The sequence below is a fragment of the Poromitra crassiceps genome (genome assembly GCF_964638095.1).
Source record: "Poromitra crassiceps genome assembly, chromosome: 2".
Classification (NCBI taxonomy): domain Eukaryota; kingdom Metazoa; phylum Chordata; class Actinopteri; order Beryciformes; family Melamphaidae; genus Poromitra; species Poromitra crassiceps.
The window spans coordinates 34,041,678-34,113,766 of record NC_139624.1 but is presented as its reverse complement, the minus strand read 5'-3'; the positions used below and the strand labels follow the sequence as shown (position 1 = coordinate 34,113,766).

The window sequence follows — 72,089 nt, the reverse complement described above, 5'->3', positions numbered from 1 at the left end:
GTTCATGATTAGACCAGGGGTTTCCTACAGAGCCGCCTGCTATTGGTCCATGATTAGGGCTGGGTTAATCGATTTTTATTTTAATACTTTGATATAGATTCATATGTCCAGAGATCGATTTTTTTAATAAAAAAAATAAAAATAAAAAAAACATAGGCTATAATATTATAGGCTGTGTGTGGTAGTTGAAACATAGTTTCAAGTTGACGTTTATTTATGTTTGTAGTTGAAACAAAAACAAATACTGTAGGCTACATAAATGGAAATGTTTGATAATTAATATCTACTTTTAGAAATTATATAGGCTGAAATCAAATCACTGTGCATAATTGTGAAAGTGTCTTTATTGACAGATGAAAAGGCTATTATATAGGCTGAAATAAAATCACTGTGCATAATTGTGAAAGTGTCTTTATTGACAGATGAAAAGGCTGTTATTTACCCTTTGTCACCACCTGGTGAGTAAATATATGTGTAACTAAAACCATTAAAATTGACAACCGGTCCGCGACTTTTTTCCCCCGTGTATTTTGGCGCCAAAAAAGTTGGGAACCCCTGTGTTACATAACTGGACAGTCATGTAATTCAGGTTACAACACAAAAAACATGTTTTAGTATCACTAACCAAATCGATATTGAAATTAATCGAATCGGAATCGAATCGAATCGGGATTAATCGATTCGGAACCTTGTGAATCGGAATCTAATCGATTCTTGAAATTTGAACTAATACCCAGCCCTATCCATGATGAGACCTGGGGTTTCCCACAGAGCCGCTTGCTATTGGTTCATGATTAGCGACTTGTGTGATCACTGGACAATATCCTGCCCAAAGCATAATTGTCTATTTTACTCCAAACGGGTGAGTCATATAACAATCCACCCCCATACAGTTGTCATGAAAGGTCAAATTAACTATAGAGAGCAAGACCATTTTTTTAACCAGGCTGTAAACATGTTTATTGTCACTGTAAAATCAGGCATTTTAACATGGGAGTAAATGGGGATTGACTCCCTTTTGCAGCCAGCCTCTTGTGGCCATTCGAGGAAGTGGACTTTTTTGCTACTTCCGCATGCATCATTGGCCCAAATGCGATCAAGTAAGACTGCCCCTCAACTGCCACATTCCACCTCTAGACTTCCCTCACACCAGATGCAACATCAAGACTGCAAACAAAATGGCCATTGCCCTCCCACCACACTCCGCAGCGCTCTTCCAAATTTACACATCATGTCTTGTGTTTTGAAGATATACTAATGTACGTGATTCTGTCAACTTGAATGTGCATGATACTGTGGTGTTGGACTTTGCATTGTCTGTCTGTTGTGTTCAGCTTTGTTCTGTGTATTATTTGCTGGAAATAACAAATCAGTTTTTCATCGGTACCTAAATTAATTCTACTAGACACTTGGCCGTGCGACAAATAAAATCAACTTAGACTTGACGGTGAAAAGCGCAAAACAACAACAACAACAACACATCAGCAGTGTGTGGGTAATAGCAGGCATTGCACAGTGCAGCAGTTATACTGGGAAATCAACCGTTGAATTAAGTACATGTTAATTTACACCGAATGGATTTCTCCCCCGGATGAGGATGCGAGCAGGTGTTGTCGATGCACACCTGTAAACTTCCCCCACATAGTAAATTCCCTGCGGCACGCATACAAAACAGCCTTGTTAGCTTCCTGTAGTCTGCACACTGCACAGCATCCAAACAAACTGTCACCACGGCAGCAGTTTGTTGCTGAACGGAGTGTAAACAAAGATGCAGCCGGAGATGTGTTTATTCACAGCAGATGAAACAATTAAGGGAGCCTGACAGGCAAACAGAGGCCATGCATCCGGCAGTATGGGGGAATTATTTATCACTGCCATGCCTTGTAGAGACAAGCCCTACAACCCAGGCAGTGTTTAGAAGAGGCATATCGCACCAAAGCAAGCCAGTGGATCTGACAAACAATTAATACACTCCTCGTTTATTTATTTATATGAAGACCAGCAAAAGCATCTGCTTTGACTTTGCCTGAGCAGAATACAGAGCTGTTTGTTTGATCTTGTGTTTTTGTGGATGCAGTTACCAGTGTGTTTGTGCCAGCGTGTTTGTGTGCGTGTGCCGGCCTGTGTGTGTGTGTGTGTGTAGGAGGGTTTGCCTGTCAGTCATGTTAACTCAATGTGAAGAGGCTGCTCCAAGCGGAAAGTTGAGTCCTATATATTTGCCACAATGGCTGCTGGTATTATTAAGACCTCGACCCGCCCCTGTTTTCTCTCTGCATGGAGGGAGGTACACTGCTGCTGGGTGCTCTCTCTCTCTCTCTCTCTTGGCTCCCAGTCTGGGCGGGGCAGTCTGGCTGTTTGACTCAAGAGTGGGGTTAAGGAGAGTTGCAATGCACGCACGCGTGTTTGTGCACACACACACACACACACACACACACACACACACACACACACACACACACACACACACATACGCACGCACACACACACACAATGTTGGCTCTGCAAACAACCCTTGTCAATGTCAAACCACAATGAGTAAAACTGTTTGTGTTAAAGCTCAACTTGCCTTTTTTGTTTTTGTTAGTTTTTTTGCGGTCTAGCTTTGCAAAATAAATATGTTTTGATATTCCCTGTTGATGTCAAAAGGTAATGAATAGGGTATGAACAGGCTGACAAACCTGGCAGTATTAGGGGTGTACAATAATCAATGTGTCAATCAGTGTACAATCGGGGGGGAAATGTCGCAATATATATATATATACACAGTATATATATATATATATATATATATATATATATATATATATATATATATATATTATTTTTAACCCCCCCCCATTTTCTCCCCAATTGTATTAGCTAATTCCCCCTGCTGTCCTGGTTGCTGCTCCACCCCCTCTGCTGATCTGGGGAGAGCCGTAGACAAGGCCAGCACTCAATAAAGTCCTTTAAGCGTTTAATGCAAAATAGGTATCAATGCTGATGAAGGCTACCTGCTGAAATGCGTACGTTGTTGCTGCTGTACCTATTTTGCATTAAACGCTTAAAGGACTTTATTGAGTGCTGCCCTTTTCTCCCTTTTACGTTCTACCTTGGCCCTGCACCTTGATTGACTTTATTTTTGGAGTGTGCTTGCTACTGCTGCTGAGAGCCGTAGACAGACACATGCTTCCTCCGATACATGTGCAGTTGCCAGCCGCTTCTTTTTCACCTGACAGCGGGGAGCTTCACCTGCAGGAAGTAGCAAGTGGGAGGATCACGCTATTCGCACCAGTTCCCTTCCGCCCTGAACAGGCGCCCCGACCGACGCTAGGAGGCGCTAGTGCTGCGACCAGGACACATACCCCCATTCCAGCTTCCCACCCGCAGACACAGGCAATCGTGCCTGTATGTACGCCTGACCAAGCCGGAGATAACACGACCTGCGACCCCCGTGTTGGTAGGCAGGGAATCTACCGCTACACTACCCGGACGCTCCAAAAAAATGTCGCAATGTTGATTGTTGTATTGTCCAAATCAAAAGAGGGAAATTGAGATTTTTCTCAGACGGAAAGATTCCAGTATATGTTCCAAAGCGTTGTGTGGATCCCTGGAAGACAAACCCCACTGAACTGTTTTTTTGTTTTGTCTTTTGTTTGTTTGTTTTTTTCATTCAAACTGAGCAAATCGTAAATAATAAATAATTTTGCCCACTATTTTTAGGGAATTTTTTAAGCACTGTAAGAAATTAAGAAGTTATTTGTACATGTACCGCTATTCATACCGCCGTCACAATAACAAAAACATTTCAATGTGATTTTTCATCACCGTCATGCATCCCTAGGCAGTGCTACGCGGTTGTAAATACTCAGATATACTATAATAGAACAAGCATGGCTGCCAAACAACCTGCCAATCACAGATGAGATTGAGATGACTGGAGGCCAGTGGGGCCCTCATTCATTTAAGTGATGCTAAGAACAAACAATCAAAAGCGCTGCTTGGGAGAGCGCAACACGTCCACATCAGCAAATGACATGTAACAATGGTGACATGTAATTTATAGCTCAAGGAGCGTGTACAAGCAAATAAACAGGCATCCCTGCTCCTCACGTCCCTCTCAATTTGCCTCTCGCACGCTCCATTGCCTCTCAGACGGCGGCGGGGCGCGGAGGAAAGAGAGAAAAGTTGAAAGTGTGCAACTTTCAGCTGATGTCTTATTTACAGGCCCAAGACCCCTGCCTGTGGTATCAAGCTGTAGAACAGGTGCACGCAGGCATGAACACAAGCACACAAGCACACAAACGCAACGAACCTAACCCAACCAAAAAGATGCCATACATGCACGTGTTTAAGATGCAACGCCGTCTGAACTGGGGGGAGGAGGGGATGTTTTTCTGCAAAACATCTCAATGTGTCTGTCTACTCTCCTTTCATTCCTCCTCTCAGGCAGGTGTTGTCAGCAGCACCGCCTTCTCACAACTTTGAAGCTCACCGCCCGTGCCCCGCCCCGCCCCATCCTCGGATTCGGGGGGCTCCCGTCTGGTGATCTGGCTAACCCGCCGCCGCGTGTTGTCTTTACACCGCGGCGATGCCTCCAGGTAACAAGGAGATTAGAAGCAGTCAGAGGCCCTTGCTTGTACCACAGCAAAGCCGGAGCAAAAGGGGGTCTTTAAATATTTAAGGTATGAGTACAATGAGACATTGTTACTCTAAGAAGAGAGAGGAACAAAGTGTACAAATCTTTTCACCTGGAAATCGTTTCCGCTCCACTGCCGAGGAGTCTCTGCGCTGAGATTGATGCCATTTCTGAGTGCTGCTGCGTTCAGTAGTACATGAAAATAAAAACGTATAGCAGCACAAATAACAATTACATTACACACATTTCAACAGACATCCCCAGCTTCCTCGTAGCTGGAAATAAACTAAACAACACTTGACATGTTGCTCACATCTCATGAGCATTCTGTCAACGTTGGCAGCATTTTTGCATGATTTGTTGGCAGGCTTTTTTTGAGCGAAATAATACGCAAACAAACAGGCCGCGCTGTAGCAAGGCAGGCTTCTCCAGCTGCATGTCAAAGTCAATTAGAGTCCTCAGGTAATGACCCTATTTGCATTGTAAACCAGGCTCACGTGTGAGAGGGTTAACGGGGCCACTACCTGAGCAGATTAATTGAAAGTGACATTACTTGAACTATCTTCTCTTTTTTTCCTGCGAGCACAGCGCTCTGAAAGATCTCCTCATCATATTTTAATGCCATGCCACAAGTCTAAACAGAGAGGTCAAGTCCTTTCACACTTTGACACCAGTGACGAGGAGAACATGGCGGCGCGTTGTGCTGCACACACCTCCATGTGGGCTGAGGAGAACATGGCGGCGCGTTGTGCTGCACACACCTCCATGTGGGCAGAGGAGAACATGGCGGCGCGTTGTGCACACACCTCCATGTGGGCTGAGGAGAACATGGCGGCGCGTTGTGCACACACCTCCATGTGGGCAGAGGAGAACATGGCGGCGCGTTGTGCACACACCTCCATGTGGGCAGAGGAGAACATGGCGGCGCGTTGTGCACACACCTCCATGTGGGCTGAGGAGAACATGGCGGCGCGTTGTGCACACACCTCCATGTGGGCAGAGGAGAACATGGCGGCGCGTTGTGCACACACCTCCATGTGGGCTGAGGAGAACATGGCGGCGCGTTGTGCACACACCTCCATGTGGGCAGCGCTGCTTTCTGCTGAGGAAACGGATAACACATTATTTTAACCGTTACTTGGAAGGCATCGCATTAACAGCACATTAGAGCCCGACCGATACTGGATTTCTGAGGCCGATGCCGATATTAGGGAGTAAAAAAATTCCGATATCGATATATCAGCCGATATTCTTATTATATTTACACATTATATTACACAATTGTTTTTGCAATGATCCCTCAAATATCAAACACTGGACAAAGATATGACTTGACATGACTTGAGATATGTAATGTCGGCAGGATATTTTACAGCTTATCAATAAACTTTATTGTCCAAAATGACATCAATGCAATGAAACTTCACTGGGAATTTAATAATGATAAATAACTAGAAATACAGAAACGCAAATATAATAAATATAAAATATAACTTGAGTTAAGAAAAAAGATCAAATATACACAACATGCTGTCTATAACTTAAAAAATACAAAATAAAAACATATCTGCAATATCGGCCAACATATCGGCCGATACGATATATCGGTTATCGGCCAATAATATCAGTGGACCGATATATCGGTCAGGCTCTATTCAAAAGCGTTGTGAAAAGTGTCATCAGTCGATGCTACTGTATATTGTACTATAATACTCTACAAGCAACTACACTGCAGGTTCACAGCCCATTATAAAACATGGCATAATGAACAACAAAGCATGTGATGTTCAGATGTGTTTATATTGTCAAAATAGTTGCAGACCATTTTAATATCCTTATTTATCCTTTAGCGCTCACAATGCCATAGAATCAATATATCAAAAAATCCACCTCGATGCCAATTGCCAGGTAATGACGGCCATTATGGATGCTATGAAGGCAGAGGACCGGGGGGGCGGGGGCGGGGGGGGCGCTAAGCACACGTAAACACTTTCTGTACAATATCCTGCTGCATGGTCAAAATAAGCATTGGTGTTTCTGTCTGGAACAAAACAGAATGTGCATAAAGAAAACTGTCACACATTACTGCCATGCACCCTCCTTGTCCTGTCGAATTGCTCATATTACATACAATTACAGCATTGTTATAATCTTATCAATATACAGCTCACAGGTCTACCTCCAATATGAACATGAAGCAAGCAAAACACCATTAGAGTGCAGTATGCCATCTGCTTTTCTTTTTCCCACCATATAACGCAACAGCTAAAGCAGTAATTTGTTCTCATGGCCGAGGGCAGGAGGAGACGTTCATTTTCTGAGTGAAAAAGAGTTCTATCCCATCCAATGAGCATGGTTGAGTGAGGAAGAGGGGAGGGATGGATGGATGGATGAGGTAGCCACTGCCACACTAATGACTTCTTTCATATTGTAAGAGAAATGACCTTGTGATCAGAGAAGCGCTGAATTTCTCCCCAGACGGCAAACAGAAACAATGTGTCCGTCCTAATTGTGACATTACAATCCGGCACACAGCGAGCGAACAGAGGGGGACTGATTAGAGGAGTGGAAAGGTGGACGACTTTGTGAAAAGGTCATCGCACACTTTACCTGCAACCCTCCGCCTCCTGTAGGTCATCACACACATTACCTGCAACCCTGCGCCTCCTGCAGAAAAGTTGAAAAGAAGGAAGGAAGTGCTACAGTGTGTGATTAGACTGTGTGGACGGTGATATTTTTCCAAACGCATTAGTGAAATAAGATGGTAATTTCCTGGGGGCAGGGTGTATCCAGGCAGAAAATGATAAGAGGAAATACAGATGGAGTGGGGAAGCGGGGGAGGGGGGTGGTGTCTTCTCTCCTGTGCTGCAGCAGGTGGGCTGGCGTGGAGGTTAATTGAGGGGTTAACAGGGGGTGGTGTCGGCTGAAGGTCAGGCTGCAGCTCCAGGCAGCGGGAGGTCTCTGCTCCCTGATGGCCTGGCTGAGTGTTGTTGCTCGTGTTTCCATGTCGGTGCTGCCGCGCCCTCTCTAATGCAGGGGGGGGGGGGGGGGGGGCAGAGGACGGCGACCCAACAACCACACAGAGAGGCCATCATGACAATCACACTTTTGATCAAGCCCCCCCTCCCCAAGAGGGGAACTTAGACCATGTTCTCTTTATGGCGATCAAAAGACACAAGGAATAGTCTGAGAACTCATTTGAGACACACGTTTTGCGTTATAGCCAAGTGGCAGCCACTTGGACAGATGAAGCCAATGCGGAAGTGCCACGTCAGTCCCTCGACTGGCCACTGGAGGCTGGCTCCAAAACGGAGTCAATCCATATTCACCCCCTTGTCAAAATGCCTGACTTTGCAGCATAAACATGTTTACAGCCTGGTAAAAAAAGAAAGAAAATTGTCTTAATTTCCCCTTTCACCAACTGTACAGGAGGTGATTTGTTTTATTTAACTTCCGCATTTAGAGTAAAGTAGATGATAAAATGTGTGTGTGAGGTTTTGGGCATGATTGACAGGTCACCTCTAATGCAGGATGAGTGATGTCTGCCAGACCACCACTGGGGCGCCCCCTACAGTGAAAGTAATGAAGCCACATTATTGTTTTAAAAGCTTCATAAATAAAATATGTAAAAGCCCCCCTTCCCCTCTAGTGACCAACAGTTAACAATTCAGCATTTGTTTTCCCACACAAGCCTTTCCAGCACATTAGTGGTTTACAGGGCAGAGCTGGTGTCACACTGATTCCTGTCAGTTGAAACAAACACTCAGGCAGCACAGGTGAACTGAACTTCATTCTGATTGGGAAACTGACAGGTGGCGGTCACGGTGCGTTTTGATTGGGAAACTGACAGGTGGCGGTCACTGTGCGTTTTGATTGGGAAACTGACAGGTGGCGGTCACTGTGCGTCAGTCTTTGAGCTGGAAAGTTGTCAGATAAGCTGGGGATGGGGTGTAGAGGGATTTAACCTCTTTACCTGAAGTCCTGTATTTGCTGTTAAGATTAAATCATTGTGCTGGGTAGCAAAACAGAATAAGCATAGCTTTCTTCATAATGTTTTATTTTCAAAAATGATTTTTCGGAGCTTGGAGATAATGAACTGATTAAAAAAAATGAGTTGTGGACTCATAGTAGAGAAAGGATGCATCATGACAGGAATAAGAAGATTAATGCCACGTTCCATTTGCACTGGAACTGGGAATTTCCCAGTTGAATGATGTCACACCCAAGTTCACTGCTTTCCAGTCAAGCAGTCAAAAAACCAGCCAGGGTTAGCTCTAGCCAGCCTAGGCATTGTTAGCAATAACAGTTGAGGAGAACGCATTAAGCAATATTTTGTGCATACAAACAAAACAGGGTAGCAACATGTCCACAGATAGAAATTAGACAGTCCTGTGTGCACGACGGATTTAATTAGACACAAGTAAGACAGAAGTGCTAATAAACAGTATATTAATACAGCTGTTGCTGTGGGAGCTGCCATCTTGGATTTTGAGGTCGGGGTTGGTGAGGTTCCCCCGACTTTCTAAGTAGGAAATCCCAGTTCAGGTGACGTCACAGGGGGTGTTCCCATCTTTGAACTGGGAAATTCCCAGTTCCCAGTGCCAATGGAAAGCGGAATATGATCAGGTGTAAGGCACATAATAAAAAACAACAACATAACAATATAGTATAGGAGGAGCTACATGTATACACTACTTCTTTTAGATAAATTCTTCACATTATCTATATAGTGTTTTCTTTACACTCTTTAGCCTGTAACAAACTTGTGGCTTGAACTAATCATAAAACATAGGAATGAGGTTTAATTTCTTACACGTTATCTGCTGCAGAGGTGCCTGTCCAACCTCTTTCTACACAATCACAAGCTGCCATTAAGAGGAGCTGTGGTTGACAGCAGGCGTGGGGAAGGGACTTTTTTACTTACCATGTAGCAAGCAGTGCTAATGAGGGCCAGCATGAAGTATCATCACTTAAACAACATCAAAGTGAATCTCCAAGACAAGAAAATGACTCCGCTGGTGATTCACCACAAACTCATCTCCACATACACAGAATTAAGGAATGGAAGAAAGGAGAAGGAAACTGCCTTTACCCTGCATTAGTTTACCATTTCAACCCGACAGCTCATGATTCCTTTTTGTATTGTGAGTCATTGGGCTTGATACCCGAAAGCCGCTTATATGGCAACCAGGGTCACCATATTATAATTCCTTATCACGGCCTTCTTGACAGAGTGCAGTTCAACAAGTCATACTTACACAGTATCAAAGATACATTGTATGTAAAATAGCATCAAAGAAAAGACTTGTACCATATGTCATTGACAAAGCCTAATCATTGATGGTTAACATTTGAGGACTGTCATAGAAATAAAGAAATAAGCTGTACACATTCTACTTCTAGTCAGAACCCAATGAATAAAAAAGTGAGTATTTCCACTGTACTTCCAGTAAATCCAAGGCTTCAAACACTGCCAAATCATGAAGCGCGAGATGATATTCTTTGGTAACATTTGTTCAGACATTTCCAGCACTTGGTAACAAACTTGGAAAATAATTATCAGTTCATCAGCAATGTTGTGCAGTTTTGTCAGTAATAATATGCCACTTGAATTCCCAAGAACCCTTGAAAGAGAAAACCAACTACAATGTGTCCCCAAATCAGGCACATTCTTTACCTAATCCCTGGTTTGAGATGATGTTATGTCCTCCTGATTCATCCTTCCTGTTTCACATGTTTGTTTTGTACGGTCCTACAAAGCTACAGTAGATGGTGCGATAAGTGAAAATTTGTGTTGCAGAACTACAGTATGCAACTAAGACCATATGAACTGTCACATAAACTTTTTTACAGTGTCATACAGTACTGAGCAAAATTTCAACCTCAGTTGTTTTTTTTATGAGCATCAAAGAAACAACTGCAATGTAGGACTGGGCGATATGGTTGAAAATCAATATCACAATAATCACAAAGATATTTTCAGTATCGATATACATCACGATATGGCTCACATACAGTATGTAAAATCTTGTTAAAGAGATATGCCACTTTTTCTGGAGTTTAGGTTATTTGCCATATCCCCCCCACATAACCAAGGTACACCATGCCTTTACCGTCACTGTCCGAGCAGTCTGCAGTGAGCTACAGTCGTGAAGTTAGTAAGTATTGCCTTCGAATGGAGGCCAATGTTACACCATCAAAATAACCCAAAACACAGATCTAATAGCTTCAGGGATGGGTACCGAACTCGGTACTTTTACAGGCACCGACCGAAAGGGGGCGGTAGTACCGAGTACCAGTTCACATGAAATCAAACGGTACCTCATTTCGGTACTTGAACGCATCTCAGTAATAGAAAGAGTGTGGGTAAAATAGAAATTCCGACGGAACCTTAAGGCAACACGCGAGAGCACGTTACGTCAGTACGTTTACCAAGATAGACTCAGACAACAGTGGTTGCAACATTTGTGATGTGAATTGCAAAGCTGGCCAGGGAAACACCTCAAACTTGAATAAGCATGGTCAAACACAAGATATATTTAGCTAAATGCTGAAGACTGTAACGTCTTAGATAGGCTGAGGGTGAATGAAGCAGATACCGCACCGCAGCTAACGTTAGCAGCACCTCCTCAGCTGTAACGTTAGCTGAAGTCTTGGAGGACGATGATGACGGAAGTTGAGAGAGGCATCAACTTCTACAACATCAGGTAACATGTGGTTGTTAGATAATGGGGCTTTTCACTGTCTTCACAACGACTGCAAAACAGAGATCGCTAACGTTACTCTTGCTGCAGTAATTGTCAAGGATTCAACAGAACGTATTCCCTCAGCCTCTATAGTAGCTATCAACATGAAATAAAAAGCATTTGAGAGCTTAAACCCATGGCTTTTTATTTGGAAGGGTTACATTTGCCATAATCTTTATTAACATTTCTTAAAATGCATTAGAATCTTTTTATTTTTTGGGGTTAAAGATAAAAAAACGTTTTAATGAACATTAGGGCAAATATAATACGAAAAGCCAAAGGGTTAAGCTCTCAAATGCTTTTTATTTTATGTTTCTATGTGCTACAGAGCCTGAGATATGAAGGCTTTAGTGAATACCGACCGCTCTCTCTGAGAAGTTTGGACTTTTTTTTTTTACAACTGTAATTTTTCTTTTTTTTAGAGCGTGTAAAGTACCGAAAATGGTACCGTTTTGGGTACCGTACCGAATTCCAGGTACCAGTATCGTACCGGTATCGGTTCAAATGTGAACGGTACCCATCCCTTGTGCTTCGGGTACGCACCACGAGATTAAATATTAATCCATAGTTACGTGAAACATTATTTTCGGAGTAAATCCCCACACCAAGTTACTTCCTCGTTTGCCTGTAAAGAGCGCTTCCGCTGTACAGTGTACACAGCGCATGCACTGTACAGTATGTCGCGCATGCGTGGCGGCCATGTTTAGAAAGTAATTCCGGCTATGTATTTACCTTTAAAAAATTAATTTCTCCGCATTTGGATTAATATTTCATCTCGTGGTGAGGCGATACTTACTAACTTCATGACTGTAGCTCACTGTATACTGCTCGGATAGTGACAGTAAAGGCATGGTGTACCTTGGTTATGTGGGGGGGGATATGGCAAATGAGCTAAACTCCAGAAAAAGTGGCGTATCCCTTTAAATCCGGTTAAACTGAATGGTAATATTAGGTAGGTGTGATGTCAAACAAAATAGAAATATTCAAATCATATTGCTTAAAAATGTTTCATACTTCGTTTTGTGTAAAAAAGAAAAAGAAAAGAGCTTGTTATCATCAATTTAGACAGACAGAAATATTATGATATGATATGATTCCACCGAAACAAATGATCACATTGAATTATCGCCCAGCCCTACTGCAATGACAATTAAAAACAGAATAAATGTTATCATTGTGTATGCAACAAAATGACAAAGATATGGCAAGATAAGATATCAGTTGGACAGTATTCCTGAAATGGTGACGATAAAATCATCTCTAAGGCAGTCTATCATAATACTTTTTAAGCAATGGTTAGAATACTTGTCAACATGATCAACTTAATTGACATGTTCAAATAGTTTCTTCTGGCCCCTGCTAAGCCGGTTTTGGTGGAAAAGCTGTCTGCTCTCTGTCTGCTTGCTACTGGATTAAAAACCGACCGGAGCAGTAGCAGCGTTCATTTGTCCTTCCATCCGGGGTCCAACTCCCCACCCACTCCCCCACCCCCGGCAGAGATGCCCAGTTCCACCCTAGCAGGGGCCTCCCTATGTGGGGAAGCAGATGCCGCAGCACTCCATACAGATCTCCAGGCAGTCGGAGGACTCGCAGCAGGCGTCCATGATGCCACAGTCCATGTCGTCGCAGGGGCAGTTGCAGTCGTCGCCCAGGTCGTCGCCGCCGCAGCAGCAGCAGCAGGCCTCCGAGGTGCAGGTGCCGCACGATGCCTGCGCCACCACCATGTTGCACAGAGTCAGGAACTCACAGAACAGGCAGGCCAGGATGCAGTGCACGCAGCAGTCTGGAGCCCACCAAGCAGCCAGGGGCACGAGCGGTGAGGTGAAATAAATATGATCATATGAATTTCATCAAAAGGGGTGTACATGAAAAAAATCCCCAATATACAGTGACATAATAATAGGTTCTAGAGCTAAATTGAAAAGAAATGGTAATAAAGTGATTACAAATAAAATAATTACACAAATATTTTTTTATGCAGGAGAAAGGAGCACTGACAGGTCATACATGACAAAATCTGATTGTAAAATCTAAGGCTTTGCTAATCTCTCCATGCAGTGTATACTATATACAGTAGCTCAGAAAGTGATTCAGTCTAAAATCAGACTGGAACCAATACTGTATGTTCCAGTGGTATCGTTATCTCTGAATTGACTTTGCATTTTTGCTGAATTGACTTTGTGAACCCTGTTAGAATGAGACTAGTGGAGAGGATGAGGGCATGAACACTAGTGCAGCCCTGAGTGGAGCAGGGAATTGAGCCTCACAACTCCAATCCATGTCAATTAAAGGGATAGTTCAGTTTTTTTCATGTGGGGTTGTATGAGGTACTTGCTGACAGTCAGTGTACTACATGCAGTAGAATGCAGCCAGTGCAGTCTCAGTTTGGAGAAATGGACACCGTCCAAGTCAGGCAAGTAGCGCTGTCTGCTGAGTGTGAAGGAGGCCATGAGCAAAAACACATAAAAAAAATATACAATGCTTTGTGAGTGAAAATTATTGATTGTTTATTGATGCTTCCATACTGCTCACCTGGCGTACTCCAAGTCTCCACTAGCCCTGAGATGCCAAATTGACTTGAAAATATGTCATTTACACCCTGTTTTTAGCTGAAATCTGAGCCAGGTGCTCGAACTATAAGAAGAAATAGACAAAAAAGAGTGAGCTTCCAGCTGCATATTATGGCTATATTTCAACTAAAAACAGGGTGTAAATGATGTCTTTTCATGTCAACTTCAGGGCTTGTGGAGACTTGGATTATGCAAGGTGAGCAGTATAGAAGGATTTTATGTATTTTTTCTGTTTGTTTGTTTTTAACGTTTTTGCTCATGGCCCCCTTTACACTCAGCAAACAGCTCTACTTGCCTGACATGGCCTCCATTTCTCCAAAGTGGGACCGCGCCGCCTGCATTCTACTGCATGTATGTAGTACACTGAATGTATGCAAGTACCTCATACAACCCACGTCAAAAAAACGGAACTATCCCTTTAAGGAAAAAATTTCCTGAAGACAATGTTCACCTTTGCACTATTTTCATTACAGTATTCACCTCATGTTCCGACACAGGCGTCAGTCAGTTACTTCTTATTGTGTTTACACTTCCTGTGACAGTACAGTACTAGTGACCAGGTAAAACAGATGGTGTTTTGAACAGGAAGTCATAGCACAACTGGGTCAAGTGGGCGGGGCTACATAAGGTGAATACCAGCGGAAATCTGAGAATTTGACCATGTTTGACCAATTTGACACATGTTTGTGTGTGTGTGTGTGTGTGTGTGCGTACGCGTGCATGTGTGTGTGTGTGTGTGTGTGTGTGTGTGTGTGTGTGTGCACGTGCGTGTGTGCGTGTGTGTGTGTGTGTGTGCGCGCGTGCATGTGTGTGTGTATGTGTGTGTGTTAGTGTTAGTGTTAGGAGGTGTGATTGTTGCATGCTTGGCAGGTGCAATAGACCCCTTATACAGCTTGTCAACATTGAGCTGCGCGCGCAACTTGAAGGCAGAAAGCCGTCAGCTTTGCATTGACAGACAGCGAGAACCCCGCTGTCAGGACTGCTCTGTGCCCATCTGCAACACACAGTTATATTTTAGTTTTAAAATGCAGTTCTCGGCTTACTACCACAGCTTATCGCCTAGTGATAAGCAATGTTATGCATCGAAATTAACGTTGTTTAATGGGATATGTCTTACAGACCCACCCATACGCACTGGCGCTGTCAATTGGCCAAGCCTATGGCCAGCAATACATATCGTGCATTCCTTTATAACTGGGGATAGCGTAGATAATTATTCTGTAACTTGCAAAGATATATTGTTATGTTGATAATGCACACAACTCAATAATGACATTATGTAACGTTACTTGGTCCGTTAACTAACCGAGCGATGTTGAGCAGCCTACAGTTTCAGGCAGCTTACCTGATTATGAAGAGCACTACAAAGTCGGGCATTTTTAATGATGTCCTCGTTCCAATCAGTTCAACTCAATAATGACATTATTTAACATTACTTGGTTGTTAACTAACCGAGCGATGTGGCTGCAGCCTACTACTACAGTTTACCTGATATGAAATGAGCGAGCACTGCAAAGTCGGGCATTTTTAACGATTTCCTCTTTCGGCTTGCAACCAAAGACACTTACGGTTAGCATTAAAAGCAGTATGAGTTGACGGGATTCGGTAAAACTTTAGTCCTTGCTTTGTAGATAGTGTAACAGACTGTTCAGTGTTGTGTTGTGTTCTATTGCGTGTGTGCGAGGCTGTGTATGTTCCCTCGAGTTGCGTAGAACAGGATATGTGGGGAGAATTAGGTGAATTATAACGTTACAGCCTGGCTCTATCGTTTATTATTTTATTAACTAAGTGTGAATAGGCGGACCCGAATACTCTCCTACAATAGCTTTCCGATTCTGGCATCCCACTGCACAACACGAAGACATATCTAGCTCGAATAGTTTTCAGGCGACTGGAAAACTACTTGACAGGGCTGCGCGGAGTCTGTCTTTCTGCCTCCGTCTTGCGCATCTGACGCTGTTTGTTGTCATTGTGACGTAGGCGTATAAGGGGTCTATAGACTGGGTATGTATGTAGCAGTAAAGGGCGAGGGCTAGCCAGGCAGGGGGGCTAAAGGGAATGATGGAAATTGAAAGAAATGAATTCCTCTCCTGCAGTTTGGTTAGTGGACTGTTAAGTAATTGTGTCATTACGATGCAAACTGACTGGCTTTATCACATCAAGATGATTAGCAAGGTCCAAAGATCTCTGCCGTGTTAATGTTGCCAATGCTCACATCACTCATTCACATCTAACCTTGCAGGCCCTCTTCTTTGGTGGCAAGTTTCAGTTTGTTGTTTCACAGCCATGAAGAGTTCCCCTTTAAATTACCAATGGGTTCATTAAGCATTCAAAAGTCTTTCTGAATGGCTCAATTCATAAGAATTAGTTAGCCTGCATGTTGCATTCAAAAGTCTTTCTGAATGGCTCAATTCATAAGAATTAGTTAGCCTACATGTTGCATTCAAAAGTCTTTCTGAATGGCTCAATTCATAAGAATTAGTTAGCCTGCATGTTGCATTCAAAAGTCTTTCTGAATGGCTCAATTCATAAGAATTAGTTAGCCTACATGCTGCATTCAAAAGTCTTTCTGAATGGCTCAATTCATAAGAATTACCGTAGTTAGCCTACATGTTGCATTCAAAAGTCTTTCTGAATGGCTCAATTCATAAGAATTAGTTAGCCTACATGTTGCATTCAAAAGTCTTTCTGAATGGCTCAATTCATAAGAATTAGTTAGCCTACATGTTGCATTCAAAAGTCTTTCTGAATGGCTCAATTCATAAGAATTAGTTAGCCTACATGTTGCATTCAAAAGGCTTTCTGAATGGCTCAATTCATAAGAATTAGTTAGCCTACATGTTGCATTCAAAAGTCTTTCTGAATGGCTCAATTCATAAGAATTAGTTAGCCTGCATGTTGCATTCAAAAGTCTTTCTGAATGGCTCAATTCATAAGAATTAGTTAGCCTACATGTTGCATTCAAAAGTCTTTCTGAATGGCTCAATTCATAAGAATTAGTTAGCCTACATGTTGCATTCAAAAGTCTTTCTGAATGGCTCAATTCATAAGAATTAGTTAGCCTACATGTTGCATTCAAAAGTCTTTCTGAATGGCTCAATTCATAAGAATTAGTTAGCCTACATGTTGCATTCAAAAGTCTTTCTGAATGGCTCAATTCATAAGAATTAGTTAGCCTACATGTTGCATTCAAAAGTCTTTCTGAATGGCTCAATTCATAAGAATTAGTTAGCCTGCATGTTGCATTCAAAAGTCTTTCTGAATGGCTCAATTCATAAGAATTAGTTAGCCTACATGTTGCATTCAAAAGTCTTTCTGAATGGCTCAATTCATAAGAATTAGTTAGCCTACATGTTGCATTCAAAAGTCTTTCTGAATGGCTCAATTCATAAGAATTAGTTAGCCTGCATGTTGCATTCAAAAGGCTTTCTGAATGGCTCAATTCATAAGAATTAGTTAGCCTACATGTTGCATTCAAAAGTCTTTCTGAATGGCTCAATTCATAAGAATTAGTTAGCCTACATGTTGCATTCAAAAGTCTTTCTGAATGGCTCAATTCATAAGAATTAGTTAGCCTACATGTTGCATTCAAAAGTCTTTCTGAATGGCTCAATTCATAAGAATTAGTTAGCCTACATGTTGCATTCAAAAGTCTTTCTGAATGGCTCAATTCATAAGAATTAGTTAGCCTGCATGTTGCATTCAAAAGTCTTTCTGAATGGCTCAATTCATAAGAATTAGTTAGCCTACATGTTGCATTCAAAAGTCTTTCTGAATGGCTCAATTCATAAGAATTAGTTAGCCTACATGTTGCATTCAAAAGTCTTTCTGAATGGCTCAATTCATAAGAATTAGTTAGCCTACATGTTGCATTCAAAAGTCTTTCTGAATGGCTCAATTCATAAGAATTAGTTAGCCTGCATGTTGCATTCAAAAGTCTTTCTGAATGGCTCAATTCATAAGAATTAGTTAGCCTACATGTTGCATTCAAAAGTCTTTCTGAATGGCTCAATTCATAAGAATTAGTTAGCCTACATGTTGCATTCAAAAGTATTTCTGAATGGCTCAATTTATAAGAATTAGTTAGCCTACATGTTGCATTCAAAAGTCTTTCTGAATGGCTCAATTCATAAGAATTAGTTAGCCTACATGTTGCATTCAAAAGTCTTTCTGAATGGCTCAATTCATAAGAATTAGTTAGCCTACATGTTGCATTCAAAAGGCTTTCTGAATGGCTCAATTCATAATAATTAGTTAGCCTACATGTTGCATTCAAAAGTCTTTCTGAATGGCTCAATTCATAAGAATTAGTTAGCCTGCATGTTGCATTTGCTTACTACTAGGGATGCACCGATCGATCGGCACGTGACCGGAAATGGCCGATTTTCACGTGATCGGCCTCGATCGGTGATCTGTTCCGGTCACTCTAAATAGCCGATTCTGTGAGCCGATTTTCACATGACGTGCGCGCACCCCAAAGCACCGAGACAGGCACCCAGCCACCACACCACACACGCCAGCATACCTTCCTCGTTGTGGATTTTTTTCACCGTCAGTGAAGTAGACAAAGCTCGCAGTTTGTCACACATGCAAGTCGAAAATAAGCCGTGGAGACAGAGGTGCGGCCGTGTCCCGCTCGGCTGGAGTCCAGTCAGAGCGGCTCGCTTCACCTCACTGGCCCCCCTCTCTCTGCTCTCTCTCCCCGGGAAGCGGTGCTCCAGCAACCCGCCACCGCGCACAGCCGGCTTGGCGAGTGTGTCCAGTATAACCATTCCCCGACCTGCTTTTCCATTCCACATCAGCGCTGCTGCCTCAGCCTGTCAAGTCATGTTGTAACGTGACGTGGATACAGGAGAGACTATTTGTTTCGTATTGCAAATAGAACGACATGAGAACGACGGACATAATAATAAAAATGCATCGGACTCACAAGTGTGCAACGTTTGCTGTGCGTGACGATATTTTTTCGGATGGCAGATAAAAATACGCATACCAAACTTCGGACTGTGTGTAAACTCCGCCTGATATTCAGACTGAAGATCGTTACTGTAACTCATAAACTCATTTCCTCTCTACTCAAGAGGACTGGTCTGGAGCCAGTCTATAAACTCCTTGTCCATGGATCATTTTGATGTTCTGTTGCACCTGTTTTCTTTGGGAAAAGTAAATGCATGATAGCTGTGGGATATAGGCTATTGGATTTAATTTAATTTTTGTATTCATTGTATTTGCACAAAAAAGCTCTGTCCAGTAGCCTAACCTGGAACACTTTTATTTTGAGATGTGTTTGAGTGAGAAGGTCCTACTTCATGCAAATGATAAGAATTGTTTATTTGTTTATTTGGATCCCCATTAGATGTAAGAATTGTTCTATGAATCTTAATTTTTAAACAAAGTTACAAAAACGTTTGTGTAAGCTGTCAATTGTTGTTTTTAGAAAAAAAAATCGGAATCGGCAAAAATCGGTATCGGCAAGTCAGACTATTCAAAAATCGGAAATCGGAATCGGCCAAGAAAATGGCAATCGGTGCATCCCTACTTACTACATCTATTTGGACAGATAATGAAAAGGGGAAAATTCAGCTTTTACTATGCCACTTAGAAACTTCCACAAGCAGAGTATCTTAACAATGTACATGATGTGGTGTACAAGAGTTCTATTCCCCAAACAATATACTGTAAATCCATTATGGAACGTTTACATGGGATTTATCATAATTTATGATGAATTCCATGTCAATTCCTTTATGATAAAGGAATTGTAAAGGAGTTTTATCAACCTGCACTCTATTAAAAACTATAATCACAATCAATAAGTTTGTAAGAGCAAATTTCACTTTTTCCAAATGGTGAATAGCTGAATTTGGAATAGAACTCTTTACATAGTTTGGTGCAGGCCCAGGATACAATAAAGCAGAAACAAAAACCCGATGCACAAGTGGTTAGTACAGAAGGTGAGATGGATAACTAACACAGGGCTGTGAATGCACATGCACATATACATGGTAACACCAGGGCTGGGTATCGTTTCAATGACAATACCAGTACCAATACCAGTACCCTCAAACTACCCATACCAATAGTGTACTTCATTCAATACCTTTTTTTACCGCTTTATACCACTCAACTTCACCACCACAAACTATATAGGTTGTAAGTTGCTGTAGTAGTGGGCCAAACACATCGCTTTAAATCAAAGAACACTCGCTCAGTGACTGTGAGCAAAACCATAATAGTATTTTTTTTTTCTAGATCTGTGTACAAAAGGGATTGAATGCAGTTATGCGGGTATCGTTTGACTGGAGAAGTTTTGACACTACTTGGTAATGGGTTATTTCAGTCGATACCTTAAAGGTATTGAGTCCTGACACCCAGCCTTATAGGTAACACTCAACACATTAAGAGGAGTTGGAAATCTAAAGAGATGAATTTATTGACACTATTTCTGTTGTCATTCATCAAGCCGCAGCACACAAACTCATATGCAGCTGTATCTAAATCACCAAACTGTAGAAGATCACATTGAATAAGGCCACCCGGCCCGCATACACTCCTTGCAGCTACAGTGTAGCTGCTTTTTGAAGCAAGGCCAAGCACAGTATTCTGGAGTGTTAAAAAGACATGATGTGGAGAAATGCAGGGAAAATATCATTACAAACAGGGCACATTAGCATAGCTTTCATCAGCGCATGGAGCTGCCAGGAGGGGCCGGTAGTGAGTGGGTTGGAGGGAAAGTGAAAGGAAGAGAGCGTGGAGGACGGCATGGGAAGGCAAGCTGAAGATGAGCTGGATGCTCATGTTTGATGAATCAAAGTGGAGGGATTTTTTTCCAGTGCTCAGGGCTGCAGAGCTGACCAGAAGCACTAGCTGACTGTGATACAAACAAGACAGAGAGGAGAACATGAAACCAGCAGGTGTGTGTGTGTGTGTGTGTGTGCACGCCACGCATGTCAATCTGCCTGAAGTTTGAAGGCATCTTATTATCCTCATCTGAGGCCATAATAATAATAGTGATATGGGAGATGCATGAGAGAATAAATACTTCACCTTTTAGCATCTGACTCGGATAAGATGTAGTATATCACTCATAGCGGATCATCGTGGATTGTTTTGTGCCGGTGCACAAAAACAAAATTCATGGCATGTTCTCACCAGTAGGCAAGCCCACCCCCTTTCCCAGGAAGATGTGGAAGTCTTTGTTTAAGCTGTAATTCCTCGAATGGCCACTTGGGCTCAGGGGCAGTAGGCAGATCTCCCCATGTTAAAATGCCCGACTTTGTAACAGGATTAAACATCTTTCCAGTTAGGGGTGAAACACGGTTTTGGTCTATATAGCTAATTTCACCTTTTCATAATAACTGTAGGGGGGTACATTTTTATATAACTCACCCGTTTGGAGTAAAATAGATGATAGAAAACGGGGTGATTGACAGATCGCCTGTCCAGTGATCGCGCAGCTTGCTGATCACGGACCAATAGAGCGCAACAGTCACGTGACTTTTCGTGACATCATTTGCCCTGGAAATAAGTTCCGCATTCATTTTCTCCATAGACATTTCGATAAATCCTTATGCTCGAACCAAGCCAACCCGTGACCTACTGAATTATGAGTGAGCATAAAACATTTGGTTTAAGTAAGAACAAAAAATAACAACGGGGACATAAATCGATTTTTTTCCCCTTAAAGCAGCTACGAGCAAGATTTTCGATTGTTATTCAACAGTCTAAATGTAATATTGATACATCACATCTTAGCTATAAAAGGAGCTGAGACCAAAGCCGTGTGAATAGGAGATTGCTCTCTTGATGATTATAGAGTCTGTGTCTGTCTTCCAGCGGGCCGGATAGACCAGGAAGTGAAACAAAACGGTTTACGGCAGCTGCCTGCCTTCAACCGTTTCGCTCTGCCTAGCAACAGACCATAAACAAGGAGAACGCCATGCTCGCTACATCAGGGGCTTGCTACTGTCGCGAACATCTCTCATTATATTCTAACAGTTTGTTTGGAAGTAATTTTGTTATTTTGTGGTTATGGCCGAAGTGGCTGCCGCAAACCGTTTCATTTCACTTCCTGATCTGCCCCGGCCGCAGACAGACTAATGATCAAGACAACACTGGCCGATTCACTCTGCGTGCCGTTCAAGCGAGACTACTCTGCGTTGGTCTCGTCTACTATTAGAGGTAAGATGTGAGGCATCGATATTGAATTTAGACTGTTTAACACGTTCACTGCCGTGGACGAGTTAACTCGTCAAAGAAATAATAATAATAATTTACACGGTGGGACGTGGATCCAAGCCCCCTACGTCTCCTATAAAAATATGGGAGCCACTGAACGTGTACAACCCATTCCACCGACCCACTAAGTGGCGACAGTGCTCTCCAGACGAGAGAAAGCCAAGAAAAAACAGCAGCGTGAGGAAGCCATTCTCATGAAAATGGATTGGCGAAAACGCTTTCGCTTTCGCGCTGGGAGCTGGCAGTGGGGGATTGCAAATTTGCATAATAGATTATGGGTGCAACACACTTTGAAACACCAGCAGAAAGCCCAGAATCGCACGCAGCTTCATCAAAGCTCACAACCGAAAACCCAGAAACGAACGAGCCCGATTTTACAGTCTAATCCAGACTCGCCCGACGAGCGGCCGCGCCAGCAGCAGCAGCACAGACAGACAGGCAGCAGAAACTCGCCTGTGACAAACACTGCAAAGCCACCAGAGACACACCTACGGAGGGAGGAGTTTGAAGGAGAGGGGGGTGCGGGTGCTGTTATGGAGGAAATTGTTCAGAACGATATTGTTTAGATGTCTGATGTCTCACTGATGCCAAAAATAAATGGTTAAAGTGACTGTTCTGCCTGTTCTATCGAATCACGCACGCACGCACACACACACACACACACACACACACACACACACACACACACACACGCACACACAAACACAATACAGTATACACACTTGCCCAAGGGCACCCATAATCACAGGCACGTGAGGTGGTTCTAAAAATCCATTTATCTCAAAACTCTCTGAAAATCTCTGAAACCATGCTGTATTCAACTGCTAATGCCTACATAACTACTAACTCTACAAACTAACTCTTTTAGACAGAGAAAGCACACATTCTATTAGTTCTTTTGAGATATTTTGTGTTCACAAAATCCTAGCAGAAAATAATCCTCGGCTCTTGAAAGATGAGCCAGAATCCTCAAAAAAACCCTTGGCAGAAGCTACCTACAGTAAAAAAAAAACTGTTGGCAGTGAATGTGTTAATAACAATCGAAAATCTTGCTCGTAGCTGCTTTAACAGTAGACCAGAGGGTATAGCCAGACCACAGCAGCCATCAGAACATAACAGTAGACCAGAGGGTATAGCCAGACCACAGCAGCCATCAGAACATAACAGTAGACCAGAGGGTATAGCCACACCACAGCAGCCATCAGAACATAACAGTAGACCAGAGGGTATAGCCAGACCACAGCAGCCATCAGAACATAACAGTAGACCAGAGGGTATAGCCAGACCACAGCAGCCATCAGAACATAACAGTAGACCAGAGGGTATAGCCAAACCACAGCAGCCATCAGAACATAACAGTAGACCAGAGGGTATAGCCAGACCACAGCAGCCATCAGAACATAACAGTAGACCAGAGGGTATAGCCAGACCACAGCAGCCATCAGAACATAACAGTAGACCAGAGGGTATAGCCACACCACAGCAGCCATCAGAACATAACAGTAGACCAGAGGGTATAGCCACACCACAGCAGCCATCAGAACATAACAGTAGACCAGAGGGTATAGCCACACCACAGCAGCCATCAGAACATAACAGTAGACCAGAGGGTATAGCCACACCACAGCAGCCATCAGAACATAACAGTAGACCAGAGGGTATAGCCAGACCACAGCAGCCATCAGAACATAACAGTAGACCAGAGGGTATAGCCACACCACAGCAGCCATCAGAACATAACAGTAGACCAGAGGGTATAGCCACACCACAGCAGCCATCAGAACATAACAGTAGACCACGAATATGATATAAACACAGTACATAGACATTAAGCAGGGGCCGGCCATCTCAGCTATTCACTTGGATGTATAATTCAACACCAGCGATTAGTCTGGATCTTAGACAACGCGGCGAGGAGGGGGGGAATGAGGGGGGTCGTGTACTGTACACAAGAGAGCTGGACGCAAGACATGAAGAGAGAGAGACGGAGATAGAGAGGAAGACAGACTGGCAGACAGAGAGACAGAGAGAGAGAGGAAGACAGACAGGCAGACAGAGAGAGAGAGGAAGACAGACAGACAGGCAGACAGAGAGACAGAGAGAGAGAGGAAGACAGACAGGCAGACAGAGAGAGAGAGGAAGACAGACAGACAGGCAGACAGAGAGACAGAGAGAGATAGGAAGACAGACAGGCAGACAGAGAGAGAGAGGAAGACAGACAGACAGGCAGACAGAGAGAGAGAGAGAGAGAGGAAGACAGACGGGCAGACAGAGAGAGAGGAAGACAGACGGGCAGACAGGGACAGAGAGAGAGAGGAAGACAGACAGGCAGACAGAGAGAGAGATTCAGAGAGAGAGAGGAAGACAGACAGACAGGCAGACAGAGAGACAGAGAGAGATAGGAAGACAGACAGGCAGACAGAGAGAGAGAGAGGAAGACAGACAGACAGGCAGACAGAGAGAGATAGGAAGACAGACAGGCAGACAGAGAGAGAGAGGAAGACAGACAGACAGGCAGACAGAGAGAGAGAGAGAGAGAGAGAGAGAGAGAGGAAGACAGACAGGCAGACAGACAGAGAGAGAGACAGAGAGAGAGAGGAAGACAGACAGACAGGCAGACAGACAGAGAGACAGAGAGAGATAGGAAGACAGACAGGCAGACAGAGAGAGAGAGGAAGACAGACAGACAGGCAGACAGAGAGACAGAGAGAGATAGGAAGACACACAGGCAGACAGAGAGAGAGAGAGAGGAAGACAGACAGACAGACAGACAGACAGACAGAGAGAGAGAGAGAGAGAGAGAGAGGAAGACAGACGGGCAGACAGAGAGACAGAGAGAGAGGAAGACAGACGGGCAGACAGAGAGAGACAGAGAGAGAGAGGAAGACAGACAGACAGGCAGACAGAGAGACAGAGAGAGATAGGAAGACAGACAGACAGGCAGACAGAGAGACAGAGAGAGAGAGGAAGACAGACAGACAGGCAGACAGAGAGACAGAGAGAGATAGGAAGACAGACAGGCAGACAGAGAGACAGAGAGAGAGAGAGGAAGACAGACAGGCAGACAGACAGAGAGATAGGAAGACAGACAGGCAGACAGAGAGAGAGACAGAGAGAGAGAGGAAGACAGACAGACAGGCAGACAGAGAGACAGAGAGATAGGAAGACAGACAGGCAGACAGAGAGAGAGACAGAGAGAGAGAGGAAGACAGACAGACAGAGAGACAGAGAGAGAGAGAGAGGAAGACAGACGGGCAGAGAGACAGAGAGAGAGGAAGACAGACGGGCAGACAGAGAGACAGAGAGAGAGAGGGGAAGACAGACAGGCAGACAGAGAGACAGAGAGAGAGGAAGACAGACAGACAGGCAGACAGAGAGACAGAGAGAGAGAGAGGAAGACAGACGGGCAGAGAGACAGAGAGAGAGGAAGACAGACGGGCAGACAGAGAGACAGAGAGAGAGAGGAAGACAGACAGACAGAGAGACAGAGAGAGAGAGAGAGGAAGACAGACGGGCAGAGAGACAGAGAGAGAGGAAGACAGACGGGCAGACAGAGAGACAGAGAGAGAGAGAGGAAGACAGACGGGCAGAAAGAGAGACAGAGAGAGAGGAAGACAGACAGACAGGCAGACAGAGAGACAGAGAGAGAGAGAGGAAGACAGACAGACAGACAGACAGACAGACAGACAGACAGAGAGAGAGAGAGAGAGGAAGACAGACGGGCAGACAGAGAGACAGAGAGAGAGGAAGACAGACGGGCAGACAGAGAGAGACAGAGAGAGAGAGGAAGACAGACAGACAGGCAGACAGAGAGACAGAGAGAGATAGGAAGACAGACAGACAGGCAGACAGAGAGACAGAGAGAGAGAGGAAGACAGACAGACAGGCAGACAGAGAGACAGAGAGAGATAGGAAGACAGACAGGCAGACAGAGAGACAGAGAGAGAGAGAGGAAGACAGACAGGCAGACAGACAGAGAGATAGGAAGACAGACAGGCAGACAGAGAGAGAGACAGAGAGAGAGAGGAAGACAGACAGACAGGCAGACAGAGAGACAGAGAGATAGGAAGACAGACAGGCAGACAGAGAGAGAGACAGAGAGAGAGAGGAAGACAGACAGACAGAGAGACAGAGAGAGAGAGAGAGGAAGACAGACGGGCAGAGAGACAGAGAGAGAGGAAGACAGACGGGCAGACAGAGAGACAGAGAGAGAGAGAGGAAGACAGACAGGCAGACAGAGAGACAGAGAGAGAGGAAGACAGACAGACAGGCAGACAGAGAGACAGAGAGAGATAGGAAGACAGACAGACAGGCAGACAGAGAGACAGAGAGAGAGAGGAAGACAGACAGACAGGCAGACAGAGAGACAGAGAGAGATAGGAAGACAGACAGGCAGACAGAGAGACAGAGAGAGAGAGAGGAAGACAGACAGGCAGACAGACAGAGAGATAGGAAGACAGACAGGCAGACAGAGAGAGAGACAGAGAGAGAGAGGAAGACAGACAGACAGGCAGACAGAGAGACAGAGAGATAGGAAGACAGACAGGCAGACAGAGAGAGAGACAGAGAGAGAGAGGAAGACAGACAGACAGAGAGACAGAGAGAGAGAGAGAGGAAGACAGACGGGCAGAGAGACAGAGAGAGAGGAAGACAGACGGGCAGACAGAGAGACAGAGAGAGAGAGAGGAAGACAGACAGGCAGACAGAGAGACAGAGAGAGAGGAAGACAGACAGACAGGCAGACAGAGAGACAGAGAGAGAGAGAGGAAGACAGACGGGCAGAGAGACAGAGAGAGAAGAAGACAGACGGGCAGACAGAGAGACAGAGAGAGAGAGGAAGACAGACAGACAGAGAGACAGAGAGAGAGAGAGAGGAAGACAGACGGGCAGAGAGACAGAGAGAGAGGAAGACAGACGGGCAGACAGAGAGACAGAGAGAGAGAGAGGAAGACAGACGGGCAGAAAGAGAGACAGAGAGAGAGGAAGACAGACAGACAGGCAGACAGAGAGACAGAGAGAGAGAGAGGAAGACAGACGGGCAGACAGAGAGACAGAGCATTCAACACCATAGTACCCTCCAGGCTGGTACGCAAGCTCAAGGACCTGGGACTTAACACAGCAATGTGCGACTGGATCCTGGATTTCCTGACAGACCGCCGCCAGGTGGTGAGGGTGGGCAACCTCACCTCCTCCCCACTGACCATCAGCATAGGAGCGCCCCAGGGGTGCATCTCCAGCCCCTTCTGGTACGACCTCTACACCCACGACTGCGTGGCAACCCAAGCTTCTAACACCATCGTGAAGTTTGCAGACGACACAGCAGTCGTGGGGCTGATCTCGGGGAGCGACGAGACGGCCTACAGAGAGGAGGTGGGGGCCCTGGAACAATGGTGCCAGGACAACCACCTCTCTCTGAACGTCTCCAAGACCAAGGAGATCATTGTGGACTACAGGAGGGGGGGGGGGCGCACACCCCCCAATCGCCATCAACGGCACAGTGGTGGAAACGGTGGACAGCTTCAAGTACCTGGGAGTCAACATCCACCAGGACCTGACCTGGGCCGGTCACACCGCCACTGTTGTCAAAAAGGCCCAACAGCGAATACACGGACTCAAGCGCCTGAAGAAATTTGGGCTAAGGAAAGAAATCCTTAGGGACTTCTACAGAGGCACCATTGAAAGCCTGCTGACTGGCTGCTTCACCACCTGGTACGGGAACTGTACCACCATGGACCGCAGGGCGCTACGGAGGGTGAGGCGCGCGGCCCAGCACGTAACAGGAGACGAGTTGCCAGAACTGCATGAACTGTATAACCAGCGGTGCCTCAGGAGGTCCCTGAAGATCATCAAAGACACAAACCATCCCCACAACAGCCTGTTCTCCCTGCTACCCTCAGGGAGGAGATACAGGGTTCCAAAAGCACGCACAAATCGCTTGAGGAACAGCTTCTTCCCACAGGCCACGAGACTCCTTAACATGCACAAATAGCGTAGTAGCCGTACTGTAGCTGCTACCATTACGTATGTCTAATGTTTAATTGTATGTCTAATAAGGTGCATACTATTTGCACCTGTATGATAAGGTACAGTACATGCTATTTGCACCTGTGTGACAAATACGTTGAATTTGAAATGTTTGGGCGCGTCTAATGTATGCACATGACATGTGCACCTAGGTACAGTGAATAGGCCACTGTCTCGGACTTGTCTTATCACTATACTGCCCTATTGCTATTGTTACTTATTGCTATTGCTTATTGCCTATTGCCCTATTGCTTGTTGTTTTTGCACTCATATGCCTTGCTATATTTGTACTATGTCGTAAACGGAGTCCACAGCACAAGAATTTCACACGTGATACTTGTACCATGGAGTGACAATAAAAATCTTGAATCTTGAATCTTGAGAGAGAGAGAGAGGAAGACAGACGGGCAGACAGAGAGACAGAGAGAGAGAGGAAGACAGACGGGCAGACAGAGAGACAGAGAGAGAGAGAGAGGAAGACAGACGGGCAGACAGAGAGACAGAGAGAGGAAGACAGACAGACAGGCAGACAGAGAGACAGAGAGAGAGGAAGACAGACGGGCAGACAGAGAGACAGAAGCTGTGTTTCCATTACAGTTTTTCGCAAAATAATTGCGATATTTCTACAACTTCGACAATGTACAATTGCGACTTGTAGGCGTTTCCATTGAAGTTGAGTTTGAGTGACGGCGCACACACCTGAACGCAATTCACAGTTGCAGCAGCTGCCACAGTGATTACGCACAGGGATCTGCCCCAAATCCCGTCCCCTGCATGCTCAAATCTAACCAATGGTCAATGCAAATCACAACATGAAGTTACAACGCATATAAACGAGCCTGATTATCAATTCAAAAGAACATGTTGCTGGCTGCGGTGAATGCAGTGAGCGCGAGAGGCAGAGGAAAAAAGGTAGCCTACAACTGCGCGCACACAGAGAGGCAGCCTGTCACCATGGACCGATTTCTGTCATTAAACATGATCTTTTTTCCCCAGCTCCGCTTTTGCACAACACTCGTCTTTCTGCTAGGTTGCTGCGGAGGTTTTGCCACGGCTTATCGAACCCTTTCTCCCTCATTTTCCTTTCATTTTCCGCTCCTTTTCCAAAGGAGAATGGGTCACATGACGTGCAAATGCGGAAAAGTGTGTTTCCATTACACTTTTGCGATAAACTGCTATATCGACACGTCTGAAAAACCACCTCATGAGAGCGCAAAAACTTTTTGCGATATTTGGGAGGTTTTTCGAAATTTACGTGTTTCCATTACCCACTTTCTATTGCGATATTTAGATTTTGCGCATTTCTGATGGTAATGGAAACACGACTAGAGAGAGAGGAAGACAGACAGGCAGACAGAGAGAGAGAGAGAGAGGAAGACAGACAGGCAGACAGAGAGAGAGAGAGACAGAGAGAGAGGAAGACAGACGGGCAGACAGAGAGACAGAGAGAGAGGAAGACAGACAGACAGACAGGCAGACAGAGAGACAGAGAGAGAGGAAGACAGACAGGCAGACAGAGAGAGAGACAGAGAGAGAGGAAGACAGACAGGCAGACAGAGAGACAGAGAGAGGAAGACAGACAGACAGGCAGACAGAGAGACAGAGAGAGAGGAAGACAGATGGGCAGACAGAGAGACAGAGAGAGAGGAAGACAGGCAGACAGACAGAGAGACAGAGAGAGAGGAAGACAGACAGACAGACAGACAGAGAGACAGAGAGAGGAAGACAGACAGACAGGCAGACAGAGAGACAGAGAGAGAGGAAGACAGACAGGCAGACAGAGAGACAGAGAAAGAGAGGAAGACAGACAGACAGGCAGACAGAGAGACAGACAGAGAGAGAGGAAGACAGACAGACAGACAGGCAGACAGACAGAGAGACAGACAGAGAGAGAGGAAGACAGACAGGCAGACAGAGAGACAGAGAGAGAGGAAGACAGACGGGCAGGCAGACAGAGAGACAGAGAGACAGAGAGAGAGAGGAAGACAGACGGGCAGACAGACAGAGAGACAGAGAGAGAGACAGAGAGAGAGAGAGAGGAAGAGAGGAAGACAGACAGGCAGACAGAGACAGAGAGAGGAAGACAGACGGGCAGACAGAGAGACAGAGAGAGAGGAAGACAGACGGGCAGGCAGACAGAGAGACAGAGAGAGAGAGAGACAGAGAGAGAGAGGAAGACAGACGGGCAGACAGAGAGAGAGGAAGACAGACGGGCAGACAGACAGAGAGACAGAGAGAGATAGGAAGACAGACAGGCAGACAGAGAGAGAGAGGAAGACAGACAGACAGAGAGAGAGAGGAAGACAGACAGACAGACAGACAGAGAGACAGAGAGAGATAGGAAGACAGACAGACAGACAGAGAGAGAGAGGAAGACAGACAGACAGACAGACAGACAGACAGACAGACAGAGAGAGAGAGGAAGACAGACAGACAGACAGACAGAGGAAGACAGACAAGAGAAGAGAACAGTTCACGTTGACAGTGCTCCTGTTTAATGTCAGCGAGCGGCGATGATGCCCAGAATCGGCGAGGCCAAAAGCAGCGTCCAGCGCCTCTGAGGAAATCGTCTGAGACATCTGGAAGGCTAACAGACAAAAAAGCGGGAGCGGCATGACACAAAACAAGCTGGATGGGCCTCGGAGCGGCAAGCTGTGCAAAACATTCAAACTCACAGAGAGGGAGAGGGAGGGAGAGAGAGAGAGCTAGACAGAGAGGGAGAGAGAGAGAGAGAGAGAGAGAGACAGAAACAGATCAAGAGAGAGAGAGAGACTGAGTAGAGGAAGGCAGCCTCAGGGGCCGAGGCGATGCACTGAAGGCACACGTGGGTAAAGAGGGCAGAGGAGACTACAGACTACAGACTGAAGGCCCACCGCATGCAGGTTACAGCAAGCCAGTCTATAATGCATGACTGAGGGACAAGTCAGTGCTAGAGCTTCCACCAACACACACACACACACACACACACACACACACACACACACACACACACACACACACACACACGTACAAAGCTTTGGCAAAGAGAGCGACATTTCACAGCACTCACGGCCTTGTCCCTAATAGTCTCTAAATGAGACTAAAGTAGCTCAGAGACCTTAATTGATTACACACACACACACACACACACACACACACACACACACACACACACACAGGAAAAGAAAAGACACAAACTGAATGACAAAAGAGCCGAGAGGAACAAAAGCCGTGTGGTAAGCACCTCCTCAGAAGCTGGAGTGTTATCGCAGATTGGTTGCGGTGCCAACGCCACGTGCCAAGAAACACAGGCAGCGGCAGAATCCCCAGAGCTAGCTCGTGCTAGCTAGCGCCTTTTATTTCCTGTGTTCAGGGGCCTGTTTAGGAGGCTAATTTCACAGGCAAACAGATTATGTTAATCCGTGTAAACATTCAAACACAACAGCTTGGCTGTTTTCCGGGGGGAAATAAACAGTTGAGAGCGAACATATTGATTCAGAGAGCACGCCGTCTGCTATAAGCAACACAAAAGACATAATGAGATGTTGTTTTTTCTTTTCTTTTCTTTTCACCCTCTCTGCTCTTCTTTGCCAATGAAGACGTTGAAAACATGATGCCTGTAGAACATCTCTGGTGGATGCATCTTGACTTTATATGGATGTATCTGACTGCCAGCCTACTTGCCTTGTTATCCGGCAACTCAATATCTTGCATATTTCAGGTAAACCACCATCAAGCAGAGATCCGACAGCCCTGCTTTCTCCGTTGTCTCAAGCTGTATCTCAGCCTGCACAGTGTAGCTTCACTTCATATCTTATTTTCCTGCCCGGCCAGACAAAGCAGCAGAGGCCTCAGGTCAGATGAATTAGTACAGTGCGTCCCTCTCCTCTGAAGAAACCACCCCAACACCCACATACAGCGTGTCCCTCTCCTCTGAAGAAACCACCCCAACACCCACATACAGCGTGTCCCTCTCCTCTGAAGAAACCACCCCAACACCCACATACAGTGCGTCCCTCTCCTCTGAAGAAACCACCCCAACGCCCACATACAGCGTGTCCCTCTCCTCTGAAGAAACCACCCCAACACCCACATACAGAGCGTCCCTCTCCTCTGAAGAAACCACCCCAACGCCCACATACAGTCCCTCTCCTCTGAAGAAACCACCCCAACACCCACATACAGTCCCTCTCCTCTGAAGAAACCACCCCAACGCCCACATACAGTCCCTCTCCTCTGAAGAAACCACACCAACGCCCACATACAGTCCCTCTCCTCTGGAGAAACCACCCCAACGCCCACATACAGTCCCTCTCCTATGAAGAAACCACCCCAACGCCCACATACAGTCCCTCTCCTCTGAAGAAACCACCCCAACGCCCACATACAGTCCCTCTCCTCTGAAGAAACCACCCCAACGCCCACATACAGTCCCTCTCCTCTGAAGAAACCACCCCAACTCCCACATACAGTCCCTCTCCTCTGAAGAAACCACCCCAACTCCCACATACAGTCCCTCTCCTATGAAGAAACCACCCCAACGCCCACATACAGTCCCTCTCCTCTGAAGAAACCACCCCAACGCCCACATACAGTCCCTCTCCTCTGAAGAAACCACCCCAACTCCCACATACAGTCCCTCTCCTCTGAAGAAACCACCCCAACGCCCACATACAGTCCCTCTCCTATGAAGAAACCACCCCAACGCCCACATACAGTCCCTCTCCTCTGAAGAAACCACCCCAACGCCCACATACAGTCCCTCTCCTCTGAAGAAACCACCCCAACTCCCACATACAGTCCCTCTCCTCTGAAGAAACCACCCCAACTCCCACATACAGTCCCTCTCCTCTGAAGAAACCACCCCAACTCCCACATACAGTCCCTCTCCTCTGAAGAAACCACCCCAACACCCACATACAGTCCCTCTCCTCTGAAGAAACCACCCCAACACCCACATACAGAGGAGGAGGCCTGCGATGGAGCACTGTTAATGAGGGCCGCGGCGGTGCTGACGGGATGGCAGGGGAGCAGGAGAGGGCCCAGAGAGGTGTGAGGGGCCGTGCGGGGGCCCGTAGCGGGCTGGCCACCACACTTAATGGGCCCCCCGCGCTCTTAGGCCTTGTTAGACGGTCGCACCTATCCGTCCGATGGTAATGGACCACCCAAACGCCTTCATTAGCGGACTCACCTCGGCCTTACACCTGACAAAGGGACTGCTGCCCCGCATGGCAGAGGGACTCTGTTGTTAAGGCAAATAAAAGCCACAGGAGCAGGACAGGTGATCATCTGCTAGACGTGAAGAGTGTGAAAAGCTTCTGCACTGGCGTCATTAAAAAGGTGAGAGAAGGTAAAGGCGTTTGTGTGGATATCTTCTCTTGGAGCAGTCACTCGAGCAGGGAAATGCATGCACCTTTTTCACACTGTTAGGGAAAGGAATTGGCAAGGGGGTGATGGTGAGCTCATTGTGACTGTGTGACTGGACATGAAATGAATTTATGATCAGCGCAAAGTGGAATGCATAGATAGAGGCATGCCAGCAACAAGGGTTAGTTACAATATGTGTGTGTCTGTGTGCGTGTGACTGTGTGCATGTGTGACTCTGTGCGTGTGTGTGCAGGTTTGCACCCTCTTTTCCTTCCCATTGTAACTAGTGTGTGGGTACTCAGCCTCAGGTAATGTAACTTGTGTGTGGGTACTCACCCTCAGGTAATGTAACTTGTGTGTGGGTACTCACCCTCAGGTAATGTAACTTGTGTGTGGGTAGGTACTCACCCTCAGGTAATGGAGGTTTGTGTGAGCCAGTGGAGCTGCCTTTGCTGCGTCGGCTGCTGTCGCTGTTCACCGACAGGCTGGAGCGGAGCTTCCTCTGCATCTTCTGTGACACGGGCGTAGACGGCTGCTTCCTGGGCTGTTCCGTGGTGGCCGTCCCCCCCACGGTGCCCACGCTGACGCTGGCGCCGCAGGAGCACGTGCGGCATGTGGCCCCGCCCATGCCAGGGTGGATTCCGTTGCCGTTGCTCAGCGGGGGCGTGCCGGCGCTGTTGTGGCCCAGGCCATTTTGGTCCCTGGCAGCGTCTCCCGTGCCGCCGGGCTCCGAGGCGGCTGGCTGAGGTTGAGCTGGAAGCAAGAGACACAAAGGAGGAGGGTTACCTCTTATCTCAGGTACCTTTGGAGTACGTTTGAGGTGCAACAGGTTCACTTAAATACTGCTCCATTTTAGCTGAAACATTTCTCCTAAACGCTAAAACTGCATTCAAAGGTTCTGAATATAATACAATCAAATCAAATCAAAATGAATTCAATTAATGAACATTGACAGTCAAGCTCACAAAATGTATGCAGTATCAAATTTCAAACCCAAAGCTGCTACTCATTCATTACTACAACTTTAGAGGTGAATGCAGAGGATAGAAGAATCCAGAACACTGAGCATCAAGATCATTGTAAGGAATGGGCACATTGAATACTAAGCTTAGCTACATATTGGGGGGGGGGGGGGGAACTTTGTGAATACAGGACTTCACTACTTTAACCAGGTATTTCTACCTTTAAGCTGGCAAAGGATTTATGTAAATGCTCAACACTGTAACTTTACTCGAAACGACGAGAAGTTGCTCTGCGTTCTCCACAGCGCGCTCTTCACATTATCTTACCCACTACAGCTGGGGTGTGTGATGTTCAATTCTCACAAACTTAGCGAGCAGAGTAATGGAGATATACCGTTCTCAGTTAAAGCCAACCTGCACATTTTGAAGACTAAATCACATCTTGCCACCATTTCCTAACATCATAATATCGATTATAAGGCAAACATTTCAAACAGAAATGACAGAGAGAGGCAGGAGAGTATAGGAGCCTCATATGTGACGGGCGCTGGAGGCAGACAGGCATTTGAGGAAAAAGAACGCTTAATCGGGGAAGAAGAGAAACAGAGCCTGTGATACTGTGCATATACAAAATAGCTGCCGTCTCCGCAACAGTAATGATTTCCTTTCCTCTCAAAGCTCAGAGATGGCCTCAAATAGTCTATCTAAGTGTACGGGTGACAGCCACAGGATGTCAGCAGACAGCGACCTGTCTGATAAGAAAGAAAGCCAGGGATGTGAGTGAGCAAAGGAGGTGGCATGTTACTGAGAGGAACAGCTGCACATTCAGCTCTACTGGGAGTTGCTTCCAGCCACATTACCTGCCTTCCACATCAGAGCCGCTGTGCCTCTGCATGCTTAACTTACTGAGATTTTGTGAATTATTCATCCCTTTTTAAGTCGATCTGCGCCAACCGTACTTATTCATTTTGTCTTGTCCGTGCATTCTGTAGATACATTGAATATGATCTACCTCCTCCCACCAAAACTCTGGATTTTGCCTGACGTAACGTAGCCCTATCTACGAGCTGTGGAAATAACGGCAGGCAGTGACACCAAACATGGACTGATACAAGTGGTGTGTGCAGCTGTTCAAAAACCAACAAACTTTCCAAAGTGGAGGAAAGTGGTCTTTCCTTTCCATCTCTCTCTCTCTCTCTCTCTCTCTCTCTCTCTCTCTCTGCTCACCAACAAGTGCAATTACAGTTAACAAGAGGGGGAGAGAGTGTGGGAATGGGGTCTTGTGCTTTTTAACAACACATCACCCTGGGAGAGGCCGGACGTGAATGTGGATGTAAAACAACGCAATTAAATACAGACACTAGGCTTTGCCTTCTCCTCATGCTGCCTCAATAAACAAATATACTGTAGACTTTAGGGATCAGGACTCCATGTAATTTGAATTAGACAATTGGACGGTGGGAGAGAGGATTCATTATGCAGTGATTTAAGACCTCCTCCTCTCCAAAAGACAAACACCTTGCTGCAGCCTGCCCAGGACACTGTGGGGGAGACTCAGATTGCTAACAAGGAGACTCAGAGCAGAGCAGGCTACCTTTGCTCTTCCTCTGTTGTACTCTTGACAGTTGCAACTCACCACCCATGTTTCAGCCATACATAATCCATGTGTTTCCCCACCATTCCTGTCTTCAATGCTTAGCAAACTGCTTTCCATGAGGAAGGTAATATCCACACGTGCCACAGAAGCTATTTCATACATAGGTTTTACTTATTTTTTTTTTTTTTTTTTTTTTTTAATCTCAAGTTTGTCAAAATCTCATTATAGAGAGATGGTGGTATGACAGTCATTTTGCCATGCACAGACCAGTAGACCATAAGCCCTTCCCCCGCTTTCTCACTGTGGACTAATTAAACACACACAGAGTGAGAAAAGGGCGAAACACAGTGTGGCATCCTATCAGATAAATATATATTTTTTTTTATTACAATCAAAAAGAGAATTTCAAAAATGCAGACAACTCTTTGAGTCAGGAAAGGCCACCAAGAGCAAGAACACTATCTCATGCCTTTTGGTTCTGCCCTTCACTGACGGGATTCTGGGCCAAAATATTTGACTGGTACTCTAAAGGTCCTTACACACCGAGCACGTTTTTTTCGTGCGATTAATTCGCACGTCAATAATATTTTACGAACCTATATCAGTCAATGCAACCATGCATACCAACGGCGAAGTTTCGCTGAGCGTTATTGCGGCGTTCATTTTTTCTAACCACGGTCGATTTTTCAGAAATTCGCTTCCGACGTGTACACATCTGTGGCTGTGATTGACAGGTGGGTCAAAACTCGCATCGCAATTTCGTGCCGTATATTCACATCGCTCTTGATGTGTAAGGAGCTTAAGGCCTACAAAATAACCCTTCAGCCGGAGGCAGAACTCGCCATCTTCGGCTGCTCTGAGTCTTCTCTGAATTTCCCTACAGCTGTGCAACAGTCTGACACAGGGGACAACTGTTGCCAAGAAACTAATCCTGAAGGAATGGAAGTCCCCCTCTTCACCCTCTTTTCAATTGTGGCTGAACGGATATGACCTCTGTGTTATACGGATGGAGAGACTTAGGTTCCTGAGGACCAACTCACTTGGGACGTTTTCAGTTATTTCTGACCCGTTTCTGGCCTACAGTATCTCGTTGAAGTTGGGGGCGACGGGTGACTCGCCTGGCTGGTTTCTCATGGACCCCTTGCATGGGATCCCGGGCATAATATCGTCTACAAACATATAAGCACCTTATGTGACTGGTGGTAGCGCGACGTAATACTGAATGTCGACAATATTATGTAGGTTTTTCTTTTCTTTGTCTTTGTCTATCTTGTGTCTGAGCCGATTTGTTTGTCTTGTTCATGTTTTGTTTAAAAAAGTTGAAAATAAAATATTGGGGGGGGGGGGGGGGGAAGGCCACCATGTGTACTTTTGGAACCCCCAAACCCCCCATTTCTTTGAGTATTGTGAAGTGAAATAGTGAATACACTACATGCAGACCTTTAAAGGATGACAGCTTCACACAAACTCAATTTCCCTCAGTTGCTTGTGTCGTAACGCCGTCTTTTTTCGCCCATTTACGTTAAGGGGGCTAACCACACGGGCTCACACACACAAACACACACATCAGCGCGCAACAAGACCAAAGTAAGTCTAGGACACATTATAATTACCTTTCCTTTTGAGAAAGTCAAGCTTTCAATTTAGCCCAGTATAAATAGTTATTAGGAAACCACCACGTAAAAGCCAGAGCACATAAGCGGCCGCTCGTGTGTCCGACACACTGCAGGGCTTAAAAAGTGATTCAAGCACAAGCAGAGACGATGGATTATAGAGACAGTGCATTCCAGGCTCCGCCAATAGTATGAAATGGTATTCTTCTGGTCTCCTAAATGGCAGCTTGTTATTGGCTGTCTCTCCATGTTATGAAACTTCATTGGCTTCTAATGCCTGGTTCAGACTACACGAATTCAGCCCGATTTTAGACCGATTTGGTCGTGCGCGACAGATTTTCAGCGTCGGGCCCGAATATGACCGTCGGGGACGACGATCGGCCGTCTTCACCTCTTGTAGTGTGACATAATCAAAGACCAGCGTCGGGACCAGTCGGGACGTCTAGGACGCCTCACGACGCCCCGACGAAAAGACTGGCATGTCAGTCTTTTGGACATGGTTTCGCCTAGTGTGACACCCCGGAAGACAGGTATCAGGTCCTGGGGAGACCGCTCCCCGCTCGATACAGATTTCACCCGCTCGCACTCACCGGTCCGCTCCGCTCAAAAGAATAAAAGAGACAAAAAGGCCAGGGTGTTTTAATTTGCGTTTAAACGCCTGGGCAATGGGCATTGCTCACTACAAATAACATGAGCTCAGCAGAGTCGGCTGCATGTTCGTATCTCTTCCTTCTCGTCTCGCAGCAGCTGGCAAGAAAATAGTGGGCGTGCACATGAAGTAAGTTGGAGGCTGGAGCGGACATCACAGTGCATCACAGCAGAGCCTGTCACTCATCCAAATAACGTTAATTCTGCAAGGGATATATATAGCACCTGGATTACATACATGTTTCACATAGGGTTGTGTTTGGATTTCAATGTTTTATTTTGCCCAATATTGAAATGTTTTACAATTGCATGTTGTGCTAACATAAACATTATTTCTATCTACCACTTTAGCCTATTTAGGCTGATTTGGTTGCTATTTCTTGTCAATGTAGTGGCCTCAATGCACGCTGGGAGATTTCGTTCACAGGTCCGCCTCCTCGACGACCTGTGAACTCGCTGACGACAGCAGACGACGTGATGACGGTGGCATACGATGCTCTGTCGGTGTTAAGCGAGAATACACTTGTAGTGTGGCCAGTCTCCCGACCAAGACATGTCACGAATTTATGGCAGTATGATGGCCTCGTCTGACATGGTGACATCGTGAACGACAAAAAATATCGTGTAGTCTGATCCTGGCATTAAGCCCAATTTATGCTTCGTCTGCCGACACTTTTGAAACGGTCGCCGACAGAAATGAGGATTTGAGTCGACACTTTCAAGTGTCGGCGAGCAGTGTCTGCTACCTAGTGAAATGTCTAGTGTCGCTGACTACGTCATAGTAAGTCTGATTGGCTATATAGACGGCACGTGGTTGACTTCCTTGTTTTGGTTTTCACTCATTGAAATGAATGGCCGTGTCCCCGCTATTTTTATCAGCCTGTCCTTGATGTATGACTTCGTGAAAATCACAAACAACATTGTGGCCAATTTCCCAGAGAGAGAGGATGTGAGTTGTGTGGTTGTGTGTCGTTTAGCCAAGTACGTTACATCTTGCCTCCGAGGTGGTTTCACGCATTACATTCCCTCTCTTGCCTTGGCTGTCTGCACTTAATAGTGTTCAGGTGTCACGTGACCGTTGAACAGAGGCGAACGTTCACTGAAGTATAAATGCAACACCATCAGCGAAACTTTCTTTTTCGTCTGCGACCATGTGCTGAGCAACACTTTCTAATAAGTATAAATTAAGCTTAAGTCTCCTAAGGGGGCATGGCAGTGGCGAAACAGGATACAGGAAGTGACTGGAAGTTGCAGTGTCTCTATAATCCATCGTCTCTGGCCGCAAGTCTGCAGAGTGGTGCGCTTCTGCAGCAGGTTCCTGGACGGACACACACCATCACACACACAGCCTTTATTTTTATCCTGATGAACACGGTGACTGAGATGAATGGACAGAGGGGAGTAATATTCATAATCATTGATCATGATAATGATGATACTGTCAAAAGATGGCAATGACGGACTCGTACAGTCACCGTGAGACAAATGAAGACGTAATGAATACAGTAGACCTTGTTGTAATCGTGTTACACTGATAAAGTTCCAGCTGGGCCATCAAAAAGTTTTGTGACTGCAGTGCGGTAAAAGAAAAACATTTGCAGTAAGGTCTGGCTAGACATTTGATTTTCCACTTGTAGGCCTGCAACTAACGATTATTTTCATTATCGATTAATCTGTCGATTAGTCAATCGATTAGTCGTTTGGTCTATTAAATGTCACAAAATGGTGAAAAAAGGCGATTACTTTTTCCCCAAAGCCCAAGATGACATCCTTAAATGTCTTCTTTTGTCCCGACCAACAGTCCACAACCCAAAGAGAATCAGTTTACTGTCATAGAAGACTAAAGAGACCAGAAAATATTCACATTTAAGAAGCTGGAATGTGACATTGTTTTATTTTTTCTTTTAAAAAAATAGTCTAAACGATTAATTGATTATAAAAAATAGTTGTCGATTAATTTTCTGTCGATCGACCACTTGATTAATCGACTAATCGTTGCAGCTCTATTCCACTGTATACTGTAAATATACTGTACGTACGATACAGATTAACGTGGCTATCTGACAAAAACAGTAGTGGACTGTGTAACCAGGAAAAGTCATAAAACACTGTGTTTTGAACAGACATTATACATTTTGGCTGTTTTAGTCGATCACTTGGATTGTGAATGTTTCTAGACTATACATTTCCCAGAAGTGTGCATACAACCTCGACCGTCTTTTACTCTGAAGTTTCACAAATGTGAGTGTCTTAAGATAACCAAATGTCAAAGTGAAATGTGATTCCTCCTGTGATTTGTTTTAACATGCATATTTCCTCATCTGAGGCTTCAACTGAAAACATGCTAACATCAGCCTGCCTGATGGTAAGCCCTAGTGGAACAATATAAATGAGATGCACTATATATCTGCACTGTTCCTATAGCACACCAGGAAACATGGCTTGCATCAAATTTTGATAAGAACAACTCCCAGAAAGTTTGAAAAAATCATAAGTGATTAAAATTGAGGAGTTGTGTAGTTTACCACCAGCTCGTAGTGCTGGTTAGGTGTCCTGAGACAACAGAATGCACACAGCCTGACAGGTTGCATTAAAACACCATGTTGCGGAGGGAGGAAGGAACGGACACACATACACACAGTACACACACACACTTCAAATTGGACTTGTAACCGCCCTATTTCTAGCACATCAACAACTGTTGAGAGTGTACATTTGTAGTTGAATAAAACATGGTATTCCCCTACACACGCTGTCACACACATCACAGGGGAAACTAGGGGGTGAGTGCTTCTTGACTGTCTAAGCAGCATCCCAATTTGGTCCCAGCTACTAGTAGCTGACAGCCTCAAATATCTGGGGAGCATTTTTAAAAGGCCAGTGTTTGATGGATTCATGAAGAACACACAAATATAATTGCCATTTGTCACCGAGTCTTCAGTGGCTGCGCCACACAGGGACCCAGCAGCCGAGTGCCTGGAGAGCGCCGGAGCTGCGCGGGGGATCGCTCTGTATGTAAAACTGAGTATATAAACACCTCCGTTTTTGTCAAGGAAAATAGGTCCTACAGGAGGGAACTGGAAATTGCACCCCAAAGACACACAGAGAAGGAGTATATATATATCACCAGCCTACTGGAACACACACACGCACACACACACACACACACACACACACACACACACACACACACACACACACACACACACACACACACACACACACACACACACACACACACACACACACACACACACACACACACACACACACACACACACACACACACACACACACACACACACACACACACACACACACACACACACACACACACACACACACACACACACAAAAATGTAGACACCGGCAGACCTACCAGGAAGCAATATGCATGCGTGCATGTCAACTGAAACCGAGCTGTATAAACAAGAATTCTAAAATAGTGGAGAACATGAAAATATAACACAGAGGTCAAACAGGGCAGCGTGGAGATTCTCATTTGCACATTGCTACGCAGAGAGTCACAGGTAAGAAGGCATGGAGCAGACTGAACAACCACAAGCTATGTTTCTAAGCTTCACTGCTTTTTAATATTAATGCCCCAGAGACAGAGGGGGGAGCAGGGGGGGAGAGAGAGACAGAGAGAGAGAGAGAGAGAGAGAGAGAGAGAGAGAGGAAAGTGTTTGCCTAGGCTTATTAGAATGCCCATCATAAGGAGCATACAGTGATTCAAATGTCACATCATGTCAGCCAAATAAACACCCCAATCCAGATGTTGTACTCATCTCCTAATGAGCGTCGTGGCACAATGTTAGTTTGTGGGTTAAAAGCAGGTTGAGCGGGAGGACAGGAGAGAAAAGGACAGCTTTATTCTTAGTTGTTGTGAGTCACAAACAGCAAACGGGCCAAACACACAGTGGCAGTTAGCTCTGAAATGCTAATTCCTCTAACACGCAGAGTGTTTTGTTTATCTTTTTGCGTGCGCGCGCCTTGCATTAGAAAAACATGTATATTTTCTGCTCGGCTGGCCATGTACCTGCCTGATTGAAATGCTAATTTGTAAAATGTGCAATGACCTAGCCGGGCTCCCGTCACACACCCCCCACCCCACCCCCCTCTTTCAAAACAGCCTGAGGTATCGTCTCTCCTCCTAACAAACAGCGGCGGTTCTAGCAGCCCCTGCCTTTCAATCCAAAGGGATATATTTTCTCATTAGAAATTATACATCTTCCCTGTCCATATTTATAGACGCAAAACCAGGGGAATTATACTGCAGAGAGAGAGAGAGAGAGAGAGAGAGAGAGAGAGAGAGAGACAGAGAGAGAGAGAGAGAGAGAGAGGGGGGGGAGAAGAAAATAGCACGATGAATGTTATTACAAAGGGCTCTGATTGGAAATTTTCCTTGGGCATATCAAAGCCTCGTTTACCGTTTGACCTTCCCAACTCTGGGACAAGGACTTCCTTTATTGTCTAGAAGGACGCGTTGGAACCAACGGACGGGCGACGCCAGGCTCCTCGTTCAAGTGTCCCATCACAACAAGACCCCCACCCGCCACACCACCCCCAACTCCGATTAGTATCATTATAAGGTGGATGTCTACGCTGTGAAAAGAGAGTGAATGGGCTATGTCAGAGGGAAACCATGAATGGACGTTAAGATTAGAAAGTTGAGAAATAAAGTCACACCTTCACATTGTGGTGTGCAGAATGATGTGGGCGGCGTGTCTTGTCTTGTCTTGTGCGTTTGTGCGGCCAGCTGACGTGCGCTCACAGAAATATCACCTATTCCGATAGAACAGGAGAGGAGAAAAAATGGCACTCTGTATATCTCGCACGGCAATCCTGGCCCTGTCAGATCACTCACAACCCACAGAAACCCCTCCCACCACACACACGTACACACACACACACACACACACACACACGCACGCACACACACACGTACACACACACACACACACGCGCACACACGCACACACACATGTAGTGTTATATTTATCCAAGGTGGATGATGTTGATGATAACGGTGGCAGGGATGACGATGACGATGATGGGCCATCTGGGACTGTTAAGGAGAGCTAAATTACCTGTTCTGATATGAGAGCCCCATCAGCAAGAGTGGCATGTGGGGGGTCTGTGTGTGTGTGTGTGTGTGTGTGTGTGTGTGTGTGTGTGTGTGTGTGTGTGTGTGTGTGTGTGTGTGTGTGTGTGTGTGTGTGTGTGTGTGTGTGTGTGTGTGTGTGAGATATTGGTACCCTATCAGCGGCTGTGACTTGTCATGTGACAGAGCTCTCAGCTCTATTAGCTGTCTGCTGATCATATTGTGTAGCATCTCATTTCAGCAGGGAAGCTCACACTTTTGTTCACGTCTCATTTTCTTCTTCTCCACCCACCATCTCTCCCACCTCCACCCACCATCTCTCCCACCTCCACCCACCATCTCTCCCACCTCCACCCACCAGCTCTCCCACCTCCACCCACCAGCTCTCCCACTCAGGATTTTTTTTGCCAATATTAACAGTCAGCCCCCCCCCCCCCCCCCCCCCCGGCAATGGTAATCTATTGATCTATTGAGCGCCTGGTCAAATTTGAACATTCACTAGCCATTTGGCCGGTGGACAAAAAAGTTACATTTTGGACTTAATTCTCTGTGATGGTCATTCAAACTTGGTTCCTCCTGCTGAGGGGAAGTGACACTTGAAGAGAGCATTTAATATTATTTCCATCCTCCTCCTCCTCCTCCTCCTCCTCCTCCTCCTCCTTTCTGCCACCAGCCCCTACCTCCCTCCCTCCCTCCCTCCCGACAATGAGGGAAGCGAGGCGTCAGAGATTTGCTAATTTCAAATTTGTCAATTTTGCTGCTGATTGAGTGGGAAAAAAATAAGCCCGTCGGACCTTGTTCTGCTTAATTACATTTTACAGTGGCAAAGCAACTTGAAAGACAAGAGCTTGATTTGACGACCTGAACCGTTCAGCACACACATGGTGTGGGAGGTGGGTAAGGGGAGGAGTGTGTGTGTGTGTGTGTGTGTGTGTGTGTGTGTGTGTGTGTGTGTGTGTGTGTGTGTGTGTGTGTGTGTGTGTGTGTGTGTCTGTGTGTGTGTGTGTGGTGGGGGGGGGGTCATCAATTATCCTTTGATTTCAAAACGGCACATTTTCCCAGATTAATATGTCTGACTGCTATCTAAATCATTAAAACTCCCAATGAGATGCCATTTTCTCTTATATGAATCACGTTGAGGGGAAGTCATTCACACACACACACACACACACACACACACACACACACACACACACACACACACACACACACACACACACACACACCAGCTTTGGCCATTGAAGTCTCTTCTTCTTCTTCTCATCTCTTGGCTGTTGTGTGACTTTGGCACGGTGCTAATTTGAGTGGTACTAATGTAGCAGAACGTAAGACATCAAGGCCCTTCAGAGCCTTCCAGCCTGCTGCTGTGAGAGACAGTAAACGCCACCTTATTCTCTCTCTCCTCATTTCAGCACCAGCCTGTTCCTGCATGAAGCTTCCTTCTCCCCGTGTCTGTTTCTTTCTTTCCAGAGGAGAGGAGAGAAGGAACGCGCTGAAAAGACACAAACTGTGATTGCAGAATGTTTAGAAAGCTGCACGTCTTGCAGGGATGGAGGCTTTACACAGCTACTGTAGGTACCAGCGTTTCTAGAAAGATCAATTTTGACGTGACTCCCAGCAGGCCTGAGGGAGCTGCCAAGCTCCATACTCCAAAAAGGTGCTCCGCCCCTCTCCTCACCGACGAGTCCAAACACAAACGCAGCAACAGAGAAGGAGTCAGAGGGAGGGGAGGAGAGGGAGGAGTCAGAGGGAGGGGAGGAGAGGGAGGAGTCAGAGGGAGGGGAGGAGAGGGAGGAGTCAGAGGGAGGGGAGGAGAGGGAGGAGTCAGAGGGAGGGGAGGAGAGGGAGGAGTCAGAGGGAGGGAACACGAGGTATTTTCAGTTTCAGTTACATCGATGACTCAAATATTCCGCCGGTTTCAAAATCTCCTTGCTGAAGTAGAAGTTCCACAGGAAACTTTGCTTGTTTGAAATTCAATGACAGGGCGCGCAGACATGCGCATGCGCACATGCATGCTCGCTCACACACACACACACACACACACACACACACACACACACACACACACACACACACACACACACACACACACACACACACACACACACACACACAGACACACACACACACACACACACACACACACACACACACATGCAGACATCCCCCCCCAATGGTACCAATGGGTGTAATCTAGGTCATCTAGCCAGAAACCAGAAACATTACTTCACTAAAATGAAGCCTTCTACAGCACCTCTGAAAGGCAAAAAACTGGCAATTATTAAATTACGATTCGGGACCACAGCGGGAGAAAGGGCTAAAAATAGGGAGAATCCCACCCCTAGGGGGCGCATCTCCCAGTTTGGGAACCACTGCGTTACACCAACCTAGTCACTTTGGCAGCCAGAGATGAAGATCTGACAGTTAGCACTAGCACTCCCTAAAAGGCAGAGTAAAGCTGAGGTCTGTCTCCGGGTCAGGGGTCAGGGGGGGGATAGACAGTCTATCAAAACAGCCCCAGACCCAGTTCCTTTATTTGCTCAGTATCAATCTCAGCATTAACCCTCTGCTAATGGGACAGCTGTGGGTCAGCGCCTCGCGTCTTCAGGGTGCCAATCAAGGCCTTAAGCTGGGAGATCAGCCTTTGGGACAGGGCCGCTCGTCTGCCTCTGAGTGGCTTCTTAAACACGGAGACGGCCATATCGATTTGAGCTCTAGCCCGGGAGAGGGGAGGGGAGGGGAGGGCTAGCTGGGGCCTGTGTGAGCTGTGGCTGTCTGTGTGTCTGGATGGGAGCCAGCCAGCCCCTGGTCCTCCCCGGTCACCCTCCGCTGATCAGGGGCCCTGACAGAATGACCTAGCAGAGAGGCACTGAACCTGCAAACATGAAGGGGCCAAGGAGCTGGATGCTGGAGGGGGTCAGCGGCGGCGGGGGCAACATCAGCAGAGATCTCAGTAATAGAAAAGGGTTTTAACCTTAATGTTGGAGCCAAAACCCTGTTAGGGGCCAGGTAATCCACCCTGTGCTGGCTCATTTGAAGTGGCTGCTGTTTGCTTTTTTTCTCCTCTCTGACTGGCTTGTGCGAGGCACCAACACTGTCTGTCTCTGGTTGGTTGGGGAGGCGCTAAACAGGAGCTGGAGCAGGAAGTGGAAAGGTATGTCGCTACTGTGAGTGTATTGCACCTGCCTTACCTGTGTTAAACGGACAGGTTAAAGAAGGTACATTATTATTTCAGCTGTCTGTTCTGTGAATTACAGGAAATAATATTACAAGATAAGAGCCTACAGTTGCCAGAGTTTCACTATTCACTTGTGTGCTGCATAACAGGGATATACAGTAAGTTCAAGGTAAAAGTCAAGTGTCACCTAAATTACTTGGATAGATTACTTTGAATACCCAAATTGTGCTCTGATTCCTCCATAATCAACATCCCTATATTTCCTTATGTCCGGCATAAGCACTCAAAAGTGTCTAGTCCATAAATTGAGCTATGCATATCTAATCATTTGGGTGGAGTATTTTGAATCTTTTTTGGCGGAAAGAAAAAAAATCACAGTGAATATAGACTGGATGAAATTATGCTAATTAGCATACTTGAAATCTCCCATATGAAATCTGTCTGCACCAAGACAATGAGAAAATAATTACAACTGAGGTAGAATTACAATGGCCATTTTAATCAACCCCTGCACTAGCATCTCACCCTATTTATACCGTTTTTGATTCCATGACCCACTGGTAAGTAATCACTTGAAAATTACGGCTTGGTTTATAATAGGTCTGTGCTTCAGACACATCATTTCTGCAGCGACAGGATTACAATAAAGATATGATTCTTGCAGAGAACAATCATCATGCAGTTCCGTTAACTGAAGAAAAAGAAAAGACATCATAGGAAAAACCTGGCATGTGGTTAAAAAAAAATGAGTTACTGAGTTGATTGTTGGTTGATTGGTTTTACTTTGAGAAATACTTGTTGAGCAGCTAAAGTATGATGACAATTCAATGATGAGGATGAGGATGATGCTGCATTTGCCCTTTGTTTTATGTTAGATTCATTCATAGCTACTCCGCCACGTAAATGTAAACTCGATAGTATCATAACACTATATGGTCCTGCATATAATTATTAATTGTTGCACTATCAAGGCATCTTTTTGCAAGACAGATGCAATTATGTGATACTCGTCCATTAAAACAATCTATCTTTAGTGCATTTCTCAAGTGTCACATATGCACTTCCAAAAGGTCAACTCTGCACCCAGGTAATAACCTTGAAGCTTTGGCGCTAAAGAGCCCATCAGGGATTCAGACAAAGGACAGCCTCATGTCTTTCTTTTCAGAAAGAGAGCTGTGTTATTTGACCTTCCTTCCTCACTACAGAATTTCCCTGAGATTAAAAAAAGAAGAAAAAAAAAGACTTGTTCTTCAGCAGCTAGTAAGGTCATCGTTATCCACCACAGAAGCGTTTAAAAAAGTATTTGACAATCCGGTGAATAATGTGACGATTAAATGCCTAAAACTGGTGTTGGGTCTTGGCAATTTATTTCAAAGCAGGGACTGGAGAGCCAAGGCCCTGTTTGCAGGAGATACCGGCTGCTTGAAAACCCAGAGAGGTCTCTTGAGGAATGTCTGTCTCCCCCATGAGATTCTCCCTCCTCCCCCAGGATGGGGCATCCATGGTGGACCATTCACTGACAAAGGCCTTACAGGAAGGACAGCGATTTTACATTTTTGTCTAACAAGACATAGTGGTTGCTGGTTGGTAAATCCCCAAAATAACCGGTTACTTTTTTTCTCTTTTTTTTTACCAGCTGTCTGGGTTTTAGAAAAGGACTTTCAATTGACTTTCAAAATCCCATTTTGCTTACAGGTCTGGTTCCTTCGAGCCTCATCGCACTCAGACACATGGATGACACCATGACCCAAATAATGGAAACATGGGTGCTAAAGCACAGAGAGAAATCCTAAATAACATCCTCTTACTGTAAGTACACTCCATGCCAGCACATTAGCTCACACTTTCAATCTCAAGCTGCAGTTTTGGCAGTTGTGACTTGTGTCTCTCATGCAAACAAATGATTATGGAACTACTGCCATGTTTACTTTCCTGTTTGTAAGAGAAGCTATTTTCCTAAAACGACGTTACTGTCTAAACAACCTTGTCACTACTGAAATAAAATCTGTGGTGCCAGTGTTTCCACTAGAAAATGTTTCAGGCCTGGAGGGATTTCGAAAGGTACCCCGACCGCAACGGTGGGGGCCCTCGCTGGCGACGCTAAACTTTTAGCTAACCTGTTCGCATCTATGTTCGCAATGGCATCCCAAGTATCATCATACTATTATGGAATGTGCGTTTCCCAGGCCACGACCACGACACACGTTGACACGTTTTGGAACAGCGCCGCACGCTGGCACGATGCTCCTAAAAGCAAAATGCGTATTGTTTTGAATGATTTGGCATCTTCTATTACTGTCAACACCAGTATTGTTCTATTGTAATAATATGCCATAAAGGTTTATTGAAATTTTGGGGAGAGCAGGGAGGGGGGGGGGATCTGGCCTGGCGGGGGCGTCGTTGGCCTGGCGGGCCCACCAGGTCTGTAGAATGGTAGGGGAAACACTGGGTGCTATCACAACATTAGGATAGCCTTCCTGTTATGATACAAAAGTCACTGGCATACACAAGCTCTAAATCAGACAGTGAGGGGGGAGAAAACAGCGAGGGGCAGGATGTGTGCAGGCACATGATTTCTTATTGATTTCCTGTTTCTGCAGTGAAGAAGGCTCTCAATTACCCCTGCCAGCAAGCAAGCCATCTGATTGGTCAGCTCAACAAACGAGTAGTGTGATTGCCTGGTCTGACTATGATACAAAGACGCTAAATGCAATCCCTCTAAAATGCAAGGATTTCCAACTGACTTTCATTTAGCTCAAAAAGATGCGTAAAAAAAAAATCACAAAGATTATCATAACACAAATTTGGGGGTTTTGCCTTTATTTGAAGTGACTACTTCATGTTCTTGTAACTCTCTCAAAGGAGAGGTAGCATTATCTTCCTCCCTTTCAAATCCCCTTACCAGCCTGTGTGTGTGTGTGTGTGTGTGTGTGTGTGTGTGTGTGTGTGTGTGTGTGTGTGTGTGTGTGTGTGTGTGTGTGTGTGTGGGAGGGGGGGTGACATCAATTACAACGCAAAACTGTTGTCACAGGGGCTTATCTAGTGAGATGAAAGCAAAGCGTGCCTCCCTCCACACACACCTGCCAAGCTAGAAAGACCTCCTGACAGAACATCTTTTTCCCCCATTTTTGCAACCAAATCTCTTTCCCTCGCTGCTTCAGTAAACAAGCCACTGGCAAGTCATTAAGCAGACAACCAAAAGCAGGCAGGAGAAGCCAGGCGCCCTGGAAAAGTTAACAACCTAGAAACAAAAGATCTGTTGTGTCAAACGCAAACGCAATCCTTATTGCAGCAAGGCACTTACACGGATGGAAGCAATCAGCTGCCATGAGCCTCGCATGACACCTCTCACTCTTCTTAGGAACAATAAAACACACATAAGGCTTTTAGGCAGCTGCCTTTTCTGACCTGCAACCTATACTGTACAATGTTATGAGACCTGCAACCTACACTGTACAATGTTATGAGACCTGCAACCTATACTGTACAATGTTATGATGAGACCTGCAACCTATACTGTACAATGTTATGAGACCTGCAACCTACACTGTACAATGTTATGAGACCTGCAACCTACACTGTACAATGTTATGAGACCTGCAACCTATACTGTACAATGTTATGAGACCTGCAACCTACACTGTACAATGTTATGAGACCTGCAACCTATACTGTACAATGTTATGAGACCTGCAACCTATACTGTACAATGTCATGAGACCTGCAACCTATACTGTACAATGTTATGAGACCTGCAACCTACACTGTACAATGTTATGAGACCTGCAACCTACACTGTACAATGTTATGAGACCTGCAACCTACACTGTACAATGTTATGAGACCTGCAACCTATACTGTACAATGTTATGATGAGACCTGCAACCTATACTGTACAATGTTATGAGACCTGCAACCTATACTGTACAATGTTATGATGAGACCTGCAACCTATACTGTACAATGTCATGAGACCTGCAACCTACACTGTACAATGTTATGAGACCTGCAACCTATACTGTACAATGTTATGAGACCTGCAACCTATACTGTACAATGTTATGAGACCTGCAACCTATACTGTACAATGTTATGAGACCTGCAACCTATACTGTACAATGTTATGAGACCTGCAACCTATACTGTACAATGTTATGAGACCTGCAACCTATACTGTACAATGTTATGAGACCTGCAACCTACACTGTACAATGTTATGAGACCTGCAACCTATACTGTACAATGTTATGATGAGACCTGCAACCTATACTGTACAATGTTATGATGAGACCTGCAACCTACACTGTACAATGTCATGAGACCTGCAACCTATACTGTACAATGTCATGAGACCTGCAACCTATACTGTACAATGTTATGAGACCTGCAACCTATACTGTACAATGTCATGAGACCTGCAACCTATACTGTACAATGTTATGAGACCTGCAACCTATACTGTACAATGTCATGAGACCTGCAACCTATACTGTACAATGTTATGAGACCTGCAACCTACACTGTACAATGTTATGATGAGACCTGCAACCTATACTGTACAATGTTATGAGACCTGCAACCTATACTGTACAATGTCATGAGACCTGCAACCTACACTGTACAATGTTATGAGACCTGCAACCTACACTATACAATGTCATGAGACCTGCAACCTATACTGTACAATGTTATGAGACCTGCAACCTATACTGTACAATGTTATGAGACCTGCAACCTATACTGTACAATGTTATGAGACCTGCAACCTATACTGTACAATGTTATGATGAGACCTGCAACCTACACTGTACAATGTTATGAGACCTGCAACCTATACTGTACAATGTTATGAGACCTGCAACCTATACTATACAATGTCATGAGACCTGCAACCTATACTGTACAATGTTATGATACCTCCAACCTATACTGTACAATGTTATGAGACCTGCAACCTATACTGTACAATGTCATGAGACCTGCAACCTACACTGTACAATGTCATGAGACCTGCAACCTATACTGTACAATGTTATGAGACCTGCAACCTATACTATACAATGTTATGAGACCTGCAACCTACACTGTACAATGTTATGAGACCTGCAACCTATACTGTACAATGTTATGAGACCTGCAACCTATACTATACAATGTCATGAGACCTGCAACCTATACTGTACAATGTTATGATACCTCCAACCTATACTGTACAATGTTATGAGACCTGCAACCTACACTGTACAATGTTATGAGACCTGCAACCTACACTGTACAATGTTATGAGACCTGCAACCTATACTGTACAATGTCATGAGACCTGCAACCTACACTGTACAATGTTATGAGACCTGCAACCTACACTGTACAATGTTATGAGACCTGCAACCTACACTGTACAATGTTATGAGACCTGCAACCTATACTGTACAATGTTATGAGACCTGCAACCTATACTGTACAATGTTATGAGACCTGCAACCTACACTGTACAATGTTATGAGACCTGCAACCTATACTGTACAATGTTATGAGACCTGCAACCTATACTGTACAATGTTATGAGACCTGCAACCTATACTGTACAATGTTATGAGACCTGCAACCTACACTGTACAATGTCATGAGACCTGCAACCTACACTGTACAATGTTATGAGACCTGCAACCTATACTGTACAATGTTATGAGACCTGCAACCTATACTGTACAATGTTATGAGACCTGCAACCTATACTGTACAATGTCATGAGACCTGCAACCTACACTGTACAATGTCATGAGACCTGCAACCTACACTGTACAATGTTATGAGACCTGCAACCTACACTGTACAATGTCATGAGACCTGCAACCTATACTGTACAATGTCATGAGACCTGCAACCTATACTGTACAATGTTATGAGACCTGCAACCTATACTGTACAATGTTATGAGACCTGCAACCTATACTGTACAATGTCATGAGACCTGCAACCTATACTGTACAATGTTATGAGACCTGCAACCTACACTGTACAATGTCATGAGACCTGCAACCTACACTGTACAATGTCATGAGACCTGCAACCTATACTGTACAATGTTATGAGACCTGCAACCTATACTGTACAATGTTATGAGACCTGCAACCTATACTGTACAATGTTATGAGACCTGCAACCTACACTGTACAATGTTATGAGACCTGCAACCTATACTATACAATGTTATGAGACCTGCAACCTACACTGTACAATGTTATGAGACCTGCAACCTACACTGTACAATGTCATGAGACCTGCAACCTATACTGTACAATGTTATGAGACCTGCAACCTATACTGTACAATGTCATGAGACCTGCAACCTATACTGTACAATGTTATGAGACCTGCAACCTACACTGTACAATGTTATGAGACCTGCAACCTATACTGTACAATGTTATGAGACCTGCAACCTACACTGTACAATGTCATGAGACCTGCAACCTATACTGTACAATGTCATGAGACCTGCAACCTATACTGTACAATGTTATGAGACCTGCAACCTATACTGTACAATGTCATGAGACCTGCAACCTATACTGTACAATGTTATGAGACCTGCAACCTACACTGTACAATGTTATGATGAGACCTGCAACCTATACTGTACAATGTTATGAGACCTGCAACCTATACTGTACAATGTCATGAGACCTGCAACCTACACTGTACAATGTTATGAGACCTGCAACCTACACTATACAATGTCATGAGACCTGCAACCTATACTGTACAATGTTATGAGACCTGCAACCTATACTGTACAATGTTATGAGACCTGCAACCTATACTGTACAATGTTATGAGACCTGCAACCTATACTGTACAATGTTATGATGAGACCTGCAACCTACACTGTACAATGTTATGAGACCTGCAACCTATACTGTACAATGTTATGAGACCTGCAACCTATACTATACAATGTCATGAGACCTGCAACCTATACTGTACAATGTTATGATACCTCCAACCTATACTGTACAATGTTATGAGACCTGCAACCTATACTGTACAATGTCATGAGACCTGCAACCTACACTGTACAATGTCATGAGACCTGCAACCTATACTGTACAATGTTATGAGACCTGCAACCTATACTATACAATGTTATGAGACCTGCAACCTACACTGTACAATGTTATGAGACCTGCAACCTATACTGTACAATGTTATGAGACCTGCAACCTATACTATACAATGTCATGAGACCTGCAACCTATACTGTACAATGTTATGATACCTCCAACCTATACTGTACAATGTTATGAGACCTGCAACCTACACTGTACAATGTTATGAGACCTGCAACCTACACTGTACAATGTTATGAGACCTGCAACCTATACTGTACAATGTCATGAGACCTGCAACCTACACTGTACAATGTTATGAGACCTGCAACCTACACTGTACAATGTTATGAGACCTGCAACCTACACTGTACAATGTTATGAGACCTGCAACCTATACTGTACAATGTTATGAGACCTGCAACCTATACTGTACAATGTTATGAGACCTGCAACCTACACTGTACAATGTTATGAGACCTGCAACCTATACTGTACAATGTTATGAGACCTGCAACCTATACTGTACAATGTTATGAGACCTGCAACCTATACTGTACAATGTTATGAGACCTGCAACCTACACTGTACAATGTCATGAGACCTGCAACCTACACTGTACAATGTTATGAGACCTGCAACCTATACTGTACAATGTTATGAGACCTGCAACCTATACTGTACAATGTTATGAGACCTGCAACCTATACTGTACAATGTCATGAGACCTGCAACCTACACTGTACAATGTCATGAGACCTGCAACCTACACTGTACAATGTTATGAGACCTGCAACCTACACTGTACAATGTCATGAGACCTGCAACCTATACTGTACAATGTCATGAGACCTGCAACCTATACTGTACAATGTTATGAGACCTGCAACCTATACTGTACAATGTTATGAGACCTGCAACCTATACTGTACAATGTCATGAGACCTGCAACCTATACTGTACAATGTTATGAGACCTGCAACCTACACTGTACAATGTCATGAGACCTGCAACCTACACTGTACAATGTCATGAGACCTGCAACCTATACTGTACAATGTTATGAGACCTGCAACCTATACTGTACAATGTTATGAGACCTGCAACCTATACTGTACAATGTTATGAGACCTGCAACCTACACTGTACAATGTTATGAGACCTGCAACCTATACTATACAATGTTATGAGACCTGCAACCTACACTGTACAATGTTATGAGACCTGCAACCTACACTGTACAATGTCATGAGACCTGCAACCTATACTGTACAATGTTATGAGACCTGCAACCTATACTGTACAATGTCATGAGACCTGCAACCTATACTGTACAATGTTATGAGACCTGCAACCTACACTGTACAATGTCATGAGACCTGCAACCTACACTGTACAATGTCATGAGACCTGCAACCTATACTGTACAATGTTATGAGACCTGCAACCTATACTGTACAATGTTATGAGACCTGCAACCTATACTGTACAATGTTATGAGACCTGCAACCTACACTGTACAATGTTATGAGACCTGCAACCTATACTATACAATGTTATGAGACCTGCAACCTACACTGTACAATGTTATGAGACCTGCAACCTATACTGTACAATGTTATGAGACCTGCAACCTATACTGTACAATGTTATGAGACCTGCAACCTACACTGTACAATGTTATGAGACCTGCAACCTATACTGTACAATGTTATGATACCTGCAACCTATACTGCACAATGTTATGAGACCTGCAACCTATACTGTACAATGTTATGAGACCTGCAACCTACACTGTACAATGTCATGAGACCTGCAACCTATACTGTACAATGTCATGAGACCTGCAACCTACACTGTACAATGTCATGAGACCTGCAACCTACACTGTACAATGTCATGAGACCTGCAACCTATACTGTACAATGTTATGAGACCTGCAACCTACACTGTACAATGTCATGAGACCTGCAACCTATACTGTACAATGTTATGAGACCTGCAACCTATACTGTACAATGTTATGAGACCTGCAACCTATACTATACAATGTTATGAGACCTGCAACCTACACTGTACAATGTTATGAGACCTGCAACCTATACTGTACAATGTCATGAGACCTGCAACCTATACTGTACAATGTTATGAGACATGCAACCTACACTGTACAATGTCATGAGACCTGCAACCTATACTGTACAATGTTATGAGACCTGCAACCTATACTGTACAATGTTATGAGACCTGCAACCTATACTATACAATGTTATGAGACCTGCAACCTACACTGTACAATGTTATGAGACCTGCAACCTATACTGTACAATGTCATGAGACCTGCAACCTATACTGTACAATGTCATGAGACCTGCAACCTACACTGTACAATGTTATGAGACCTGCAACCTACACTGTACAATGTTATGAGACCTGCAACCTATACTGTACAATGTTATGAGACCTGCAACCTACACTGTACAATGTTATGAGACCTGCAACCTACACTGTACAATGTTATGAGACCTGCAACCTACACTGTACAATGTTATGAGACCTGCAACCTATACTGTACAATGTTATGAGACCTGCAACCTATACTGTACAATGTTATGAGACCTGCAACCTACACTGTACAATGTTATGAGACCTGCAACCTATACTGTACAATGTCATGAGACCTGCAACCTACACTGTACAATGTCATGAGACCTGCAACCTACACTGTACAATGTTATGAGACCTGCAACCTATACTGTACAATGTCATGAGACCTGCAACCTACACTGTACAATGTTATGAGACCTGCAACCTACACTGTACAATGTCATGAGACCTGCAACCTACACTGTACAATGTTATGAGACCTGCAACCTACACTGTACAATGTCATGAGACCTGCAACCTACACTGTACAATGTTATGAGACCTGCAACCTACACTGTACAATGTCATGAGACCTGCAACTAGGGGTGTCACAGTACACAAAAGTCACGGTTCGGTACGTACCTCGGTTTTGGGGTCACGGTTCAGTACGAATACGGTACAATGGAGAAAAAAAGCAATAAATCCCAAATTCTGTTTTTTCCGTTTGAATTTTTCTGAATTCTGTGTTTTGCTTTTTACACTCATTTTACCATCAGAAATAGTGTCTAATGAGTGGGAATGAATAAATGTCCACAATTTAATAAGATCTAGGCAATCCACACAAAAAGGTTTTACTCTAGAGCAGTGATTTTCAAAGTGTGGGGTGCACCTCCCTCTCAGATGTCTGTATTCCAGCTGTTTGACAGGGCAAAGGCATTTCCCCCCACTTTAAATCTTTATTGTACACAAGTTTGTAAACAGAGTGCATGTGGAGGTAGGGTTGTCAAAAGTATCGATAGTATCGATAAATGTCAATACTAAAAAATGTAAACGGATACAATACTCATTTGCAACAGGTATCACTATCGATAGTATCGATAAGAATCAATACTAAAAAAATTAAACAGATACAATGCTCATTTGCAACTGTATCAATATCAGCAGTGCTTTCTCTTAAGAAAAATCAAACATACCACTGATTTCTCCCTCCCTGTCATTGGTGGATATATTTTGCTTCAACAAATTCAAAGTATTCTGATAGGCTGATGACTAGAACAGATGTAATCTGCTGTGTTCTGATAGGCTGATGACTAAAGCAGGTGTAATCTGCTGTGTAAGGTCAAAGTTTTTAATGAGTTTTATCAGGCCTAGATTATGGAGAAGCGTGCATCGTCCCTCTGTCTTTGTTTATTTTTTATGCCTCTTGATGTGTTGTCATCCTGCCTGCATGGTATCGAAAATGGTATAGAGTATCGATATTTTCCTGGGTATCGGTATTGAAGTAGAAATTCTAGTATCGTGACATCCCTATGTGGAGGAGCCTAATACTCCCACCCACCCCTCCCCCGCTGTCAGACAGACAGCGGGGTGGCTTTCACTTTCCCAAGTAAGTAAGTAACGTTATTGGATGCACGTTTTGTTTACCATAATGATTACGTTCGGTCATCATAATGAATTATTGGAACATGACAAGGAGTCATCCCCTCTTCCTCACCGCATCTTGCTTGTCATCTCACACGATGTAAGTTGCTTGTTTACACTGACAGCTTTGTCAGTGTTATGTAACGTGTAGCCGCGACGCGCAACTACAGTATATAGAGGACGTTGTTCGTCGCGGCTACGTAACGTTACATTAGCAAGCTTACCTCATTGGCTTGATGCTGACAGAATTTGCAAAACAGCTTAGCGCCTGAGTCATAAAAGTCATTAGGATACTGCTCTGCACTCGCTTTTTTGACTACGGTTAAGGGGGAGCAGCTGGACGCTTTAATGTTGTTGTGGTTTTGTGAAGTAGCATGGAAGCTACGGCTTGTAAACACGCTGGAGCAACCCCCGGTAATGTTTCCTCTCCACAAAACGTTCCATTCAGTGAATGCGGATTTCTATGGCCCTTGTGTTGTTTTGGTGTGTCTTCTTCTGTGGCGTTTATGGCTTTCAAACAGCGTTTAGGTGCTTTACCACCACCTTCTTCTGGATTTTACGTATTCGTCGTGTCCCTTCACGCACCGAACCGTGAATTCACTAGGGATGCTCCGATCCGTGTTTTTCGCCTCCGATACCGATTCCGATATGTGGGGGTCCTGTATCGGATTTCGAATTTTCGAATAATCGTTGTTATTATCAAGGTCGACTTTTATTATTGAAATTCGAAATTCGAAAAAAAAAAAAAAAAAAAAAAAAAAAAAAAATTTTTTTTTTTAGTGAAATGTTGCATTGTCTCCCCTGATTCTAAGTATAGTCAAATCGCTTGGTTTGAGCAAGTAAAACAATTTTCATAAGCATTTTAAGCAAGGTTTATGGAAAAATGAATGGCGGATGAAATCCCATGAAGAGGGAGAGGGGGTGACTTTGGCACCCCTTTGGCACTCAGACCTGAGCCTACTAAATATTTAATGAACCACTCATGATTGTCAAAACTGTTTTTTATTTTCGAAAATGTCAATGTCATGTAACATGTTCTTTACTTCAGTGGTGCAATGCTTGTTTGAGCTAAAAATCCACAGCAGAAGCTTTTTATATTAATTAATAAAGCCGTAGACTTAGAATCAGGGGAGACAATGCAACATTTCACTCACAAAAAAACAAAAAAACAAAAATCATTTTTTTTTTTTTTTTCGAATTTCGAATTAAATTCGAATTTGGCCAGCGAATTTCGAATAGTGTTTTTGCTAGAAATGCCCATCCCTAGCCGATACCGAGTACCAATCCGATACCAGTGCTTGACATTAACGGCTGTCCAGTTGCCCTTGGCAACCATAAAAAAAAATTGGCCTGTGGTTGCCTCAGTGGCAACCACATTTTAACATATAAACAATAGGGACAGCAAACAGCAAAATGTGCACCCCAAAATAAACATGTTTCTAATATTCCTAAAACCCTAAATCGATATTAATAAGATGACATCACAGATCACACACAGACTCACTCTCTCTCATCTCCCCAATGCAGCCCTGCGACTCCACAGTCGCTAGGCATCAGCTTTTGGTTGCCGAAACTGTAATATGGTTGCCATTCTTAGTCACCTTATATTTTAGTAATTAAGATACTATGCACTTAGTCAACTGGCATGAGTTGGTGGTACAATATGGAAATGATTCCTGTCAGAGAATCCTTTGTTGTTTGAGGTTTGATTATTTCCATGAACTGAGTGAACATACAGATATTACAGGGTCTGAAATAAACATAAGCAAATAAATGGTCTTGAGTTTAATGTAGCCTAAATCCAAATATAACAAATATGACGGTTATTTCTTGTTATACAATAGCTAAGTACACTGTGTATTGAGATAAGTAACTAACTTTACCTCTTTTGTTTAGCACATATTAACAGATTGTCTTAATAAGGGAGAGTAATAAACATTTCAACTGTGTCCATACACCAATAAAGCCATACAGAATTAGGCTACTATTATTAGCACACAATAATCAACATTAGCCTACATTAGCCTGACCAGCACTGATAATAACGTAAGGTAACTTCATCTGAAAAGTAGGGTACTTAAACCATCAGTCAATTGAGCAAGACGTCGGCAAGTAGGCTATGCTAAACAAACAAACAGAATGAGGTAGAATTATTCACAACATAAGTATCACAGCTTACATGTAAGCTATGTCCTCATGCAAACTTCAGGGTTATAGACAGTCCATATTATTGGCTCTGGACAGCGTTTCACCACATACGAGCATGCAACAGCTGCTGCTCGTTAAAGATTGTTAACTCATTGAGTGCCAATGACGACTTTAGTCGTCAATTCATTTAGTGACGTAGAGTGCCATTGACGACTAAAGTCGTCAATTGCGTTTTTTGACGGGGGGATGTCGATCTAAGCCTCTTACATCGCCTCTTACAATATGGGAGCTATTGAATGTGTCTAACCTATTTTACAGAACCCTTAGGTGGCGACAGTGCTCTCCAGATTAGAGAAATGTCCGAAATATAGCCTGAAAAAGCCCCCTGATCAAAGAGAAAGCGCTCATGCTGCAGCCCAGAGCCATGTAGATTGCTCTGGCTGCAACTGACGGTGCCTGGCAACAGCAGTCAATCCGCGCACACAACTGAGCTCCTCTGCCTCTGTCTGTCTGTCTGCATAGTTTCTTCACACGATTAGTCACCAGAAAGGCAGCACCCGACGCCGAAGTGCCAACCCTTATCCCTGCAGTCCGGCTTGGCATTTCCTTGTCGTTGTTGCGCTGCCTGGGAGGCGGCGCACAAAAAGCACTCCGAAAATAGACGCTGGGTGCGTGAGGCTGTGTGTTACTAGTGTGGGGAGGAGTTTGTAGCTGAGGGGGGGAGAGGGGGGTGGGGCACCCAGGGCAGCACACAACTACACCACGTCACTACATCAGAAAATATTAGCTAGAGTCAGTGAATGTGCTTGAAATGCTGCATTTCACAAAAGGCTGAATATCTCAGCTTCTAGATAGAAATGCCTGTATTTGCTGTTTTTGACCTATCTTCTCCGGCTGATAACTAAAGAACGGAAAATGGTATCAATAAACTTTTTTTTGCTGATGATACAATAGAGTCTCCTTGTTCTTTTTGCGTGTTCGGTGTTTACATAGTAATATCACACAATATTCTGTGGGCCTCGAGAAATCACTGAGTGAAAACGCTCTGAAACTCTGGCACTGGGAGCGTCCGTTCTCCAAAAATGGCTGGCACTCAATGAGTTAACTAGCTGCAGAGTCAGAGTTGCTCTTAATCAAGCAGGGCTGCGTCAGGGAGATGAGAGAGGGAGAGAGAGGGTCTGTGTGTGATGTCACCTTATCAACTGGGCAGCTGTTAATGTCGAGCCCTGTGTCAAACTGGTTGGTGTAGCTAGCGTGAAATACCTCCAAATAGGTGATCCTTTGGCTTGCTCCATGCTGTTAGCTGCTGCTGTCTAGCCTACTGTACATCAGCTTGTTTGGAAGCAGCCAGGCAGGCGTGCTGAGCATGTTGCTAGCGTATGACGTCACACACTGCACACACATAGAATTACACTACGTTCACACAGACACAGGGAACCTACGCCTTGCCTTGCCTCAACCCACGCCTACGCCTGCAGACCTTGAGCTGGGCGTGAACCGATCACACCGCACGCCTTTGCACGCTGAACCTGGAGCCGAGTCACAAGCGCCTCTCCTCTCTCCCGACTGTATTTTTTCACGTGTGGTCCCGAATTATCATGGGTAAAATAAATCTGATATATTTAATGTTCTATTGATGCTGGATATGTATAACCAGGTCTGACTATAGTCAGACTTTTTAGAGAGGTAATCTTGCAAGAATATGTGCTGGCACAACAACATTGTCCATCTTGCTTCTTCGGTCGCTATTCTCTCTCCTGAATATTTGTTTGCCGACGCGGAGAAAGCCCCACGTGATAGCCACCCGTCAATCTTTCTCTCTCTCTCTCTCTCTCTGCTCAACACTGTTGTAGTAACTCCATTTTATTTTGAAATTCAGTTGACTTTGCCATTTCCCACGGATATTGTCGCGTTTTTCTTTCATGGCTTGACAGAAGAAGCCTGCCTGCACGCGCCTAGTCAGCTCAAAAATAGAACTCACGCCTAAACGATAAAATCGGCAAGGCACAGGTAAGTCGTGGGTACACGCAGGGTTCACGCTCAGGCGACCGGTGTACACAGCCTCGTTGACTAAAACGGACGCCTATTTAAAAGCGTGGGTAAAGGCAAGGCGTAGGCAAGGCTTGGGTCCCCAGTGTGAACTAAGCCTTAGAGTGAATAGAATGGCCCCTATGGATCGGTCTATGGATCGGGCCATTTGCCACCGATACCCGATCTAGAATTTTGTGCTATATCGGGGCCGATACCCGATACCAGTATCGGATCTGCGCATCCCTAGAATTCACGGGACGAATACACGTACCCCGACACCCCTACCTGCAACCTATACTGTACAATGTCATGAGACCTGCAACCTATACTGTACAATGTTATGAGACCTGCAACCTATACTGTACAATGTTATGAGACCTGCAACCTATACTGTACAATGTTATGAGACCTGCAACCTATACTGTACAATGTTATGAGACCTGCAACATATACTGTACAATGTCATGAGACCTGCAACCTGAACCTATACTGTACAATGTTATGAGACCTGCAACCTACACTGTACAATGTTATGATGAGACCTGCAACCTATACTGTACAATGTCATGAGACCTGCAACCTACACTGTACAATGTTATGAGACCTGCAACCTACACTGCACAATGTTATGAGACATGCAACCTATACTGTACAATGTCATGAGACCTGCAACCTATAATGTACAATGTCATGAGACCTGCAACCTATACTGTACAATGTCATGAGACATGCAACCTATACTGTACAATGTCATGAGACATGCAACCTATACTGTACAATGTCATGAGACCTGCAACCTATAATGTACAATGTCATGAGACATGCAACCTATACTGTACAATGTCATGAGACCTGCAACCTATACTGTACAATGTCATGAGACCTGCAACCTATAATGTACAATGTCATGAGACATGCAACCTATACTGTACAATGTCATGATACCTGCAACCTATACTATACAATGTTATGATGAGACCTGCAACCTATACTGTACAATGTCATGAGACCTGCAACCTACACTGTACAATGTTATGAGACCTGCAACCTACACTGTACAATGTCATGAGACCTGCAACCTACACTGTACAATGTCATGAGACCTGCAACCTATACTGTACAATGTTATGAGACCTGCAACCTACACTGCACAATGTTATGAGACATGCAACCTATACTGTACAATGTCATGAGACCTGCAACCTATAATGTACAATGTCATGAGACCTGCAACCTATACTGTACAATGTTATGAGACCTGCAACCTATACTGTACAATGTCATGAGACCTGCAACCTACACTGTACAATGTTATGAGACCTGCAACCTATACTGTACAATGTTATGAGACCTGCAAGCTATACTGTACAATGTTATGAGACCTGCAACCTACACTGTACAATGTTATGAGACCTGCAACCTATACTGTACAATGTCATGAGACCTGCAACCTACACTGTACAATGTTATGAGACCTGCAACCTATACTGTACAATGTTATGAGACCTGCAACCTATACTGTACAATGTTATGAGACCTGCAACCTACACTGTACAATGTTATGAGACCTGCAACCTATACTGTACAATGTCATGAGACCTGCAACCTATACTATACAATGTTATGAGACCTGCAACCTATACTATACAATGTTATGAGACCTGCAACCTATACTATACAATGTTATGAGACCTGCAACCTATACTGTACAATGTTATGAGACCTGCAACCTATACTATACAATGTTATGAGACCTGCAACCTATACTGTACAATGTTATGAGACCTGCAACCTATACTGTACAATGTTATGAGACCTGCAACCTATACTGTACAATGTTATGAGACCTGCAACCTATACTGTACAATGTCATGAGACCTGCAACCTACACTGTACAATGTTATGAGACCTGCAACCTACACTGTACAATGTTATGAGACCTGCAACCTATACTGTACAATGTTATGAGACCTGCAACCTACACTGTACAATGTTATGAGACCTGCAACCTATACTGTACAATGTCATGAGACCTGCAACCTACACTGTACAATGTTATGAGACCTGCAACCTACACTGTACAATGTTATGAGACCTGCAACCTATACTGTACAATGTCATGAGACCTGCAACCTATACTGTACAATGTTATGAGACCTGCAACCTATACTGTACAATGTTATGAGACCTGCAACCTACACTGTACAATGTTATGAGACCTGCAACCTACACTGTACAATGTTATGAGACCTGCAACCTATACTGTACAATGTCATGAGACCTGCAACCTATACTGTACAATGTCATGAGACCTGCAACCTATACTGTACAATGTCATGAGACCTGCAACCTACACTGTACAATGTTATGAGACCTGCAACCTATACTGTACAATGTCATGAGACCTGCAACCTATACTGTACAATGTTATGAGACCTGCAACCTATACTGTACAATGTCATGAGACCTGCAACCTATACTGTACAATGTCATGAGACCTGCAACCTATACTGTACAATGTTATGAGACCTGCAACCTACACTGTACAATGTTATGAGACCTGCAACCTACACTGTACAATGTTATGAGACCTGCAACCTATACTGTACAATGTCATGAGACCTGCAACCTACACTGTACAATGTTATGAGACCTGCAACCTATACTGTACAATGTTATGAGACCTGCAACCTACACTGTACAATGTTATGAGACCTGCAACCTACACTGTACAATGTTATGAGACCTGCAACCTATACTGTACAATGTTATGAGACCTGCAACCTATACTATACAATGTTATGAGACCTGCAACCTACACTGTACAATGTTATGAGACCTGCAACCTATACTGTACAATGTCATGAGACCTGCAACCTATACTGTACAATGTTATGAGACCTGCAACCTATACTGTACAATGTTATGAGACCTGCAACCTACACTGTACAATGTTATGAGACCTGCAACCTATACTGTACAATGTTATGAGACCTGCAACCTATACTATACAATGTTATGAGACCTGCAACCTACACTGTACAATGTTATGAGACCTGCAACCTATACTGTACAATGTCATGAGACCTGCAACCTATACTATACAATGTTATGAGACCTGCAACCTATACTGTACAATGTTATGAGACCTGCAACCTATACTGTACAATGTCATGAGACCTGCAACCTATACTGTACAATGTCATGAGACCTGCAACCTATACTGTACAATGTTATGAGACCTGCAACCTACACTGTACAATGTTATGAGACCTGCAACCTACACTGTACAATGTTATGAGACCTGCAACCTATACTGTACAATGTCATGAGACCTGCAACCTATACTGTACAATGTTATGAGACCTGCAACCTATACTGTACAATGTCATGAGACCTGCAACCTATACTGTACAATGTTATGAGACCTGCAACCTATACTGTACAATGTTATGAGACCTGCAACCTATACTGTACAATGTTATGAGACCTGCAACCTATACTGTACAATGTTATGAGACCTGCAACCTATACTGTACAATGTCATGAGACCTGCAACCTATACTATACAATGTTATGAGACCTGCAACCTATACTATACAATGTTATGAGACCTGCAACCTATACTATACAATGTTATGAGACCTGCAACCTATACTGTACAATGTTATGAGACCTGCAACCTATACTATACAATGTTATGAGACCTGCAACCTACACTGTACAATGTTATGAGACCTGCAACCTATACTGTACAATGTTATGAGACCTGCAACCTATACTATACAATGTTATGAGACCTGCAAGAAAGAGCCTACAGCTCAAACATTCCAAAGGTAAATTATTGTTTGGCATACTTTCCCATTGTAATGACATTAACCAAAAACAATGTAACTGCATTAGGCACAACATGATTTTGTTGGGGGGGGGGGGGGGGTGGTCCTGGACTGAACAGGTTGTTTCTATTATTTCAGTTACAATGAGGTTTGTGGAAATGGGTGTGACAAATACTTTTCCATTGGCTAAAAAGAATTGTGAGAACTTTCCCATAAAAGAGACTAATTTTTTCCCCCTATGATTTTCACAGGGGGAAAAATACAATATGCAACAAGATGCAGAAAGAAGTAATCTACTGGTAATATTCTTTGAAGTATAAAAGGCCACTGTACTAAATGATTGTATGTATAGTGACATACCTAACGATCAACCTGCGAAATGTCCACAGCTGTAAATATACAGCATAACACACCTTATTTTGAATAATGTTGTTGCGTAACATCACTGCAATGTTAACTTAGGCTGTTAATAACCACTGCATGACCCTGGAAACACCGACAGTGTTCAGCAGAGAAGCACTTCTGAGGACTGGCACCATTCTCCTCCAATAGGTAAATGTTTGGTATGGGGTCAAAACATTGTGGCTAAACTGCAATCAGTGCGTTGAGACAGTCACTGCCAGAGCCACAAACAGGATTTCCTTACGCCCACAACACACGGCTGAGGGCAGGAACCAGAAGCCAAGTGGAGAGACAACACAGGGCTGAGGGCAGCAACCAGAAGCCAAGTGGAGAGACAACACAGGGCTGAGGGCAGGAACCAGAAGCCAAGTGGAGAGACAAGCCAAGACTTGGTCATATGCTAGAATGAGAGCGCACGCATGTTACCACTCACTGGCCAAGTCCATGCCAAGACCATGCCACCAGACCTCAGTGTTATCTTGATATTATTTCATTTGGAAACACTGAAGCTAATATTTTAGTTGGCCCACCGACCCCCCTGCCCCGTGCATGTATACTGTCCGACTGTCATAACAAAAACCATAACTGCCATCTTGACGGTTGAAGCCTGTTCATAAGAAAGTCATGAAACTATAACCGCACCAATGTTGAATAAAACATTTGCGAAAGACCTAGTTGAACTCAACCAGCTGACTATGCCAGCTACTGTACACGGGCGTCTTCATTCTGTCCAGTTCAACTGCTCCTTGTTGTTGTTTATCATTCAAATAAGACATTCAAGTCACATCCTGCTGTCCGCCCACAGCTTTCCCAGGCCGTTCAAACTTACTTCTTACAGGCTCGCAATGATTGGGCTTCTCCTCGGTCACGTGACTTCGTCCTTGAGTGGATGGCTCCCTGGGAGACGCTGTTCTTCCTGATGATTCGCTGTCACAAACATCTAGGATCACAAGCATGCAACGTTAACCATGAGCGAAGAAGGAAAACCAATCACGCGCGCGTTTAGCAGCAAAATATTATGCTGCATAGTGACTGCATGTAATGTGTCAGAGAGAGTTGTTTATTGTAATGTTATCCCATTAAGAGCTCAACTGCTCTGAATGAAGGTATATTACAGCTATGATCCCTCCAAGAACAGATGTAAACTCTTAGCGCAGGGTCAGCCTCGGTGGGACCAAATATCAGGGACGGCTAGACGAGCCAGAGGCCGCGCTGCCTATTTTTGCCAGATAAAACACAGGCCCTTTGGCAAATGGCTGCACAACATGGTGGGGCGGTTCAGGTAAAGGCCTTGCCAGAGTTCTGGATCTCATTTTCTCTCCTTCTGCTCGCGGGCCCGCTCTACCTGCCAAGCGGACTTTACTGCCATAAAGGCAGCATTCATCTCCATTGGAAAAAGTATGTCGGCACTGCAAAAAGCCCTCGGCCTGATAGCTGTGCAAAAACAAGAGAGACAGTTTCACTCATCTCTCCAAAGCCTGTCTTTTGGCTTCTTCACACCATGACATGCTGACGCTCTACTCATTGCACACTGCTGCTTTGTTCAGTAAATAAACCTTCCACAATGACTTGATTCATTGGTTTGGTGCCAGATGCCTGCTCACACAGACCCTGGCTGAGGTTCCAGTAGGCCAAGTCCTGCAGTTGCGTAGGTTGAGGCTCTATTGGTGTAGTTTCATAGTGCACATCAAGCAAAAAACCTGTGAAGAATGATTCAGCAAAACATGACAGTCACGTTTAGCACAGCTGGATGTATCGATGCGTTTGTTCCACTGCTCCGACGCGCTCTGTTTTGTAAGCAATGATGGATGTGGGAGTGGAACGGACGTGCAGGCCAGCAGCTCTATATAGATATGACACCATCTCAGCTCGCAGCTGATGTATGGTGAATCTTTAGCCCGGGTGTGACTGCTGAGATCGATGCACCATTGCCTGCAGTAGCGGCAGTAGCGTTAGCAGCAGGACTGTGTGATGCATCGCGGTATTTAGTGATCACAGTTAGAAATAAATTGGTCTATTCTCAGTACATCCGCAGTCCCCAGAGAAGGGAAATCCAGTCTTAACTGAGAGCGCCTTTGAAGGTCCGGCGAAAATCCATTCGCAATCCAGCAGCCTCGGTGATGATTGCTTACTTTGTCCTACTTTGCTATTTTCTGACAGTGCCATAATGACGCTTGGTATAAATAGGATGGTTAACGGTTCATTGCTTGTTTGAAGAAAAATGAAAAAGGGGGGGGGGGGGGGGGGGTGGGAGGGTGTACGCTTATTTTACATGTGATAATCTTATGGGCAACTAGAAAGTTAATTAAAAACTATAATTGGCTGTGGTTTCTGTTAATAGTCACCGGGGCGTTTCTTCAGTCTTTATTGGGAGGGGGGAATGAAAAACATGATCATGCCTAACACTTCAGCATAGATACTGATGTATACTAAAACCACATGACTCTCATTTACGAGGACGAGGGTGTTCCAGTCCCAAGCATACTGATGCATGTTGACAAGCATCAGTAAACTGTTAATTGTCCTCCCATGCCTGACCAAACGAGGAACATGACTTCTGCATGGAATAATATGACTCTGGTGTTTACAGCTCTGTTTCATTAACGGTGCAGTGGCAGCATGAGAAACAAAAGTGAAACTATTAAGAGTCAACATGCACAAGGGAGAATTTCACATGTGCCAAATGTCAAATCCGTGCGCTACAGCAGGGGTTCCCAAATATTTTCAAGTGAGAAAACATTTGGGACGTTAAAAGTGGAACTATACACTTTTAATAAGATTTTGTCTGTTGTTAGATATGATATGTCATTCCCTTAAGATTCACTCACTATCCTGGAGGGTAAGGGTGTGTCATATCGTATTGTTATTGATATATCATTACAATTCATATTCATATCATCAAAAATTCATCTTGTGATATCGTGATAATGGCAATATTCCGACTTGATGATGTAATGACGTCACACCGTTACGCTGCGTAATGGTGAACGTGTGACATACGCACAGCAACAACACGCATGGTTGAAAGCGGCTCCACAGTTAACCTCGCGTCACCAGGCTCTTCCCAAGGAGAAGAGCCTGGTACGTATTACTACAGGCAGGATGTCCCACCCGTGTTCCGGTCCTGTGTTCTGGTCCGCAGTGTTTCCGTTCCCCCATAGAGATGCAGCAGTAGGCAGCCTAACCTCACCAGTCGCTACGAGTTAAGAGAAAAAATAAGAAGCACGGCCATACCAAACGAAATATTCAAAGAAGTACGGTACTTGAAGAAACTTGCCGGATCCATAACATTACAGTACAGCACTTTGGTTCCTACGTTCCGGCCATAGCCGGAAGTCACGGAGCGAGGTTTTACCATCCAGACTACTCCACAGTGGAGTTAATTACAAACAGGGGGAGTGACTTCAGTAATGTGGAAGTGATTTGGTTACAAAAGAGCATGACAGCAAACCATGGTGATATTCCAAGGCATATTTGAATATTTGAAGGCAAACTGTCATGTTTATGTGGACATGAAATTATAACACAAACACTATTATAACACTTATTTTATTGCAATTGTATGTTCTTGAAATTAATACTGAAATATTTGCCAGCAGTTTGCCATATCGTCAAGGATAAATCGTCAAGCATGAATACCCTAAAATATTGTGATAATATTTTTGGGGCATATGGCCACCCCTACTGGGGGGGAGCTCTCAGGACCCCCGAACCCCACTTTGGGAAGAGTACAGTATAGACCCTTTTCATGGAGGCCATTTTGTGTCGAAAAGGCAGGGTAAAGACAGGTGCAAGCAAAACACTAATGAGGGTTTCAACATGAGTGTGTTGCTTGCACCTGTGTTTACCCTGCCTTTTCGACACAAAATGGCCCCCGTGAAAAGGGTCTATTGTACTTTTTATTTGGCATGCTCATGGACTCCCAGGCCTACACTGGGTGGCCTTCTTACCGTGTGAGGTTGGCAGCAGAGGACGTGTCTCTCGGTGAGGGCCCGTCCCTGGCCCATCCGGAGGAAGGACGGTCTCCGCGGACATGAGACAGGCGTCTTTACACGGCGGAACGAGAACCTCCCTTTCCTCAGCACTGTCTGGGACAAAATTAATGTCTCAGTCATAGACGTCAAGACACCAGGTTAACACCGTGCAGGCTATTATTTATATCCCACTCAAGTTGGGAAGCTGTCTCGCTGAGAAACTAAAGTGACGTCGATGTACCCGTAAAAAACTTAGTGGAAATTTCCCTCTTCTCACGTTTTTTACATAAGCTGCTGAGACTTCACATGCAGCTCGCTTGGCCCAGAAAGGCAGAAACTCTCATTTCTTATCGTCTAACGTTACCGCACGTTTATAAAAAGGGAGATAAATGTTTATAAAGCATAGCCTACCTTTCAAACATGACAACTCCCCTCCTTCAACTCTGACTTACTCCCATCCTTCCTCCAACGCTTTTCCTGACGGAGACCCCGGGAGGGGGAAACTAGTGGAAGCGTGATTTGCGTCAACAAAAAAGTTTTCGGTAAGTTGCCAATGTGTCCCAATCCTCCCGTTTATGCAGATGTCGCATAAAAAACCACAACAATACTCCTCTCAAAAGCCTTCGACGCTCAGGCTCAGCAGTGGCGGTAGTTGGCTGAGGAAAGTTTCGTCTCTAAAACATTTTCATCATATCCGGATTCCTGCAGTGCTCAGCCTCTGCTCTCTCTGCCTCTTCGCTTCCCTTGGCGGCAGGAAAGTTAGCAAAGCCCTCCCTGAACATGTGTCCCCTCCAAAAAAACAACACGATTTTAGGATCAAGACCTGTAGGGGTGCTCACTGCTCAGCCCTCAATGAGAATGTGGCTGACCCCTCTAGGGGGCTCCGGGGGCATGCCCCCGCCCCCAGAATTTAAATACTTTAAAATGTTATTTTAAATTAAAGTAAAATAAAAAATTATCAATTTGGTGCACTTTGAGAGCAAAGCGAAGAGGCTAGATCTATGAAGAACTACACGCATCACATTACTGTTCTGTGACTTTACAATGATGAAAAAAGAATTGTCTCCCTATATAGCCTACACTATAAGCATACAGGTGGTAGCTTGCTTGAATACAATGGCCTGTCGCCTACCAAAATCACTTCCACGGGAGAACTCTCAAGTACAAAGTAACATTTCGTCGGTGTCGGGCCAGGACCTCAAATGTCACTTTTTTCACTTTCTTACTTTTTGTCATGAATCAATGCCATTGGTCACCCTTCACGTCTCTGTGTGGTTTTTAACAAATGCAACCAATGGAAAAGCATTAAAACGAGCTTGTGAGTAAATCTCGTAACGCCATTCGCCCTCAATCTGTCAGTCAAACCTCGAAATCCCCCCCCTACCTCCGTGTGTACCCCCCCACGCAGGACACTAAACCCGGAAAAGACACACGGCAGACGCGCTGTGTATTTCTCATATCGTTTTGACTCATCCTGGCTTCCTCTGACGTTAATATATTGTAACGTATCGGTGATACGCCAAGGAACGGAGAGTTGTAGTTGGTACAGGTTCTTTATTCACAGGCTTCTTTAGCTCCTAGCAGCTAGCTCACACAGCTAGCTCCGCACACAGCAACCGTCTCAGCTCGCTCCATAGCTAGACTGCCATCCGGCCCAGCGGCCGCTGGTCCTATATACCCCGTTTCCCCTAGGAACACACCCACACACATTAGTTCCTAGCTGCACTCTAGACACTTCTATTGTACATCACATTACAGGTAATACCTGGATTACCTGGAACGCTACATACTCCTCACCCAACATTAGTCAATGCCCACATTGACACCCACAACCCACACATATCCCCCTGTACCAAAACACACCACCCCACAACATTTTGTATTCCCCCAATTCGTCTCTTATTATTTCACTACTTCTTAATTTTCATTCCACCACC

At 44.6% G+C, this 72,089-nt stretch overlaps 1 protein-coding gene across 3 annotated transcripts; it reads right to left on the bottom strand.

Annotated features, from left to right (window-relative positions):
- Window positions 1–12,884: 12,884 nt before the first annotated feature.
- Window positions 12,885–70,812, bottom strand: mdfic (MyoD family inhibitor domain containing). Of its 3 annotated transcripts, none has more exons than XM_083658982.1 (5): window positions 70,564–70,812; window positions 70,129–70,266; window positions 67,008–67,118; window positions 33,951–34,295; window positions 12,885–13,147 (listed from the first exon to the last, which is right to left on the bottom strand). In XM_083658982.1, exons 2-5 carry the CDS (start codon window positions 70,211–70,213, stop codon window positions 12,894–12,896), a joined length of 795 nt encoding a protein of 264 aa, XP_083515108.1. In that variant the 5' UTR covers window positions 70,214–70,266; window positions 70,564–70,812; the 3' UTR covers window positions 12,885–12,893. The 3 variants fall into 3 exon arrangements, with proteins under 3 accessions (XP_083515108.1, XP_083515107.1, XP_083515109.1); XM_083658981.1 differs by having other exon boundaries at window positions 70,129–70,262; XM_083658983.1 differs by lacking the exon at window positions 67,008–67,118 and having other exon boundaries at window positions 70,129–70,262.
- Between the last annotated feature and the right edge of the window lie 1,277 nt (window positions 70,813–72,089).

Coding starts and splice junctions, on each gene's coding strand:
- mdfic (XM_083658981.1), bottom strand. Junction 67,119..70,128: donor TCTGCTGCCAACCTCACACG/GTAAGAAGGCCA, acceptor TTGTGATCCTAG/ATGTTTGTGACAGCGAATCA. Junction 13,148..33,950: donor CAAACCTCCATTACCTGAGG/GTGAGTACCTAC, acceptor GGTGGGCTCCAG/ACTGCTGCGTGCACTGCATC.